General features: G+C 49.0%; 1 non-coding gene and 1 pseudogene across 1 annotated transcript; both read right to left on the bottom strand.

The window, feature by feature from the left end:
- Window positions 1-12,764: 12,764 nt before the first annotated feature.
- Window positions 12,765-44,910, bottom strand: LOC149361490 (uncharacterized; annotated as a pseudogene).
- Window positions 44,911-64,592: 19,682 nt separating this feature from the next.
- Window positions 64,593-64,664, bottom strand: TRNAT-AGU (transfer RNA threonine (anticodon AGU)). Its single transcript has one exon. It is a non-coding gene; the product is annotated as a tRNA-Thr (tRNA).
- Window positions 64,665-72,089: the final 7,425 nt, after the last annotated feature.

Below are 72,089 nucleotides of genomic sequence, written 5' to 3'. Positions count from 1 at the left end.
CTAACCTAGTAAACTAGTAAACTGTCTCATGAGGAATAAATTGCAGTTAAGCAGTGTACCTCCGAAAATTAGGTACCAGAGCACTAACATGACACTCCATTTCCAATGCAGCAAAAATGTGGGATGAAGTGGGGGCGCCAATGCGTGTACTTCTGACTGACCATATGAACTTACTGTGGATGGATTTAATTTCGATGAGCAGGTAGGACTGCGCGATTAAGGCAGGATACGACATATAGCAACATTTGCTCTCCTGCGGAGTCAATCCATATTTTAGGAAAACTTCGTGCTGGGCTAGTTGGTGGGACATAGTTGAAACTTGGTTCTCCGTGTGTGTCGTTTCCTTTGTTTGTGTTCGTCTTTCGCGCTGAACCAAGTTTCAATCAATCCATATGTTTACTGCTTGGTGTGTGCCATGCGTCCATCATCCCGGCCCCTGCGCCTCGTAGGTGGCCCGCAATCATTTTGTTTACTGCCGAATGTCGAAATTCGACAGCCTCCTTTGCATGGGCCCTGCGGTCAGACAGTTCTGAATCATTAAAAAGCTAAATTTGATTGGTACAAACGTTTTTAGGTTTTTCAGCATTTTCATCACAGCACTGATATTTCAAAAAATTGCCCAAAATTATGTTACTCCCTAAAACGAAATTTGAGCGCAGCCCATCAGCTGTTTGAGCTTTTCGATAAATTGAGGCAAAGAATTCAAGCAAGACATATATGTACAATTATCGATAACTTCTTATTTTATAGCGCAGCCCTTTGTCGCCCGTTTCTTCGTTTCGCGCCCTCACCGTCGCCTGTCTCCGTTGTAACCAGCAGTGGACACCCTTTAAGCTGCGAGCAGGAGGACATACTTTATTTCCGCCGACATATGTAGCCGACGATGTGGGGTTAGAGCCCCATTAATTGGCCATAAGCCCGTGTCGTTCGGCGACTTCTAGGGCCCTTGTAACAACCCGGATCCATTTACGAGTCAGAAGTAAGCAATGCGGCCTCGCGCTGGTCTGGATTCGAGAGCTGCAAACCTCGAGGAGGGGTGTCCCGAAGGAAAGCCCAGAGTATGTGGATTAGAGTGTCGTGTTGGCGACATCGTTGACAAGGAGGGGAGTAGACCCCAGGGTATGTGCGAGCAAATATCGCGGGGTTGGGGAATGCGTTGGTTTGGAGTTGCCTCCACGCAACCTCTTGGGGTTTGGTGAGAGAACTATGTGCGGGGGGATATAGAAGTCTACATAAGCGGTAGTGCATGGTTCTATCATGAAATGCAACCATACGAACTATCGCTGTCCGCAGGACGGGCGACACCACATCCCGGTCGAAGAATCCTCGGGCATAATTGTGGGCAGCCTCGTTCCCTGGATGGGATGAGACCGCAGGGACCCAGATCAATCGGATTGGACTAAATTGGTGGAGTGTAGAGAAAGGGTGATAGAGGAGACCCGGCATTTGGCGAAATTACGAATCGCAGATTGGAGTCGCTGAAAATGGTTTCTGCCGAGGTGGAGACCATCGCCAAAGCTATCGCCGCCTCCTAGGCCTCTTCAGGCGATGTGACGGGAATGGAGCACGCAACCAGCGGCCGTTCACAGTAGTTTACACCCGCGAGCGAAAAAGCTGGAGTCAGGGGGGGGGGGGGTGCGGTGGACGGATATTCGGTGGCGTCGACCTAGACCGCGGATCGATATTTAAAGTACTTTTTGGGCAGAGCTTTAGCCCTGTCCTTGCGGCGAGCGACATGATACTCTGGGCGCATGTTTTTAGGAAGAGGGGTAACGGTAAGGTTACTGTGTATATGGTGCGGAATCTGGGCCTTGGCGGTGACGGTCGTTTCGAAGCGTATTCCAAGCTTGTCGAGTATGTGACGTCCCGTGGAGGTATGGGTCACACGCTCGTACTGAGATGTGAGATGAGCTTCCGAGAGCTCCGTCACAGTGTTGTAGACCCCTAATGCCAGTAGTGTATACGTGGGGGTCCGGTAGGGGAGATGAATAGGCGTCTTGTATGCCTGTCTAATAAGAGAGGCAACGCGGTCCCGTTCCTAGCAGCTAAGATGGAGGTAAGGCAGGGTATATGTGAGGCGACTGATAATAAATGCCTGAACAAGACGTCGGCGGTCAGCCTCTTGCGTGCCCCTATGTTTATTCGCAATGCGACGAATTAGTCGAATGGTCTGCGAGACAGAGACTGTAGTTTTAGCCAGAGTGTCGGTGTTTTCGTGATTGCTCTGGACAAGGAGCCCCAGTACCCCAATGGTAGATACTTCGCGTATGGGCTGCCCTATGGTAGTAATGCAGATGGGAGGATGGCCGTGAAGGCCGGGTTGACCACGGAAAGTAGCAGCTCGGATTTCTGAGGGGGAAACGAGAGGTTGGCTCTGGCTACATGGCAGTCATTGACATCGACCGCTTGTTGAAGTGGGTATTCAACCTCAGCATTGTTGCCTGTTGAACGCCTGAGGGTAATGTCGTCTGCGTACAAGGTATGGGATAGCCGGGGGGTAGCGTCTAATTTAGAAGGTAGCGTGAGCAAGGCAACGTTGATAAGAAATGAGGAGAGAATAGGTCCCTGGAGGGTGCCATTGCAACGGAGGGCTAAAGGGTCTGAGAGGAGAGAGCAAAAGCTGAGTCCAGCTGTACGACCGGAGAGGAAAGTGCGTATATACTCGTAGGTACGGTGACCAGGATTTCGTAGGGAGAGGTTAGCAAAAATAGCTCCGTGCGAGACGCTGTCAAATACTTTAGCTAAATCAAGCCCTAGAATAGCCTTTGTGCCCGCTCTAGTAGAGGGGCACAGTATCTCCCGTGAAAGCTGGAGCATAATGTCTTGCGTAGAGTGATTTGAGTGGAAGCCAATCGTGGTGGAGGTAGGAGATGGTAATCTTTAACACAATGATACAAACGATTGTGAATGACGTGCTCCATCAATTTCCCAGCCCAGGAAGTGAGGGAGATGGGGCGGAGTTGTTCGAGAGATAGTCGTTTCCCTGCCTTCGGTATGAAAGTCACGCGTGCATGTTTCCATGCTGCGGGAATTTCGCCCTCTCTCCAGCAATCATTCATAAAGCAGCGAGGGCCTCAAGGGAGGGGTCATCTAAATTACGGAGAGTTTTGTTGGAAATGCCATCCGGTTCTGGAGCAGAGTTAGGGCGGAGCTGAGTCAGAGCGAATCTTACCTCAGCCTACTAATTCTCCGCATCGACGGCAGGGTTGGCAATGCCCAAGTAGAAGGGAGAGGGTCCGAGGAAGCAGTAGTGAGATAGCGGAGACGAAGTTCACCGAGAAGATTCTGGTCTGAGCCTGGGTGTTGATGGACTATGCGGGAAATGCTGTCTCGTTGGGATGTTTGGCAACCGTCTACGTCTAGAAGGTATAGGAGAAGGTGCCAGGTGCGGGTTAGCCAGAGCTGTCCACGCATGTTGTCACAAACTTGACCCTATTGCTGGGTAGTGCGATAATGTGCGCCTCAGTCTGTTTCTCTATCTGAGCTACTCGATGCCGAATCGTTCTATTGTGGCGATGTTTTTTCAAGTGGATTTGCATGCTTTCCCAGGCCTGCCATAAGTGGAGGAGACGGCTGTCTATATTTGGTTGATCAGCCGTGGTAGCTGATTCTCTAGTAGTAGCAGAGACATCTGCCTCGAGGTTAGAGATCCACTCGCCCAGGTTATTAATCCGGGTAAGGGCGTTCTGAGCACGTAGGCAACGAAACTTGTCCCAGTCCTTGATTAGGGTCAGGTGTCCTTTCCGACGAAACAATGGGGACATGCTGAGGCTGGCCTAGAGGAGAGAGAGAGAAAAACTTTATTGGAAGAGGAATTTGGCGCACGCCCCATAGTCCCCGCACGACCCCACTGCACTCAAGTGTTTATGCTCCTAAGGTCCATAACACTAGCAGCCCGGCTGGTGGCGATGGTCTGCACGGCCGGGCCCTCCGAGCGCAGCAGGGTCTCCCAGTTCTCCTAGGTCTTGACGGTCTCTAGGTCCCGCTGGGGAGGGTCCGCCGGACAGAGAGAAAGGGTGTGGAGGGAAGTGGCGAAGGGTTCTGGCCATATCCCGCAAGCAGTAGTGGGGAAGGAGGAATGATAGTGGGCTAGGATAAGGGGCGAAGGGAGAGAGTGTGTCTATAGTCTGCGCCAGAGTGTTGATGCTTTGTTATCCAGGGAGGGGTGAAGCGGGTGGTAGAGCTGGCCTGAGGCTCTGTAGGCCTGCGTCAGCTCCCTGAATGACTGTGTGCGCTCCTTCGTGAATCTCCGATCCGACTCCACCTGATCCCGATTTAAAGAACCTCGGGCTAAAAGATTGGCGGCCTCGTTTTCGGGATTCTCGGAGCGCGTAGGCACCCATATCAGCTCCACTTGACTGGGCGGGGGTGCTTCGGCCGAGTCCAGTAGGTCAAAAGCAGGGACATGAACTCGGCCTCGAGCAAAATTTAGAATCGCAGTTTTCGAGTCACTTAAAATATACCGGGCTTCCGTGCGAGTGATAGAAAGTGCAATGGCGGCTTTCTCTGCAGCCTCTGGGGAGGCGTCTGCAGGCAAAGGTAGTGTGAGGAAGGTGGATGAAGAGGAGTCCACCACAGCTGCTGTCGCTTCATCACCCGTGCAGGCAGCGTGTACTCATACGGCGTCCGGCTCGGAGCCGTACGCTCGATGGCGTGCCTTCACACGGGCTCTGCGCCGCTGCTCATGGTGTCACGGGTGCATATTCCTCGGGAGCGCTTCGATGAGGAGCTCCCGGTGAAGAGGCCGTGGGATGGCGAGGAGGGTTGGGTCGTTTCCCGGTATTCTAATTCCGAGGGAGTCCGGGATATGCCGGCCTGTGGTGGTTGGTGTGAGCTTGATGTATTGGGCCTGTCGGTGGGCTTCCGCCAGTTACCTCATCGTGTTGTGGAGGCCCAGGCACAGTAGTCTGTCTATGGGTGTGTTGAGCGGAAGATGAAGTGCTACCTTGAATGCCTTGCGAATCAAGGCATCCAAAGCGTTTATGACATGTTTGATAGTTGTGTAAAACACACGGCTGAGGAGAAAGGCATGAATGCGGCGACATAGGTCGCACTCCTTCATGCCTCTATGATGTCCCGAAACCCTGCGAATGAGGTGCGATATTGAGCCTACAACTTTCTTAAGTTTCTTGAAGATGGCGGTGTTTTTGCCATAGTTCTGGATGTGCAAGCCCAATACACAGAGGGTGTAAACCTCACGTACAGGGCCACTATTCAGTTCAATTGGAATGGGGGAACGTGGAAAGAGTGCTTCTTAGGCCGGATGAGGAGTAGTTCGGACTTCTCTGGGGAGCAAGGCAGTCCGATGGTCCGTGCGTAATTTTGGGTGAGGGTATCAGATTCCTGTAAGGTGTTCTTTATGCCGCCGTCACTGCGGTGGGTGGTCCACAGGGTGATATCGTCGGCAGAAAGAGTGTGTTTTATGTGGGGAATAGTTGCCAATTTTAGGGCGAGGGGGATGAGGGTAATGTTAAACAAAAAGGGGGAGAGGATGAACCCTTCAGGGGTGCCGATGCTCTGAAGCGTGAAGGAGGTGGAAGACAGAGGGCCGAAGTGTATCTGGTTTGGTTTGGTTTATGGGGTTTAACGTCCCAAAGCGACTAAGGCTGTGAGAGATGCCGTAGTGGAGGGCTCCGGAAATTTCGACCACCTGGGGTTCTTTAACGTGCACTGACATCGCACAGTACACGGCCTCTAGAATTTCTCCTCCAAAGAAATGGAACCGCCGCGGCCGGGATCGAACCCGCGCCTTTTGGGTCAGCAGCCGAGCACCATAACCATTGAGCCACCGCGGCTGCTCGAAGTGGATCTCAGCCGTGCAGTCACTGAGGAATGCTTGAATGTAGCCGTGCGTGCGCACACCCACATTCAATGGGGATAGAGCAGTCATGATCGCCTGATGTCCAATGCGATCAAAAGCTTTGGAGAGATCCAACGCTGAGACTGCCTTGGTGTGACCTGGAAGAAGCGGGTCGAACATGTTGTGTGTGAGTTGCAGCATGACGTCCTGTGCGGATAGATGGGTGCGAAATTCCACCATGCAATGCGGGTAAAGATTGTTGTCCACCATGTGACTTGTGAGTCTCGCTAACAGAACATGCTCGAGGAGATTCCCGAGCCATGAGGTTAGCGAAATCGGGCGAAGGTTTTGGAGTGTAAGTGGTTTCGTGGGTTTAATTATGAATATTACCTTCTCATGGCGCCAGGACTGCGGGGGGTTGCCCTCCCTCTAGCACTGGTTGAAGTATTTCGTAATGTGGGTCATCGATTAGTCATCCAATCAAGGTGCATGGAGTTTGTGATTTGGTCTGCACCAAGTGCGGAGTTGGCGCGGAGAATCAGGAGGGCCGCTCTGACTTCCATCTCCGTGATGTCGGTGTCGAGTGAGGGTTTCTTCTTGTCCTGTGTAGTAGGGTAGAGATGTGGGGGAACCTGGAGAGGTGTACATGGTTTAAAATCTGTCTAGGAGGGGGTCGAGATTGTCAATGCGTTCATTTGTGAGGGGTGTCACGTGCTGTTGTGTTGCTGATTTGGTGCGTGTGGGGTCAATGATGTGTCGGAGGAGTTGCCATGCGCGTTTGCTGGACAGGTTTGCGGAAATGCCGTCACATGTCTGTCTCCAGTTTGACCGGCAGAGCTCCTCAGATTGCTGTTGGATTTGTGTCTACAGCGCGGCTGGCCGCTTTTTAGCGTTCTCTTGTGCTCGTTGCCCTTGCAGCGTTCCAGGAGGCTGTGATAAGCAACCCAGAGGTAGGCTAGGCGTTTGTCGAGGGTAGGGATTTCGGTTGTAGTTTCAATGTGTCGCGTTTTGTGGTGAACGTCATACTTGAGTGACTGCACCCATGCGTCGATGTCTGCGATGGGAGTGTCTGGGAGAGTGGTGCGTGCAGCGCGAACGGCACCGCAGTTAATGAATTTGTCTGTTGAATTTGCGTGACGGGGTGGCTTGTACGAGACAATGATTTGTATAATGTAATGATCACTGCCCAGTGTATGTTGTGTTCTGTACCAGGTAACGCCGCGGATGCAGCGGCTCAGCGTCAGGTCCGGACTGGTATCCATGCTGACACTGTTGCCGATCAGCATAGGCGTCTGAAACGTGTTAGGCACAGTGAGTTGGAGGTTCTGCCAGACAGCCAGAGCCTGCGACCTGCGTGGTTGTGTATCCGCGGTCAGTATGCTGACTGTAGAAATCCCCACCGATGAGTAGGGGATGTTTCTCCGCTAGATCGTCTAACTTTCGCACAGGTTATTCTATCGAGGCCATCGGCAGGGACGGGAGGTGGTATATGTTTGCTATAAATATAGAAGGCAATGAATGTGCGTGATGTATAAGTTCTGTGATCACGCAGAGCGTCTGATACGTGATGTGACGAGTTTTGTAGGTGAGGCTGCGGTGGATGAGTGTTGACGCCGTTGGTGTGTTAGTGGTATCCGAGTGTGTAGATGTGTAGCTGGGGAAGGTTTCCCGGTGTGGAATCTCCTGGAGAAGAAGTATGTGGGGGTGTGTGTTATGGTGGGAAGCAGAAGTTGCAGAGGTGCGTGCTTGGCCCAGAAGCCGCGGCAGTTCCAAGTTAAAATGGGGAGGTAATTAGTGTCCATCCCACTAATTATCTTCCAGCACTCCACCGATTCAAAAGCATCTCTGTAGATCCTGGCCAACCTTCTGAAAAAAACGGATCACCAGCCAGTTTCCCTGGACATCGGGTATCTACATCATTTAGCTATTGCCGCAGGCACTGCAGAATATTTCAGTGGGTACTTGCTCACTGTGGCATTCTGGCTAATAAAAAAGCAGATGAAGCTATTGTCTACTTATCTATTGTCTACTTATCTGGGGCGTCACTTCTAGGGCTAACTTGGAAACTCTATTCCGAATGCAGAAAAAGTGTCTTCGTATTATTCATAACCTATCGATGTACGAACATACCTCTGAGTACTTTCACCAGGACAGTATTTTGAGTGTCACTAATCTATATAAACAAAAGTTATCCGAAAAAGCATTTTTAGAATTCACAAGTAGTCGTGAGAACTTTTTTCTATATATATTAATACCACAACTAACTACACCTTAAGAGCTAGGAACTTTATTAAGGCTAAAACTAGAACAAACTACGGCAATCAGCTTTTACAGTGGCAGATTCCTAACTTACTTAATAATGAGCACGCTTTATTTGATATTATGCAAGATTCCTCAACCATTTCCATATTCAGAAAGAAATCAAAACTGTATTTTTCCAACAATTGACTATTGTTTTTTGTAATCTATTTTCTGTTTGTTTTTTCGATTGACATACAATTTCAAGCGTTGCAAGACTTTTTATTCCCATTTTGCTTTTGGCCTTCCTGTATCTTCATTTCATCAGTTGCATTATTTATACCTATTAAGTTGCATTGATTTATTGTATGTATAAATGTGTCTATCGTATATATAAGTATGTATATGTGTGTATTATGTTTATCGATGTATACATTTTTCTGTGCACTGTTGTCTGCTGTGCTCGTGGCGCCAGAAGCCTAGTCAGGCGGGTATAGTCTCGCCTTTCGCTCCGGCGCCATCACAATCTTGTATTGTCAGAATTTAATAATAAACTTCAAGCGGCCCGTAAGGGCCATCAACATCGGAGGTACATTCGAGCTTTTTTCACGAAATGTGATGCGTTGCAAATGGCTAAAAGTTTTGCTTCCAAAGAAACGTATCGGCTTTGGAGTTTGCCGACAAATCAGTGCCAATTTCTTCACTCAATTGACCCACATCTTAGATCAAGACTCTCATCCAGAATTCCTCGACATCTGGAAACACTTTATCGCCGACTTCGTCTGAATGCTGCATATACAAACGGCTTGCGATATCGTTTTGGACAAATTAACAGTCCGCATTGTGACAACTGTGCCTCGATAGAAACTATGGAACATATCCTGCTTGAGTGCCCTGCGTATGCTAACGAGCGTGCGTACTATGAACATTGCATGCAGAAGCTCTGCCCCCTGCCCCTAACAATGGAAAAAGTTTTAGGGCCCTTAGCCTGCCTTAGGCAACAGAGACTTGAAATGAACTTTCTGTTTACATATTTAAAAGACATTGGACATCTCGATAAGCTTTAAATTCACTTGCACGTTACCGTCATGCATTCTTCATGTAGTGAACTTTGTCAGCCGATTTGTCGGATTATGCACTCCATCATTTCATAGGTTACATAAATACATAAATACTGCCTGTTTGACGCATTTCCTGATTATGGCCTCCACTTTCTCTTTTTCTGCTGACTTGAAATGTAGGTAAGGGCATATGTAAGCTATACGGCTGATTACAAAGGCTTGCACGAAATAGAGAGTATTTCCTTCCCCCATGCCCGAGTGGCCAGTACATATGCGGCAAACGAGTCACATAATTTGCTGCGCGGTTCCCTGAAGCTCTGGGGTTGCGTCACTATTGAAGCCGTGCTGTAGCATTAGGCCAAAGATTTTAATTTTGGGTATTCGGGGTTGCGCAAGGGATCTGGTTTTGTATAATATGAGAAATTCAGATTTGGCTGGAGAGCACCGCAACCACCTGGGGTCTACATCGTTCCCCACGATATAGATGGTACGCTGGAGTCTCCCCTCGATTTTGGCATCACTGCCATCGGCGGTTCACAAGGTGATATCATTCGCATAGAGACAGTGGTAGAATTGCGGGATCAGCGCTAATTGGCATGGAAGTTTCAGCATTGCAACATTGAAGAGAAAGGGTGACAGGACCGATTCCTGCGGAGTGCCCTTGTTGCCGAGGGGGAAGTTATGCTAGTAGAGACTTCCTACTTGGAAATACGCATTTCTACCAGAGAGGAAGTCGCCGATATTTTATTTTTTTTTATTTAGTACATACTGCAGACCCTTTTCAGGGTCCAAGCAGGACAGGCATATATTCTTAAAACTCAAAAGATACAGAACACAATGAAAAGAAATATACATAAAAATGAGGAGACAAATATTGCAAACTATTAAGATATCATAACATGGTTCCAATCGGATATTGTCCGTGGAAAAAACGAATATTTAAAACAGTCAGTTTTCGGAAAATACGGTGTCAATGAGTGAATGTGATGATGTCGGGTATAACGTGTGGTTAAAGGGGATATGTACTGTGAAGGATCCAAAGCAAACTTATGGTTAAGTAAAGAATAAAGAAACTCAAGGCGATACTTTCCTCTTCGCGTTTCAAGTGTTTCAATATTGTTAGCCGCCATGAGGTCAGTGGGGGAGTCGGTGATTTTAAATTTGGAATATATAAACCTAACAGCTTTTCTTTGAACCCTTTCTAATTTATATATGTTAAGTTTAGTGAATGGGTCCCAAACAACCGAAGCATACTCAAGCTTTGGCCTGATGTAAGTGTTATACGTTAGAAGTTTTACGTGAGAAGGTGAATTTCTTAGTTTATGCCTCAGAAAACACAGCTTTTTAAATGCAGAGGAGCATATGTTATCTATATGTGAGTTCCAGGAAAGACGGCTTGTGATTGTTACACCTAGATATTTGTAGCTATTAACCTGCTTTAGTGTTGATGATCCGAGTGTATACACGTGGTTAATTGGGTTCTTTTTATGCGTTATTTGCATCGAAACTGTTTTTTCAGTGTTAAGAACCATGGAAAACTCGCTGCACCAATCAAGAACATTTCGAAGACACTGGTCAAGTTCGTTTTGATCGTTAGTACACGTAATTTGACGGAAAACGACACAATCATCAGCAAACAAGTGAATATGAGTTCCTGGAGTAACCACATTAACAATATCATTGATGTAAATCTGAAAAAGCAAAGGCCCCAAGACGCTTCCTTGGGGCACCCCAGAGGTGACTGGGAGACAACTGGAGCTGCACCCATCGACTGAAACAAATTGTACTCTATTCGTGAGGTAATCTTGAATCCACGATATTAAAATGTCTGGAAGATTTATGTTTTTTAGTTTTTGAATGAGTTTTTCGTGGTGAACTTTATCAAATGCTTTCCTGAAATCCATAAATATGGTGTCTATTTGACCATTCATATCCAGTGTTTTAGCAAAGGTGTGTACTATTGTAACTAATTGTGTTATTGTAGAATAGCCCTTTCTAAACCCATGCTGAAAGTCGCTTAATATGGAGTGTTCTTCAAGAAATTTGTTAATATGTTTAGCAATAATATGTTCGAGCATTTTACAGCATGCGGAAGTTAAAGAAATAGGACGGTAATTTTGTAGTAATGTGCAGTCACCTTTTTTAAAGATGGGAACAACTCGAGCAGTCTTCCATTCAACCGGAAGTTTTGATGACAGCAGAGATTTTTTAAACAACACAAAAAGAAACTTCGCAATTGTTTCGGCATAGCGTCGCAAAAATACATTTGGTAAATTATCAGGACCAGAAGAAGTTTTAGGTTTCAGTTCTAAAAGCAAAGCAAATACACCAGGGAGGCTAACAAAGTCAACCTCCGATACAGGAAAATATGATGCGCTTTGTACAGTTTGTACACCTGCTTCAGAGAATACGCTGTGAAAAAAAGAATTAAAATGGCGTGCAATGTCAATCGGATCAGTCAAAGTATCTCCCTCCGCTGTTATTTTTGAGATATGTTTCTTGCTGTCACTCAGGAAGTTCCAAAATTTACTTGGGTCATTTTTAACAAAACTGGGTAACGTTGTGTTAAAGTACAAGTCTTTTGACTCACGAACCGCACGTTCAAGATTATTTTTAAGCGTTTCAATCTGACTTAACTGGTGATTTTTTTTTCTTATATCTTTTTAGTTTTCGCTTCAGTTGAATAATCTTCCGCGTCATCCAAGGTGTGCGTTTGTGAACTTTTTTGCGTTTATTCGGAACGAAGGCATTTAGACAATATTGACACACTTCGACGAATCGCTCCCACAGCTTGCAGACATCATCATTATCATCGAAGCTCGATAAACAAGTTTCCATATGATCAATCACTGCGGCATCATCAGCCCTAGAATAATCCTTGAAACAACGTACGTGACTGGCTTTTTTGTTGTGGTAAGGGGACTTAACTAAATCTATCGATACGCTTACGAGGTGATGGTCTGAAATACCTGTTTCGACCGATACAGTATGCATAGAATATTGACGGCTAGCAAAAACTAAGTCTAGTATAGAGGAAGATGAACCTTGTACACGAGTAGGTTGATTTACAATTTGAGCTAAATCATGAGTAAGCATGACATCAAACAGAGCGTCTGCATTGCTCCCAGACTTAGCACCGCCTTGTAAGCGGTCCCAGCACACATCTGGCAGATTGAAGTCACCTATTAACAGTATTTTCTTATTTTGGAAATGAGACAGGTGATGTTGTAGCTTAATAAGATAGTCGGGTGTGGCATCTGGTGGCCTGTAGCAACCATACAGGATGAAAGAATGACCCCAGCAAGAAATTTTTATGCAAAGGCATTCAAGGTCAGGAACATCATATACAAGGTCGCATTCTACACAGTCTTTTAAGAGAATGGCTACGCCACCACCCCTTGAGGTCCTGTCCTTGCGAACGACTTTATAATGAGGAGGAAATACCAGGTCATCTGCTAAGTCCTCATGTAACCAAGTTTCCGTCAGGACTGATATGTGTGGGTCGAACTCCAGCAGTTTAAGTTCAAGCGAGTCTTTCTTGTTTGCAACGCTGCGTGCGTTAATGTTAACTATTCTCAAGCTTTTTATACTAGATTGGCCCGTGTTACTATGGCAAGACAAGCTATCTGTCTTAGTGAAGAAAGAAGCTGAGGTAAATGAACCACTCACTTTATCGGTGAGCGGTTTCGCAACTGCGTACAACTTCGCGTCACGGGCCGACTTGCGCCGATCCCGTCGTTTTTTTGAGCCCTCACTTTATCATTTTTTTCGCAGTCCCAAACGTAAGGAATATTATTGATATATAACTTATCAAACACCAAGGAAACCCTTTCTTTTTTATCTCGGTTCGGCTTCGCGCTATCCCATAGTTTCTTTCTTATTTCACGAACGTTCTTTGAAAAGTCTTCGCCAATTGAATAATCTTTTCCCTTTAGCTTCTTTCCGTTCTTGAGTATCACAGTTTTATGCCTACTGTCTAAAAGCTTTAGGAATATAGGACATGTTTTGTCAATTGCCGTTTACCTAACCTATGTATCCGCTCAATAGGGATAGGATCGAGTCCTAAAATATCATGAAAAATATCTTTGTTTACGGTTTCTTCAAGCGATTCATTTGTTTCCTCTTCAGTTTCTGGGATGCCATATATGATCAGATTTGACCTCCTACTATAATTTTCAAGCTGCTCAAGCCTTGCTTCAAGCCTTTCAATCGTTGTACTCATACAACTAACCTGTTCTTGGCAGGACGTTACTCGGCTCTCAAGCCTGGACAGGGCATCTAATTTGTTCTCTATGCTCAGTAATCTGTTCTCTTTTATATCTTTTATGTCGACTGCAATATCATTAAGTTGTTGTAAAATTCGGGTCATGTCAGGGCCTGGGTTCGATTCAATGTCACCGGCTAACAATAATAATTTCCTCAGACACAATGTGAAAGCCTGTGGCAAGCAACAAAGCCGAGGGCACGGCAGCACCAACAGGAATAGGTCATTAGAACGAAAACATTTTCCATACTTTTTGCTCACCTGCACAAGGAAGACAAACGGATTAGTGCTCCGCATTCTGTCGATGCTGCCATGCCCAGTGGTTGCAAAACGAGCGTGAATCCCATTTATAGCTTGAGTGCACTGTGATGCCCCCTGCAGTCCAGGTTCCTGGCAATCAGAGCGTGTTGCCGAAGAATGATGATACGGATGCCAAGATTCCAATGCTGGTGGGCGTATTTCTTGATCGATGTCTTGATGCGTTGAAAGATGGACATGCGCAGAGAGGTTCAGCACGCTGGTGTCCGGACAGCCAACGTTGAAACACCCAAGAAGGCCACATAGCTGCACAAGGAAGAAAAACGGATTAGTGCTCCGCATTCTGTCGATGCTGCCATGCCCAGTGGTTGCAAAACGAGCGTGAATCCCATTTATAGCTTGAGTGCACTGTGATGCCCCCTGCAGTCCAGGTTCCTGGCAATCAGAGCGTGTTGCCGAAGAATGATGATACTGATGCCAAGATTCCAATGCTGGTGGGCGTATTTCTTGATCGATGTCTTGATGCGTTGAAAGATGGACATGCGCAGAGAGGTTCAGCACGCTGATGTCCGGACAGCCAACGTTGAAACACCCAAGAAGGCCACATAGCTGCACAAGGAAGACAAACGGATTAGTGCTCCGCATTCTGTCGATGCTGCCATGCCCAGTGTGCGAGCTCTTCAACGTGCGAGCTCCCACCTCGAGTTCGTGTAGGCTCTCCAAGATCGCATCACGTCTGGCATTATCAAAGGCCTTCTCCAGGTCGAGTCTGAGAACTATTCTGGTATCACGTGTTTTTGCCTCAATAATCTGATGATTGAGCTGAAGTTTCATGTTTGATTACATCCTGCGTAGAAAGTTTTGGTTTAAATCCAGTCATGGAGGAGAGTTACAGCTCGTTCTCCTCCATAAACCGGTCGAGGCGGGTATGAACTACGTATGAACGCCGCTCGCGGCATCGCTCAATTTAAAGCCAGCAAGGAAACTTCGAGATAACAGGTCAAGATCGTCTACAGTAGTCTAGAAAAACGTAGATGCAGCCCTTCATGGCTGTGATCAATCAAGATTAGTCCGGTCGCTTCTCGCGTCAAAAACAAGAATGATAACACCTCTTTCCTGCGGCCTTGAGCGCGAATGAACGGCCACTATAGTGATACGTGGCATTATCCCCCTCTCAAAGAAGCGTCGCCTCGATGCTTAAAAAATGAAAATAAATACGGAGAATGTAAACATCGAGCCCATTAGCGTTAATAGTAAGGTTTAAGCCGTACGACTAGCACGACTTCCGGGCGTGTGCGTCGTCGTTCAGATGCTGTAGTGCCGTCGGAGATGACTTCATAGTCGAGGTCACCGATGCGACAGAGAACCCTGTACGGGCCAAATAAGCGTGGAAGCAACTTTTCACTCAATCCACGGCGGCGAATTGGCGTTCATATTCAAACACGATCATCAGGCTTTTCAGGTAATCAACTAGGCTTTGCAACTCAGGATCCGAGCGCTGCTGCTGCGCGAATCTGCTGGCACTTACCGGTCCTAAGAAAGCGTCATCGTCTTCTTCTTCGCTTTGCTGCGTCGACTGGGGTTCGCGACAAGAAGTGTGCGTCGGAATGCTTGCGGCCAGATTTGTAGACTATAGTTATGGCGAATTCTTGAAGACGCAGGCTCCAACGAGCAAGGCGGCCGTAGGGATCTTTCAAATTGGCTAGCCAGCACAGAGCGTAGTTATCGCTCTCAACCTTAAATGGTCGTCCGTACAGGTAAGGGCGAAATTTCGACGTGGCTCAAATAACGGCGAGACATTCTTTCTCGCTCGTCGAAAAGTTTGCTTGGGTTTTCGACTGTGAACGGCTAGCGTACGCGATAACTTTTTCCTCTCTACCATTTTTCTTAACGAGCACCGCTCCTTAGCCCACATTGCTTGCATCGGTATGAATTTCGGTTTTGGCATTTTCATCAAAGCGCCCAAGCACAGGAGGGGACTGTAAGCGGCGCTTCAGCCCCTTGAAAGCTTCCACTTGCGGGGTTTCCCATTTAAAAGGCACGTCAGCTTTAGTTAGTTGGGTCAAAGGCTCAGCGATGCGCGAGAAGTTATTGACGAATCGCCGGTAATAAGCGCACAATCCAAGAAATCTGCGTATAGCTTTTTTCTCATTAGGCTGTGGAAACTCTGCGATCGCAGACGTCTTCTGAGGATCTGGGCGAACTCCACCCTTGCTTACGACGTGACCAAGGAACAGCAGCTCCTCGTAGGCGCAGTGGCACTTCTCTGGTTTCAGTGTTAGGCCTGAAGACTTGATTGTTTCCAGCGCTATCCGAAGCCTTGTGAGGTGGTCTTCAAAGCTCGTGGTGAAGACAACAACGTCATCTAAGTAGACTAGACAAATTTGCCACTTCAAGCCTGCGAGCACTGAGTAAAGTTCAGGTTCTCTATCTTCATCGCAGCAGGGTTGCCCCACCAGAGACGGTTTGTTTAACTGGAAGACTGGTTTTAAGACAGCAAGACTGGTTAACTGGTTCTTCACATCAGGGGTGCTCCGTCAGAGACGGTCTTGCGACAAGTTGAGACGCAGGGATAAAGGAAATACTCCAAGATTTATACACAGATATTTACATCACATACAAATTTAGGCACTGGAGACAAATTAAACGGCAAAAAGAGAAAAGAACAAAAGGCGGAACTGGCTAACACTAAGGGAGGCCCCTACACGGCATAGCCGAAGATGCATAGCACCTGACCTTAGCTCAGAACCTTTTTTCCGCCTCCGAGGCCCGGTTTTAAAGAGCTAAAGTCCCGGCCCACATTTGGTAGCTTCCGATCATTTTACACTCTTTCATATGATTAGTTTATTGAGAGCAAGGCCAGCCCTCCAGCTTCCGTAGGGTACACCACCCTCTCCACCGCAAAATAAAAATTAAAACAAACACAAACGCACAGTCGTGCCAGCACGTGCGATCGGTTTCCTCCGATGGCGCTCGACTTTGGCGTCGCCCCGAATTTAGGGATTATCGGGCTTAAACGAGCAGTTACCACTGTAACTGCCACTGCGAACTTGGAACTGCGTTCCAAGGCGACTTAGCGTTCCGAAGGCTGTTCAGTCGGCGCCTCACCGACACCCGCTCAGTAGCGTCAACTAAGGCCTTCGCTGTTCCCGGCTAACCGCGCAATCACGGGCTATTCCTCATCTTCATTGCCCCCCCCCCCCCATCGTCAACTGCGCCCTGACACGGTCCCGTCTGGCAGTGCTTAATTTGCAGAAGGTCCGCAGACTTTTCGAACCAGACGTTCGTCGCGAGTTTGTGTCGCATATCTGGTATCCGCCAAGACAAGGGGGGCGATCAGCCTGCGGCGGCTCTCACCGCTCACTGAATAGCCGGCGCGAATCAGCCCCAAAGGGCGATGGACGCCCGACCGGTCCCGGCGCCTTCGCTCGCGCGCATCGGGCCCGGCGCCTTCGCTCGCGCGCATCGTTCCACGAAAGGTCACACTACGCTTCGAGCGCCCTCCTCCATCCCCTCCCGCCGGAGGGGGCGGGGGTTCATTGAAGACGCCGGCGGCGGGGTCCTAATAAAAGAATTAGCGGTACTAATGACCCCGCAAGCACTACTGATCTCTTACACGCCCTTCCCAAGATTCTGCAAAGGGCCCAAATGGCAATTTTAGAATTACAACAACAAGGGATTGGTCCAACTCATGAAATCGCCGCGAAGGCGACGTACATGGAGCAGTCACATATCGTGTCAGCACAGGCAAACAAAACCTGACGCAAAACACACACGCGCACCAACAAAACACGCAAAATGTTCACTCAAATACACACGGTGGCATGCTTGCTGTGCGCCGTAAAACGGAGTCCAAGCTAGTAGGCTGTACCCAGTTCCCTTGCATTCACACCGTCGTCCTGCTCGCGAATGAGCACACATACACACAGACACTCGCGACTGGAGCGTTCACTAGCACTCGTGCGATGTCCGTGAGCGGCCACATGAGCCAGTAGCCGCTCTTCAGGTCCATCGATGAGAAGTACTTAGCCTTGCACAGCCGATCCAATGTATCGTCCATGCGGCGCAGGGGGTAGACATCATTCTTCGTAATGCTGTTCAGGCGGCGGTAATCGACGCAAAAGCGAAGGGTGCCGTCTTTCTTTTTCACAAGGACGACTGGTGCTGCTGAGGGGCTCTTCGATGGCTGGATGACGTCGTCACGAAGCATTTCCTCAACTTGCTTGTGTATAGCTTGGCGTTCTAGCGGCGATACGCGTTGGGGGCTCTCTGGCAGTGGTTGGGCGTGTTCGTCTGTGACAATGCGGTGCTTGGCAAGCCGGGTTCGTCGCACATTCGATGCTGATGCGCAGTAATCTCTGTACATTTGAACAAGACTGCGTATTTGGTCTTGTCTGCTCCGTGGTAATGATGGTTTGATATCAAACGCTGGATGATGGCCTTGGTCAGATGGTTCTACGGGTTCGTCGGGTAGTGCAAATATGCCTCTGATCTCTGCCAGCTCGTCGAGGAAAGCGATCGTCGTACCTTTGTTTAGATGCCGGTATTCTTCGGTGAAGTTGGTTAGCAACACCTGTGCATGGCCATTTCGGATTTGAGCGACTCCTCGATCCAGGACTAGCTGGGTATACCCCTCGATGACGCCTTCGGCAGTTTGGATGTCTCCAGTACCTATGCAGGCGAGGACACTCGATCGGGGCGGCACGCTCATTGCTTCGTCGAGGACGTTTAGGGCAACGTGTTGAGTTGAGCTCATCGCAGCAGGCATGGCTTTGTCCGTGGAAAACTTGATAGATTTAGATCGAATAGGATTATCGCCCGATGTTCATTCAGGAAGTCCGTCCCCGAAATCACGTGTCGCGAGCATTTCTGTAGGACCAGGAAGGTTGTAGCATAGATTCTTCCATTTACAGTAACTTTCGCGGTGCAGCGTCCTGACGGCGTAATCAGGTAACCACCTGTGGTGCGGATCAGCGGGCCATCCCAAGTTGTTGTTACTTTCCTGAGTGGGACAGCGAGTGGCCCACTCATGGCGGAGTAGACAGCTCCGGTGTCCACCAAGGCAGTAACTGCGTGACCGTCGACCATAACTTCAAGGTCACTTGTTCGCGTTTTCGTATTGCACGTTGTCTTTGGTGTACGATGTGGGCTTCGTCGGGCAGTGAGACTGTAATGGGCGTACTCCGACGTTACTTCTCTGGACGGTGGTATAAGGTTCAAGTCTGGCCTCGTCGTCGCCGTCGTCGTCGGTGTTGTGGTCGTAGTTGAGGCATGGTCTTGCGTTTTCGTCGATGGAGGATCTTTGTTCTTGTGCATGGTTGAAAAACAGCGCACAAAAAAATAGAGACAAGAGCAATAAAGCCTTTCGCAATAAAGCCTTAGTTGTGAGTTCAGCGCTTGTCCTGTCGTTGCCTTTACTCTTGTCTCTAGTCTTTTGTGCGCTGTTTTTCAACCATGAACCTATACCAACTCGCCCAACTTAACGTTCTACTTAGTTCTTGTGCTCAGAAGCAACCTCACCTCCAGAGGATGCTTTAATCAGTTTAACCTTCGGGGGTTGGGGGATCGTCCACGCATCGCGTAACCTTGGCTAGGAGATACAAAGCACGGTGAAGATGATGACGGGGAACGTGATAGGTGGCTCGGCTATGAGTAGCCTTCCGGCGGAAAAACCCCTCGTTTTCGGCTGGTCGCTGGCCGGGTGGGGGTCGTGGAGCGCGGTAAGAGAACCCTAGGATGCCCAGTCCTCTCTATGGGCAGTGCCGGAGGACGTAAGCGGCTCCCCCACAGTGGAAGCATAGTGGGCGGCGCTGGTCCGGAGTTCTCCACTCGTCGCATTTCGTCGGTTGTGTGCGACCCTCGTAGGACGGGCGGGTTGGGGCGGGAGGTCGGCAGTCCAATGCAGCTGGCTTAGGGCCATAGGGGCTTGGGTCCCGTCGTCGAGGTGCAGGACGGCGCACAGCTGCGGTGTCATTCATGGATGGGGGCTACAGCGGCTGCGTGGGTGTCGGCGTCACACCCAAGGCCTGTTGAGCCTCGTCCCGGATTGCGTCAATGAACGGTGTAAGCGGCAGCTGCGTTCCTGCTGGCAGGAATTGTCGGAGCTCTTCTCGCACAACTTGACGTATAACCTCTCGCTGGTTATCGTTGTTCGCTGTGTCCAGGCAGATTGCTGAGAAAACGCGCTGCTGGCGGTCGTACTGCCGGGCTTAGGGATCAAGAATTTTTTCCATGGCGGCTGCCTCTCCTACCAATTCCGCGACGGTTTTCGGTGGGTTCCGTACGAGGGCGGCAAAGAGTTGCTCTTTGACACGTCGCATAAGCAGCTTTACTTTTTCTTCTTCCTTCATGTTTGTTTCGGCACGCCGGAAGACACGCTTCATCTCCTCAGTGTACATTGGAACGGTCTCGTTTGGATGTTGTATCTGAGACTGTAGCAGCTGCTGGGCTCTCTCCTTTCGCACGACATTCGTGAAGATCTTCAGAAGCTCCTTCTTGAAGGTTTCCCAGTTCGTGAGTCTAGCTTCCTCATTCTCAAACCAGATTCTTGCTGGTCCCTCCAAGGCGAAGAAGGCGTGCCTCAGTTTCGTGGCATCGTCCCAGTTGTTGAAGATAGCCACACGGTCGAACTGTTCGAGCCATTCTCCTGGGTCGGCACCAGGCGAAGCGTCCAAGGTTGGTCGCACACGGGGCTGCTGAAGAATGATTGGAGTTGTCGCCTGGGGCAGGCTCATGGTGGACGTTCTACTTGCTTTCGCTTCCGGCTAGGCTCCCGCAGAATCCCGAACTCAGGTGCGTCCCCTTCCAGACGTTGGCTTGTGCGGTGGACTGGAGTCAAGTCCTCCGGTGAATGACTCGAAGGGCTGGCGTCGCGACTTGCTGGGGGTGTCCGGTACATGGAAGGCTACCCAGCAGCTCCACCAGACGTCACGTTAAAGTGACGGCAATCCAGCAGTCAGGAAGAAAGCAAAACTTGCAAACGAAGCTCTTTATTTGGGCTGACTTGTGCCCGCAAATGAACTGAATCACTCGCCGGCGGCGTAATCAACAACCGTGCTCGTCAGTCGTCGAACTACGAATGCCTGCCGCTCGCGGCATACCTCAATTTAAAGCCAGCAAGAAAACTTCGAGACAACAGGTCAAGATCATCTACAGTAATCTAAAAAAACGTAGATACAGCTCTTCATGGCAGTGATCAATCGAGATTAGTCCGGTCGCTTCTCGCTTCACAAGCAGAAATGATAACACCCCTTTCCTGCGGCTTTGAGTGCAAACGAACGGCCACTATAGTGATACGTGGCAATATTTTTTTTAGTGACATAGCTAAGGTACTGTGAACTCGTGCCCTATGGTTAAGAGTCGATGACCTTTTCTTCCATTCAGCGTCTTTTCGTATATTGACAAAGCCGCGACTGAAATAATAACAGAAGTTAATGCCCTGTAGTGATGCACACGGGCGGACACGCTGACGTCTTCCTGGAACTAAAGGAATGTATTCATAATATAGCCTTTTGGATGAAAATATTTATTCATTAGTTATATCAAGAACACATTCAGGATGTCTGTAATTAGCAAAAGTGTTTGCTCAATACAAAAATGATGATCGGAATCATCTTCAAAGCTGTCTCCTTCCATTTTCTTAGCTGCATTAGCACAGAGTTTGAAAAGGTTATTGCGGCGGGCGTTATTGCCTTTGTGGAAAGCGAAGCTATACTTTCTACAATAACTTTTGACTGAATCAGCCAGTACTAGGAGTCGTTCTATTAAATCAGTCAATAAGTAAAGAACCAATTTATATTTGAAGATTTCATGGCGAATTAATAGACAATTCATACGAAGATTACAAGAACACAGTGCCCAATTTAGTATGTTCTGGTTTTCGCTGGATCACACTCGAATTTTTGAAATGTATTTTAGCAACAAGAAATACTGTGTTGCACTGCTACACTGCTACACTACAGTAGAACACAGCAGTGGAATACTGCTGTGTTCCACTGCTGAGGGTGCTGGCGTCCCTCAGCGGCCGGTTCTTGGGCAAATCCGATTCCGCACATCGTTAAACACTTCTATGCAAAAAAAAAAACCGAGGAATTTGAATTCGAGCGACACTGCCATTATCTGTGCCGTTCACCGAACCTCTCTGCAAACTGTCAAGCCGGGTCTGCTTCACAATGTTAAGATGTTAACAGAATTATGATGTAGTGGCTACAAGAACAACATATCACCAATGTCACTGTGTTGAATCTTCGGGCCATCAGCATCGAAGTTACTATGAATGATCCGGAAAATCTTAAAGTGAATAATTCTGTGCACCTTTTCTAGTAGTTCAAGCCACTTACCCCAACCCTCATCTGACTGTTTCTTCGCAACATAAGTGAAGGAGTTTCGCAAGAATGGAGCTAACCAGTCCAATTAGCAACCATCTTTACAGCAGAAGAATATTTCCGTGTGTCGGAGCTCTATTTGGCAATAAAGTCCTAATTCATAAAAGCAAAATAATAATATATGTGCATGGAGAAATAATAGTATTAAATAATTTTGGTTTCATTCGTTGCAACGGTAAAAGTGTCACATGATCTCAAAGTCGGTATTCTACCGCATATGACCAATATTTGCGTGAATCCAACCTAGGTTGTGAGCTAGTGATCTATACACTTGAACAGATAATGCTTGTGTCCATTTTGTTTGTCACTGTATAAATAAAATAAAAATTAATTATGTCTCAACACGAGCATACGTAAAAAAATACTTTTTTCGTATCGCGGTATGTCCTGTTCTGTAGAAATCTTTTGCAGCCCATTGCGGAAACTGCCCTCAAAAGGATCCTCACAGATCCTCACACTGTCTTCAGACTGTTCTTTAACAACACAGCAGGCAGAGGTACTATTGGAGATGATTGTTCCTGACCTCAGCTCGATCGGGGGCACGTGCCATTTTTTTGGTGGCGCCAAAGAGGTGCAGCCCTGGCTTGCGGCTGAAAGGGACTGCTAAAGCAATGATTAAAGGCTAGGATCCCATAACGAGAACGCGAGACTGAAGGAGCCGTCGAGGGATTCGGATCTGTTAATCTTTGTTGGGGTAACAAATCAGCTATTGCGTGTAAGAGCTGCAAATGTCGCCGACTAGTACGAAATCTCTCGAAATTGCCACGACTCCGCACTTTCAGCAATCTGGTGAATAAGGTACCAGTCTGCTCAATCTCGCGCTCGTAGGGATGAGATGCTGCCTGCAAAATGTGCGCGCAGTATTGACGGGGCGAAAAGCGACTTCCGAGTTGTTGAGGAGCGTGGTCGCGGCGGTACAAATAACGTTCATTGTCGGGATGCGAAGCCCAAGATGCTAGTGGTATGGAATCTGATCTGAGAATGCGTGTTAGACAGCTTAAGATCCTAAGTATTATACGTGTTTTCGGACCATTGATCCAAGATCCTTACTTTCAGTATAGCAAATGCAAGCTGCAATGATGACAGTAAATGAAGGCCCAAAATTGAGTAAAAAACTGATAGGCGCTAGGTAAAAACTACTAGAGTAAAAGATGCTGCTATGTAAAGACGAAAGCTCTTTCTGGATGTACTGCCTTCGCGCGCGAAAAGAATTCATGCCTTATGATTCTTCCCATTCGAAGAATGTAAAGAGCGCTATTGCTCAGATTAAGCGAGCGAAAGCTTTCAAACCCAGGTACGGAAGTTGGAACAAGTAGACCGGCTATCATCCGGGATACCCAGAAGGTGCCGCACAATTTGAAGCATGTGGCAACAAAGTACAAGGTTCCTGTGGTTTATTCCGCCCCAAAAACCTGCCTGCCTTGTGCGTTAAAACTGATCGCATCAAGGCAAACAAAGCTGAAAGTAAGAAGAGACATGCAGCCCCGTTTGTCAAATGTCGCGTGGGATTCATCTATCAGATCACTCTGATGTGCGTAGACAAGTACATCGGCCAAACCGTCCGCTGTATTGACGACCGATTAACAGAATATATTTTGGATTTACAAAATGTCACTGGTTCACATTAGCCCCATCACTGTAAAGCCTGCGGTGAAGAAAGAAAGATTAAGTGTGCAGCAAGGCTGAAAGAAACAAAGGTTTTAAACAGAAGTAAGGCCCAGACAGCCCGTGAACTGTTGCGGCTTTCTATATCAGAAGCAATGGTAGTGATTGTTTTAGTACCTCATTGATTACCATATGCAAGAATTAAACTGCTTTTTTAGATACACAGAGGTGAGACACCTGTGGGGCTCACTTCGGCTTTTTCTTCAATTTTTGTGCAACTCTCGCGCGCATGTGTGGTTCTTGCTACCCCTCTTGTTTGCTTGCCTTATATTCGTTCGCATTCGCTGTGAATAAACAGTTGCAAGTTGCGTCTGTCCCTTCTCGTTTCCTGTGTGTTTCGGCGCTATAAACCTTTTCTGGAAACTTCTAGGTGTACAATCCTTCAAACGTCCCGCATATATTATTAACGCCAGATGACGAGGCAAGTCTAATCTTAATTGTAATAAAAAGATAATTTATCACTGCATATAGAGCACTCCAAAATTGTCTTCTTCCAACACAGGCCTGATAACGATGCTGGAGAACTCGTGCAAGTTTACTGAGGCATCTCAACCTGTCAAGCATGATGCCCCTCTTTTAGATCTTTGTTTCTAAGAAAACCAAAGCACTTGATTTTATCCACAAACTGCTCCGCGTTGAAAGCGGGTCTTTGGCGGCCGCGAAAACAAACGGTACGCCTTGCAGATCGAAGTTTTTCTTGACTAGTAGCATTGTTTTGTCCCAGTGGTTGAACTTGCTGATACGCTATAATACTTCATCCAGACATCCATATCTTCATACCAAACTCTGGAAAACGTTCTGTTCGCAAGCTTATCGGCCAGATAACGGCTGCTTAGGGGAATTCTCGACCTTGGCTATAGCTGAGTCTTTATTCCACGCAACTCGCTTCGAGTGGTACAGCGGCCAAAGGCGTCATCTGTCAATGGTTTGCGGGAACCATAATGATTAACCCGCACCGGCGCACATTTCAGAATACAGTGAAAATGAACTATTTGCATGATGAAAGAGGCCTTTGAGGAGCGAAATCAACAGTGCGCGTCATCGAAAATTTAGCTAAGTCCTCAAGTTCTTTCATTTTTCTCTTCCGCTTCCAAATAGAGGGTGGCGCATTAGTATCACACGCCCTTCCGTTAAGCTCAGTCGTCTGCTGGCACACCTGTCTGGATTCTTCTTGTGAATAGGTGTGAACCCCATCTTCAGCCCTTCACCACTGCTTCACCACTACTTCTGCCACTGTTACTAATCTGGAAACACTTGACGCAAATTTGTCACTGCTGTTAACGAGTGTGTTTAATGAAAACCAGTTCTAGTTGGCTTGGATATTCGCTGACATGCTACTGTGCACCGGGTAGGGAATAAGTACAGGCGCGGATATGAGTAAGCGGAGTACGCTATTGCGTTCGAAGTGAAATCACTCTTTCTGCATTGGTAAAGTAGAAGCGTTGTTTGTCTACCAGAAAGCCCACCAACCTCCGCTACCAGCATGCGCGCACCACTGCTGGAAATTTCAATTAGGTGACGTGTGAAAAAGATTTCAAGACAGTTGCGTGCTCCGTTTACTTTTGTCCGCACCTGTACTTTGTGATAAAAGAAGGGTGCTATAATGCTCGCAATCACTGAAGAGGGTTGTAACGCAAAAGTTCACTTCATGATGGCTTCTTGGAATGAGACCAAAGCCAAATTCTGTGCATGTACAGCGGGGTGGTCAAGCGTTCGGGCAGTTTAGAGTTTGTCGAAAACACCGATAGCGTCTAAATAGGCAAATTAAAAAAATCACTGCATGTCGTTTCTGGCTGTAGCAGCCTAAATTACCTAATATAGAGTCCGCTGTGAGTGGCACTTGCGTGATGGACTGCATGCATTGTTCATAGTGCGAACGTTCGTGGGGCACTCTGGACAGTCGTAGAGAATATAACGTACATTCTCAATTTAGCCGCAGTCCTCACAATATGAACTGTCAGCTTGCTAGAAACGGGAACGTAGACTGTTCTTAAATGCAACATTAAGACGTGGCTGGAAAGAGAGAAAAGCAGAGATCAAAGCCGGCGCGAATATTTGCTGGCATGCTACTCAGCGTATGGGGAGAGAATATGGCAGTAAAGTTGAAAGAAAGGTGGTAGAAAAGAGTGCGGTCATTCAGAGGGTTGCAGCGCAGTAGTTCACTGCATGATGGTTTCTTTGGATGAGACCGAAGTCAAGTTGCGTGCATGTGCAAAGGGGTGACCAAATGTTCGGCTATTTAGAGTTTGTCGAAAACACCAATAGCGTCTATATAGCGAAATAAGGATATAATTAAACGCCGCTACTGTCTGTAGCAGCCTAAATGAACTAATATAGAGTCTGCTGTGAGTGGCATTTGGGTGACGGACTGCATGCATTGTTCATAGTGCGAACTTTCGTGGGCGTACGCTTCACATGCGAAGAGAATATGAAGCACAGTCTCAACTGAGCTGCAGATGTCACAATGCGGACTGTCAGCTTGCTTGAAGCGGTATCGTAGAGTTTTCGCAAATGGAACATTGAGGCGAAGGCGAGAACAAATTGGTTCCAGGCGACGCGGAAACCCGAGTGGTAGTCTTGTCTGTGGGTGGATAGAATGGTGAAAGGAGCAATGATGGCTTCGCGAGTTCCAGAGACGGTTCCTTTCATCCTGGGTATGTCGTTTGGGAAGCTGGAACGCATCTGCGGTATGAAGAAGATGTGCTTGTAGTTACGGTGCTGTAGACCTTTGCGGGCCACTTCGGCTGCTCTCTCCTTCTCCGTGATGCCGCAGTGAGCTGGAATCCACTGAAAAATTACACAGTGGTCTTCAGCAAGAGCCAGGTCATGCACGTATCCAATGTCATGAAAAATGGGCTGGTGACTTGTTCTCTTCACTAGGTAGGACAAGGTTTGCCGCGGTCCTTGCGAGTCCGTGAAGGTTACCCAGCGTCCTGAGTTATGGCGCAAGATATAGGAGACAGCTTCTTTCATTTCGTATAGCTCTGCTGTGGTGGAGCATGTCCTAGGCTGTAGATGACCTGGAAGCATTTCGCCTTGTGAGGGCACATATAGACGGCGTGATGAGGAGTCGTGAGAAGATGAACCATTAGTGAAAATTTGTCTTGTGAATACTGCTTAGCTAAGTAATTCAGAGCAGCTTGTAGCAGTCCAGCTTGCGGCATGCCGTTCTTCACTGTGACGTGGCTGGGTTAACTGCCAACTACACCGGTGTGCTTTTTATTTTTGTTGCTTCAACATGATTATGCTTTGCGTGACGTGTACAATACTCAGACCTCATAGAAAAATTTGTGAAGCAATTTTGATGGGAGAGCCGTTCTATCCAACGTCTTGGTAATTTTAAAGCGCGCAAAGAGGTTTGTGTTTCTTTAAAGATGTCTTTCGGATTCCCTGTGCCCCTTGGAGGGGTGCAGCTGGTATGCGGTAGTGACAGCATCATTATGCGATGCTTTTGCCGCTCGTGATATTTGTCTGGACAATGCTGCGTTGAAAATACTTTTAAAGAAAGAACAATAAACTCTTGGGAATTACAATCTCGTAATACACTCCCTTTTTGATGTACCACGATGTAGAAAGTTGTTACTGCAACTGAAAGTTGTTTTTTTCATTCAGGTCATCTCTCACCTTTGAAATTTCGGATATTAACGAAACAAAGCCATTCTTTACTCCTGGGGTTCAATAAAGACATCGAGATGAGTGCATAAAAATCCATATATACAGCAATCCCTGAAAAAATGGGAGCTCCGCCTCCAGAAATTGTAATCCAACTCAGGATTTAGAAGCAAGGCGGAGAGGTATGAAAAATGACTTGTGCTTTACATATTAACCGCATGCATGCAACAAGTACAGTGACTCTGAATCTTGCTGTGTATCAGCGTACAAATGAACTGTTAATTGACATCTATGCTGTGAAGATTTTAAAATCGTTGGTGCGCACTAACCATATGCGCATGACGAAAAATTACGAGGAACTTTAGCGGCTAAAGTGGTGAAAGGCGAAAGCCTGAGCACTCCATTCTGCGACGCATTCTGCATTCTGCATTCTGCTACATTTTGTTGCTGCATTAATTAACTGCCAATTAATGACGCTTCAGCTTCGCCTTTAGGAGTGGAACGCGACAGCGTATTGTAGCGCTGCCAGGGAGTCCACGGAACGCCACCACCCGTTCGGCTCGATGCCGTGCCCTTTGAACGCAACGCTTTTTGAGGAAAGGAAATGGGGCTGTACTTCACTATCGTCTCGGTGGACACCTGAGCCGCACGGTACAGGAAGGGAGGAAGTGTGAGTGAAAGAAGAAAGAGGGGCTGTAGTGAAGAAAATGAAAATTGTATTTGAGGAAAGGAAATTACGCATTAACTGTCTCACATATCTCAGTAGACACTAGTCTAAAATTGTATTTGAGGAAAGGAAGTTGCGCAGTAACTGTCTCACATATTTCGGTGGACACCCGTCAAAATTCGCGCGTGGTGACGTCACGACAATTTGCACCAATCTGAAACGCGGACAAATACGCCTTGCTCGTCGGTAAATTGGTTTTTGAGGAAAGGAAATGCATCTGTCTCTCATATCTCTGTGGACACCTAAACCTCGCCGTAACGGGAAGGAAGGAAGATGGGAGTGAACGAAGACACCGTATTCACTAGACGCACCTTTGTTCATTCCAAACCGTCGAGCGGGCATGGCGGAGTGGTAGCGTGCTCGACTCGCACTCCGGAGACCGGGGTTCGATTCCCAAGCTCGGCCAATTTCTTATTCGGTTTTATTTATTTCTCTGGTCTGACTAGAAAGGTTAAATGGACTAATTGGTTAAGTAAGCAATTAACTAAACTCAGTCAAACTTACTTAGAGCATCACTATACGATCCATTTAATTGGTTGCATGGTTAGTAACCAAAGTACAATTGGCCCCGTTTGAAATTCGCGCACTGTGACGTCACGACCGTTTCGACCAACTGAAAAGCGTGACATTTTCTGTCGACAACTGCTGCTTACAACGATGAGGCATTAAAGGCTTTCGCCTTAATATTACCCTTCCGCCTGCGAACCCGTCTCAAAAGAGCCGCAGTGATTGCACAGCAATCTTTACTACATGCGTGAATACGAAGTAATAATTTGAAGTGGATACTAATACAGACCTATCTGAGTAAAGTGCCTACAGACCCTTTCAAAATTGTGTCATTTAGCTACCTTTCAACTTTATTCGCATTTTGGATACGCTTGGAAGGTGGTATACAATGATCATTTTCTCAAGCGAGCTTTCTTTGCCCAATTATGACAGCTGAGCACTATATTACCTCGCTTTAATTGGTCATTCATATCAGAGGTAATTGCTTGATGATGTGTCCAATTCAAAACAGGGATTTTGACCAATTTCCTACACGGTCAACTTCATCAAGTGTTTGCTCCGCTTGTGCTCATTAACCCTTCGGGTGGAAGCGAGTCCTTGCAGCCTACTTTAGAAATGTTGTTCCGCAATGTGATATTGCTTTCTCCAAGTACGAGCGCTCGCTGCGCGCTGCCTCCTCCTCATCTGCATCCAGATGTTCGAGAACAACAGAGCTGCTGAAACTAGGTTGAAAACATGCATTCACAATTTAATACGAATTTGGGATTCGCCAGCACACAGCATGCCATTGTGTGTCTTTAAAGCAACACTCCGGAATATTGAAACCGAGAGGTAGAAAAGCTTCTTCAAATGGTTTTTCTTGTTTTCAGCATCGTCACTGAAAATCTGAATCATGTGAGTGAACTGAGTGACACCTGTTTTCCTCCCAACGGTATGCGCGTACGTCATTTATTCTGAGTGCGAGCCCGGGACACGCTGCATAAACCTCTTATGCAATAAAGAGGCAGATCTTTCTACGGACAAGAAACCGATGAAAGGCAGCTTCCAAATGAAAACTCAAGCTTATGTAGTGCTAATGTGTGTCCTGCTCACAAGGAGCCTGGCCCACTCTGCTTCCGCATCAGGTATTTGTAAAAATTTTGGAGAGGAGTCGTTCGTTCGCTATCCGGAGACTGTTACAGGGTTCCGGAAAGCGACGATGACTGTCAGTATATTGCGTAGTGATGTCTTTGAATGCAGCTCTACATTATATAGGCTCAGAAAAGGCTTCTAGAGCAAGTGTGAATGCCCGGGCAGAGAGCACGCGGGCCACTTCATCGGCTAACTCATTGCCCTGGAGACCCTGGGGGCCGTGAGCCCAGATGAGGCTGAAGTTTGCAGGATCGTTGCACCGGCAGCAATTTTGTAGGATGCGCCAGGCAAGCGGATGTATCCAACGCAGCTGACAGTTCCGACGGACCCCCCTCGAGCCGGTAATGATGTGTTTCACTTCTGGGAGGGAGAGCGCGAGCGCAATCGCGATTTCCTCCGCATGTGTTGTGGTGCTTGTGGTGCTTTGAATATGAATGCAAATCATAAATAATAGTAAGTAACGGGTTCATATATTACAAATTAGTGAATTGAAAGAATGCAGGCACGCCGGTAGGTTCAACAAAACTACAGCCAATTCAGGACTATCTGCGGATATGCATCGACGTCCGGATTTCGCCTTTCCACGTTTTTTCCGTACAGAGTCCCCATTTGTGTTGTTCTCAACATAAAACATGATGTTCTCAACATAAAACCGATGTGGACTGCATGTGGACATGCCTGCTCTGCAGCACCACTATGGCCGATATGGGGCATTAGCCCATTTGTGTGTGCAGCCCAAGTTATGCTTGAGGATGTTCTCGCATAATGTTTACATTTGCGTTGCATCTGCCCTCGAGCACCTTACGAGGTACCAGTTTAGGGAGCATGTAGGCACGCCCTGCTAAGCCCCCTTGTGATGTGCACACCACACTGGTGAGGGATTTTTGGAACGTGGTGTGTCGGCAGTGGTGCCTCGGACAGCGGAGCGCTGTACGTGCCAGCTCCGCGTTGCGCGTGGGCGCGTGCCAATGGTGTGCGCGAGGCAGGCACGAGGAGCGTAGAGCTACGTGTCAGCAAACCGAGGTGTTGAGGAAGACACCTCAGCACAAGTCTGGTCGTTCAAGTGTGGAAGTGGCAGCTGTCGGACGTCGGGTTCGAGCTGCCGGTGACTTCCCTTGAATCATCGACGCAAGACCATTGAGCCTCATTTAAGCGTGGAGGTGGCAGCCGTCAGACTTCGGGTCTGTGCTGCCAAGGCTTCCTTGCAGAGGCTGCACAAGCCTACGGTGTTTGCGTAACGCCGTCGACAGGATCCGGCTACAGTTCTCCTGCTGCAGCTGCCCACTTCTTGGGGGTGACTGACAACAGTTCATCAGCGTCTCCCGTGTCGTCTCCGTTCCCTCATCTCCTGGCTCTCTACCACCGCTTCCCGCGACACAACGCCAGCGACGCGTCGAAACTCGCCATCCCGCGTCTGTGCTATCTCCAAGGCATTCCCGCACCACCTGGAACGCTTTGTAGCCGGTGAACTCTCTCCTTTTTATCTGTTGTGTTTTACCCTTGCCTAGTGTGTGTTTTCCTTAGTGTTTTCGTTCCTTTCATTGGCTCGTTTCCTTTAAAATATAAACACGGCTTCGTTTTGTTTTGTTTGATTCGATTCCTTTGTTCTTCGAACCTGCACTCGAAAGCGTTCCCCTCCAGCAGTCTGGGACGCGTCACTCCGATTCGCGAAATCCCATCAACCGACCTGCAGCGGTTTTGGATGTGCACCACCAAAATTTGGCTTGAATACGTTCCCCCCATTGAGCCCATATTTATGGTGCACTTGTCGACATGTGCCCTGCAAGTAACCGATATGGCAGCATTTCGGCCCACATATTTTGCAGGCCCGCCACGGCCAATTCGTAACGTGCAGCGCTTATGTTCTGGTAGAACCTGCTCAGTGACGAGGTTTTTTTCTGGAAGAGTGCACAGTTATGCCGCATCTGCCTACATGTAACCTGCAAAGGACCGACGTGGGCAGTATTTTGAAACGCGCATTTTTTAGGGCCGCCATAGCCGGCGTGCGACCTGCAGCGGCTTCGTAGGTGAGGCCTAATTTGGGCTGGGAGAGGCTTTTAAGATCAAAGCCCCCAATTATGCTCTGCCTGCCTTCAAAAATCCGGGACAGAACTTACGTGGGCTATATGTAATGTGATTTGGGTACCCCATTGCTGCGCCTACATGCGAACCATGTAGGACCAATAGGCAAGTACAATTGAGTTGGCGCTCGTTTCCCTGCATGTTGCCAGCGTAGTTATTAGATGGTTGCCCCAGCCTTATTTGTTCACGTTGGACGCACTGAGGCTCCCATCGTGTGCTAGTTTGGAAGTGATTAGCTGCGACGAAAGTTATACACCTCTAAAAAGGACAAGAGAAGTGTGCAGCAGGGCTTACCATGCAAAATTGATTTATATATGCTTTATTGGCTCCCACGCATAGAACATGATTTCGGTGGGGCGGTTAGGTTCAGCGCTCCAGTCTTTTTGTGAACCAAATTTTTTTTCATTTCCGCAGGGAACTTTCCACCTGACGTTTGCTCTGACTGAACTTAGTTTCTTTTTACTTTTTTGTCCCACGCTGTGGCCTACAGCCCTGCGCTACAATGGCCCCGTAATGAGGTATTCCACAGGGATACTACCCGCTATGGCGATACGGGTTGTGCCAGTAGGCTTCTACCAGTGGTAAATAACCTAAAGTTTTAAAGCATGGGCTCAGGCGAGAAGTAAGGCAGGTAACACTCGTGCAGCCGTAAAGCCCGGGCTTGTTTTTTAGTTGCCTACCCGACATATATTTTAAGAGACGGGAAAAAGCAACGAAAATTGACCGACCCGCCCAGCCACGTTACAGAACGGACTTGTAGCAAGTGGCAACAAATTAGTAGTTCACAATGCATCCCTGTGCACAACCCTGCTGGACATCAGTGCAGGCAGGTGTTGTAGATGCTGTGTTAGGTACGCGGGAGCATTTAGGCCCTAAATGACAACCACTCTGTTAATCAGTGAATATATTTCTTTATTTGAATGATTTTGTAATACTTCCTGTTCTCAGCCATCTCTCTCCTTTGGCTAACTCATGATGGGTGGTGCAAACATGCGCACTTCTGCAAGTGACACCTGAGGGCACGAGTAACATTGAACGTTCTTAAAACTCTATACTTAACCTAAACTGAAGAAATTAATCGAAAAGCCGGCGTCCGCAGCTTGCCAGCAACAGCAAACAGCAAGCGGGAGATGACGCTTTGCGGGCATGTATCTCTGGAACAAGCTTTCACAGGGTGCCCGTAACCAACCTGCCTGCGAATGAACCGAAAAAAGTTTAGATATCTACCGCAATAAATTAACTCTCATTCAGTGCCTAGTAAACTGTAGCCTAACCTAGTAAACTAGTAAACTGTCTCATGAGGAATAAATTGCAGTTAAGCAGTGTACCTCCGAAAATTAGGTACCAGAGCACTAACATGACACTCCATTTCCAATGCAGCAAAAATGTGGGATGAAGTGGGGGCGCCAATGCGTGTACTTCTGGCTGACCATATGAACTTACTGTGGATGGATTTAATTTCGATGAGTAGGTAGGACTGCGCGATTAAGGCAGGATACGACATATAGCAACATTTGCTCTCCTGCGGAGTCAATCCATATTTTAAGAAAACTTCGTGCTGGGCTAGTTGTGGGACATAGTTGAAACTTGGTTCCCCGTGTGTGTTGTTTCCTTTGTTTGTGTTCGTCTTTCGCGCTGAACCAAGTTTCAATCAATCCATATGTTTACTGCTTAGTGTGTGCCATGCGTCCATCATCCCGGCCCCTGCGCCTCGTAGGTGGCCCACAATCATTTTGTTTACTGCCGAATGTCGAAATTCGGCAGCCTCCTTTGCATGGGCCCTGCGGTCAGACAGTTCTGAATCATTAAAAAGCTAAATTTGATTGCCACAAACGTTTTTAGGTTTTTCAGCATTTTCATAAGAGCACTGATATTTCAAAAAATTGCCCAAAATTATATTACTCCCTAAAACGAAATTTGAGCGCACCTCATCAGCTGTTCGAGCTTTTCGATAAATTGAGGCAAAGAATTCAAGCATGACATATATGTAGAATTATAGATAACTTCTTATTTTATAGCGCAGCCCTTTGTCGCCCGTTTCTTCGTTTCGCGCCCTCACCGTCGCCTGTCTCCGTTGTAACCAGCAGTGGACACCCTTTAAGCTGCGAGCAGGAGGAAATACTTTATTTCCGCCGACATACGTAGCCGACGATGTGGGGTTAGAGCCCCATTAATTGGCCATAAGCCCGTGTCGTTCGGCGACTTCTAGGGCCCTTGTAACAGCCCGGATCCATTTACGAGTCAGAAGTAAGCAATGCGGCCTCGCGCTGGTCTGGATTCGAGAGCTGCAAACCTCGAGGAGGGGTGTCCCGAAGGAAAGCCCAGAGTATGTGGATTAGAGTGTCGTGTTGGCCACATCGTTGACAAGGAGGGGAGTAGACCCCAGGGTATGTGCGGGCATATATCGCAGGGTTGGGGAATGCGTTCGTTTGGAGTTGCCTCCACGCAACCTCTTGGGGTTTGGTGAGAGAACTATGTGCGGGGGGATATAGAAGTCTACATAAGCGGTAGTGCATGGTTCTGTCATGAAATGCAATCATACGAACTATCGCTGTCCGCAGGACGGGCGACACCACATCCCGGTCGAAGAATCCTCGCGCATAATTGTGGGCAGCCTCGTTCCCTGGATGGGATGAGACCGCAGGGACCCAGATCGATCGGATTGGACGAAATTGGTGGGGTGCAGAGAAAGGGTGATAGAGGAGACCCGGCATTTGGCGAAATTACGAATCGCAGATTAGAGTCGCTGAAAATGGTTTCTGCCGAGGTGGAGACCATCGCCAAAGCTATCGCCGCCTCCTAGGCCTCTTCAGGCGATCTGACGGGAATGGAGCACGCAACCAGCGGCCGTTCACAGTAGTTTACAGCCGCGAGCGAAAAAGCTGGAGTCAGGGTGGGGGTGCGGTGGACGGATAGTCGGTGCCGTCGACCTAGACCGCTGATCGATCTTTAAAGTACTTTTTGGGGAGAGCTTTAGCCCTGTCCTTGCGGCGAGCGACATGATACTCTGGGCGCATGTTTTTAGGAAGAGGGGTAACGGTAAGGTTACTGTGTATATGGTGCGGAATCTGGGCCTTGTCGGTGACGGGCGTTTCGAAGCGTATTCCAAGCTTGTCGAGTATGTGACGTCCCGTGGAGGTATGGGTCACACGCTCGTACTGAGATGTCAGATGAGCTTCCGAGAGCTCCGTCACAGTGTTGTAGACCCCTAATGCCAGTAGTGTATACGTATGGGTCCAGTAGGGGAGATGAATAGGCGTCTTGTATGCCTGTCTAATAAGAGAGGCAACGCGGTCCCGTTCCTAGCAGCTAAGATGGAGGTAAGGCAGGGTATATGTGAGGCGACTGATAATAAATGCCTGAACAAGAAGTCGGCGGTCAGCCTCTGGCGTGCCCCTATGATTATTCGCAATGCGACGAATTAGTCGAATGGTCTGCGAGACAGAGACTGTAGTTTTAGCCAGAGTGTCGGTGTTTTCGTGATTGCTCTGGACAAGGAGCCCCAGTACCCCAATGGTAGATACTTCGCGTATGGGCTGCCCTATGGCAGTAATGCAGATGGGAGGATGGCCGTGGAGGCCGGGTTGACCACGGAAAGTAGCAGCTCGGATTTCTGAGGGGGAAACGAGAGGTTGACTCTGGCTACATGGCAGTCATTGACATCGACCGCTTGTTGAAGTGGGTATTCAACCTCAGCATTGTTGACTGTTGAAAGCCTGAGGGTAATGTCGTCTGCGTATAAGGTATGGGATAGCCGGGGGATAGCGTCTAATTTAGAAGGTAGTGTGAGCAAGGCAACGTTGATAAGAAATGAGGAGAGAACAGATCCCTGGAGGGTGCCATTGCAACGGAGGGTTATAGGGTCTGACAGGAGAGAGCAAAAGCTGAGTCCAGCTGTACGACCGGAGAGGAAAGTGCGTATATACTCGTAGGTACGGTGACCAGGATTTCGTAGGGAGAGGTTAGCAAAAATAGCTCCGTGCGAGACGCTGTCAAATACTTTAGCTAAATCAAGCGCTAGAAGAGCCTTTGTGCCCGCTCTAGTAGAGGGGCGCAGTATCTCCCGTGAAAGCTGGAGCATAATGTCTTGCGTAGAGAGATTTGAGTGGAAGCCAATCGTGGTGGAGGTAGGAGATGGTAATCTTTAACACAATGATACAAACGATTGTGAATGACGTGCTCCATCAATTTCCCAGCCCAGGAAGTGAGGGAGATGGGGCGGAGTTGTTTGAGAGATAGTCGTTTGCCTGCCTTCGGTATGAAAGTCACGCGTGCATGTTTCCATGCTGCGGGAATTTCGCCCTCTCTCCAGCAATCATTCATAAAGCAGCGAGGGCCTCAAGGGAGGGGTCATCGAAATTGCGGAGAGTTTTGTTGGAAATGCCATCCGGTTCTGGAGCAGAGTTAGGGCGGAGCTGAGTCAGAGCGAATCTTACCTCAACCTACTAATTCTCCGCATCGAGGGCAGGGTTGGCAATGCCCAAGTAGAAGGGAGAGGGTCCGAAGAAGCAGTAGTGAGATAGCGGAGACGACGTTCACCGAGAAGATTCTGGTCTAAGCCTGGGTGTTGATGGACTATGCGGGAAATGCTGTCTCGTTGGGATGTTTGGCAACCGTCTACGTCTAGAAGGTATCGGAGAAGGTGCCAGGTGCGGGTTAGCCAGAGCTGTCCACGCATGTTGTCACAAACTTGACCCTATTGCTGGGTAGTGCGATAATGTGCGCCTCAGTCTGTTTCTCTATCTGAGCTACTCGATGCCGAATCGTTCTATTGTGGCGATGTTTTTTCAAGTGGATTTGCATGCTTTCCCAGGCCTGCCATAAGTGGAGGAGACGGCTGTCTATATTTGGCTGATCAGCCGTGGTAGCTCATTCTCTAGTAGTAGCAGAGACATCTGCCTCGAGGTTAGAGATCCACTCGTCCAGGTTATTAATCCGGGTAAAGGCGTTCTGAGCACGTAGGCAACGAAACTTGTCCCAGTCCTTGATTAGGGTCAGGTGTCCTTTCCGACGAAACAATGGGGACATGCTGAGGCTGGCCTAGAGGAGAGAGAGAGAAAAACTTTATTGGAAGAGGAATTTGGCGCACGCCCCATAGTCCCCGCACGACCCCACTGCACTCAAGTGTTTATGCTCCTAAGGTCCATAACACTAGCAGCCCGGCTGGTGGCGATGGTCTGCACGGCCGGGCCCTCCGAGCGCAGCAGGGTCTCCCAGTTCTCCTATGTCTTGACGGTCTCTAGGTCCCGCTGGGGAGGGTCCGCTGGACAGAGAGAAAGGGTGTGGAGGGTAGTGGCGAAGGGTTCTGGCCATATCCCGCAAGCAGTAGTGGGGAAGGAGGAATGATAGTGGGCTAGGATAAGGGGCGAAGGGAGAGAGTGTGTCTATAGTCTGCGCCATAGTGTTAATGCTTTGTTATCCAGGGAGGGGTGAAGCGGGTGGTAGAGCTGGCCTGAGGCTCTGTAGGCCTGCGTCAGCTCCCTGAATGGCTGTGTGCGCTCGTTCGTGAATCTCCGATCCGACGCCACCTGATCCCGATTTAAAGAACCTCGGGCTAAAAGATTGGCGGCCTCGTTTTCGGGATTCTCGGAGCGCGTAGGCACCCATATCAGCTCCACTTGACGGGGCGGGGGTGCATCGGCCGAGTCCAGTAGGTCAAAAGCAGGGACATGAACTCGGCCTCGAGCAAAATTTAGAATCGCAGTTTTCGAGTCACTTAAAATATACCGGGCTTCCGTGCGAGTGATAGAAAGTGCAATGGCGGCTTTCTCTGCAGCCTCTGGGAAGGCGTCTGCAGGCAAAGGTAGTGTGAGGAGGGTGGATGAAGAGGAGTCCACCACAGCTGCTGTCGCTTCATCACCCGTGCAGGCAGCGTGTACTCATACGGCGTCCGGCTCGGAGCCGTACGCTCGATGGCGTGCCTTCACACGGGCTCTGCGCCGCTGCTCATGGTGTCACGGGTGCATATTCCTCGGGAGCGCTTCGATGAGGAGCTCCCGGTGAAGAGGCCGTGGGATGGCGAGGAGGGTTGGGTCGTTTCCCGGTATTCTAATTCCGAGGGAGTCCGGGATATGCCTGCCTGTGGTGGTTGGTGTGAGCGTGATGTATTGGGCCTGTCGGTGGGCTTCCGCCAGTTACCTCATCGTGTTGTGGAGGCCCAGGCACAGTAGTCTGTCTATGGGTGTGTTGAGCGGAAGATGAAGTGCTACCTTGAATGCCTTGCGAATCAAGGCATCCAAAGCGTTTATGACATGTTTGATAGTTGTAGTAATGGGTAGTGTACAACACACGGCTGAGGAGAAAGGCATGAATGTGGCGACATAGGTCGCACTCCTTCATGCCTCTATGATGTCCCGAAACCCTGCGGATGAGGTGCGATATTGCGCCTACAACTTTCTTAAGTTTCTTGAGGATGGCGGTGTTTTTGCCATAGTTCTGGATCTGCAAGCCCAATACACAGAGGGTGTAAACCTCATGTACAGGGCCACTATTCAGTTCAATTGGAATGGGGGAACGTGAACAGAGTGGTTCTTAGGCCGGATGAGGAGTAGTTCGGACTTCTCTGGGGGAGCAAGGCAGTCCGATGGTCCGTGCGTAATTTTGGGTGAGGACATCAGATTCCTGTAAGGTGTTCTTTATGCCGCCGTCACTGCGGTGGGTGGTCCACAGGGTGATATCGTCGGCATAAAGAGTGTGTTTTATGTGGGGAATAGTTGCCAATTTTAGGGCGAGGGGGATGAGGGTAATGTTAAACAAAAAGGGGGAGAGGACGAACCCTTCAGGGGTGCCGATGCTCTGAAGCGTGTATGAGGTGGAAGACAGAGGGCCGAAGTGTATCTGGTTTGGTCTGGTTTATGGGGTTTAACGTCCCAAAGCGACTAAGGCTGTGAGAGATGAGATGCCGTAGTGGAGGGCTCCGGAAATTTCGACCACCTGGGGTTCTTTAACGTGCACTGACATCGCACAGTACACGGCCTCTAGAATTTCTCCTCTAAAGAAATGGAACCGCCGCGGCAGGGATCGAACCCGCGCCTTTTGGGTCAGCAGCCGAGCACCATAACCATTGAGCAGTCATGATCGCCTGATGTACAATGCGATCAAAAGCTTTGGAGAGATCCAACGCTGAGACTGCCTTGGTGTGACCTGGAAGAAGCGGGTCGAACATGTTGTGTGTGAGTTACAGCATGGCGTCCTGTGCGGATAGATGGGTGCGAAATTCCACCATGCAATGCGGGTAACGATTGTTGTCCACCATGTGACTTGTGAGTCTCGCTAACAGAACATGCTCGAGGAGATTCCCGAGACATGAGGTTAGCGAAATCGGGCGAAGGTTTTGGAGTGTAAGTGGTTTCGTGGGTTTAATTATGAATATTACCTTCTCATGGCGCCAGGACTGCGGGGGGTTGCCCTCCCTCTAGCACTGGTTGAAGTATTTCGTAATGTGGGTCATCGATTAGTCATCCAATCAAGGTGCATGGAGTTTGTGATTTGGTCTGCACCAAGTGCGGAGTTGGCGCGGAGAATCAGGAGGGCCGCTCTGACTTCCATCTCCATGATGTCGGTGTCGAGTGAGGGTTTCTTCTTGTCCTGTGTAGTAGGGTAGAGATGTGGGGGAACCTGGAGAGGTGTACATGGTTTAAAATTTGTCTAGGAGGGGGTCGAGATTGTCAGTGTGTTCATTTGTGAGGGGTGTCACGTGCTGTTGTGTTGCTGATTTGGTGCGTGTGGGGTCAATGATGTGTCGGAGGAGTTGCCATGCGCGTTTGCTGGACAGGTTTGCGGAAATGCCGTCACATGTCTGTCTCCAGTTTGACCGGCAGAGCTCCTCAGATTGCTGTTGGATTTGTGTCTACAGCGTGGCTGGCCGCTTTTTAGCGTTCTCTTGTGCTCGTTGCCCTTGCAGCGTTCCAGGAGGCTGTGATAAGCAACCCAGAGGTAGGCTAGGCGTTTATCGAGGGTAGGGATTTCGGTTGTAGTTTCAATGTGCCGCGTGTTGTGGTGAACGTCATACTTGAGTGACTGCACCCATGCGTCGATGTCTGCGATGGGAGTGTCTGGGAGAGTGGTACGTGTAGCGCGAAAGGCACCGCAGTTAATGAATTTGTCTGTTGTATTTGCGTGACGGGGTGGCTTGTACGAGACACTCATTTGTATAATGTAATGATCACTGCCCAGTGTATGTTGTGTTCTGTACCAGGTAACGCTGCGGATGCAGCGGCTCAGCGTCAGGTCCGGACTGGTATCCATGCTGACACTGTTGCCGATCCGCATAGGCGTCTGAAACGTGTTAGGCACAGTGAGTAGGAGGTTCTGCCAGACAGCCAGAGCCTGCGACCTGCGCGGTTGTGTATCCGCGGTCAGTATGCTGACTGTTGAAATCCCCACCGATGAGTAGGGGATGTTTCCCCGCTAGATGGTGTAACTTTCGCACAGGTTATTCTATCGAGGCCATCGGCAGGGACGGGAGGTGATATATGTTTGCTATAAATATAGAAGGCAATGAATGTGCGTGATGTATAAGTTCTGTGATCACGCAGGGCGTCTGATACGTGATGTGACGAGTTCTGTAGGTGAGGCTGCGGTGGATGAGTGTTGACGCCGTTGGTGTGTTAGTGGTATCCGAGTGTGTAGATGTGTAGCTGGGGAGGGTTTCCCGCTGTGGAATCTCCTGGAGAAGAAGTATGTGGGGGTGTGTGTTATGGTGGGAAGCAGAAGTTGCAGAGGTGCGTGCTTGGCCCAGAAGCCGCGGCAGTTCCAAGTTAAAATGGGGAGGTAATTAGTGTCCTTCCCACTAATTATCTTCCAACACTCCACCGATTCAAAAGCATCTCTGCAGATCCTGGCCAACCTTCTGAAAAAAACGGATCACCAGTCAGTTTCCCTGGACATCGGGTATCTACATCATTTAGCTATTGCCGCAGGCACTGCAGAATATTTCAGTGGGTACTTGCTCACTGTGGCATTCTGGCTAATAAAAAAGCGGATGAAGCTATTGTCTACTTATCTATTGTCTACTTATCTGGGGCGTCACTTCTAGGGCTAACTTGGAAACTCTATTCCGAATGCTGAAAAAGTGTCTTCGTATTATTCATAACCTATCGATGTACGAACATACCTCTGAGTACTTTCACCAGGACAGTATTTTGAGTGTCACTAATCTATATAAACAAAAGTTATCCGAAAAAGCATTTTTAGAATTCAGAAGTAGTCGTGAGAACTTTTTTCTATATATAATAATACCACAAATAACTACACCTTAAGAGCTAGGAACTTTATTAAGGCTAAAACTAGAACAAACTACGGCAATCAGCTTTTACAGTGGCAGATTCATAACTTACTTAATAATGAGCACGCTTTATTTGATATTATGCAAGATTCCTCAACCATTTCCATATTGAGAAAGAAATCAAAACTGTATTTTTCCAACAATTGACTATTGTTTTTTTTGTAATCTTTTTTCTGTTTGTTTTCTCAATTGACATACAATTTCAAGCGTTGCAAGACTTTTTATTCCCATTTTGCTTTTGGCCTTCCTGTATCTTCATTTCATCAGTTGCATTGATTTATTGTATGTATAAATGTGTCTATCGTATATAGTGGTATGTATATGTGTGTATTATGTTTATCTATGCATACATTTTTCTGTGCACTGTTGTCTGCTGTGCTCGTGGCGCCAGAAGCCTAGTCAGGCGGGTATAGTCTCGCCTTTCGCTCCGGCGCCATGACAATCTTGTATTGTCAGAATTTAATAATAAACTTCAAGCGGCCCGTAAGGGCCATCAACATCGGAGATACATTCGAGCTTTTTTCATGAAATGTGATGCGTTGCAAATGGCTAAAAGTTTTGCTTCACTCAATTGACCCACATCTTAGATCAAGACTCTCATCCAGAATCCCTCGACATCTGGAAACACTTTATCGCCGACTTCGTCTGAATGCTGCATATACAAACGGCTTGCGATATCGTTTTGGACAAATTAACAGTCCGCATTGTGACAACTGTGCCTCGATAGAAACTATGGAACATATCCTGCTTGAGTGCCCTGCGTATGCTAACGAGCGTGCGTACTATGAACATTGCATGCAGAAGCTCTGCCCCCTGCCCCTAACAATGGAAAAAGTTTTAGGGCCCTTAGCCTGCCTTAGGCAACAGAGACTTGAAATGAACTTTCTGTTTACATATTTAAAAGACATTGGACATCTCGATAAGCTTTAAATTCACTTGCACGTTACCGTCATGCATTCTTCATGCAGTGAACTTTGTCAGCCGATTTGTCGGATTATGCACTCCATCCTTTCATAGGTTACATAAATACTCGCCGCTGCATCCTTAGTACCCATTTCATGGCCGCATTTTATCTTCGTTTTTTTTTACCTCTTCCACTCCGCTCTGCTTCTGTCTTTATCTCCCGAATTCCCCTCCCTACGCAGAGTAGCATGCCAGCGATTCTTAAACGCCGGCTAAATTCTTTGTATTTCATTAAAGAGTCTCTCTTGTTCTCAATCCCCCCACCATCGCATATGGTGGGTGGATTGAGAGGGTAGTAAGACGGCCGTCAATTGGTATGTGTTGCTCAGAAAAGGTGGTTTGTGCTTGCAGAGGTAGGATGGGAGGAGTGGAGGGGGTTTGAAGTTGGGTGAAGGGATGGCTATACGTTCCAAGAGCTGCATCATCTTGGTAAGCAGAGCGTCCATTCGCTGATCAAGTTTTTCGGTGACGGTGGCGGCAAGGAGATTAAATCAGGCCTCGCGGTGGGCGTCTAGCTCTTTTAGTTTTTGGTCAAATTTGCCTTCGAGTGCTGCTAATTTAGAGTCTATTTCTTGGAGCACAGGAGGGGGTGTGGCGTCTTAGGTGCGCTGCTTCTTTGCAGGAGGGGTGCTCGAAGTGTCTGTGGATGATGAGGTCGGGTTAATGACCCGGGGTGCGGGTTGAGGGGGCATGGAGAGGGCGGGGGTGCTTAGGAGGGAGGTAAGGCGGCTTACCTTGTCATGCAAGGCCTTGAGCTCCTGGTCTCCCGGATCTGCCAGGGAGGACTGGGGTGGTGGCGGATGACGGGTGGCGTTGCCAGAAACGCGGTTTGCCCAGCTGAGACGCGAGTAGTTGTTGCTGCCAATCTATCCGGTTCTAGACGATGACCGGGAAGCGGTCGAGCTGCATCCGTTGCCGACGGACGCTTCCGCCACCAATGCCAGCACGGAGGTGCAGGTGCAGGGAGAAGTTTTTACCCCCGAGATTATGACCCAACGGACTGTACTCACATCCTTGCTGTGGCTGCCCGCACCAAGGACGTTCGTTCATCAGCCCGAAGCCAGGAAGCCACAGCCTCTGCTACCGGTGCAACAAGCCTGCATGCCTTGACAAGTCGGCGCACCTGAAAGCAACCCGCTCAGCTGCGCAGCGCTCGTGGCAGCAGCCGCCGCTTCCTGCTGCGGACTACAAGATCGTTTTTAGCTCACGAGGCGAGCTGCAGCTGGACCTGCTTCCACCCCGACTAATTCGGGAGGCGATCCTCCAAGCGGCGTCCCAGCTTCACGAAAAAACGCGTACCCAACTCAGGGTACACCCACTGAACAGTACATGCACCGTTAAGCACGCCCCTAAAAGATGACACGCTCGCTTTGGTTCGAGTGACCAGCATGAAATACAATAAGGGAGTAATTACTGACATCCACCCAAGCGCAGCCTTACGGCTACAAAGAAAAGCTATACAGCTTTCTCCGAAACTTCGCAGTTAAAGAAAAATTCGTCCTGGTCCGGGGTTTGAACCCGGGACCACCGCTACACCGGAGCAGTCGCTCTACCAATTGAGCTAACCGGGACGGCAAGCTTATGGTAGGGCGAAAGCGAATTGATCAATAACTCGAAGTGGGAACAGTGTTGGTCAAATGTTTTAGGGGAATCACCCAAGGTGGAGTAGATTTGTAATAAGCGAGTAATTACTCATTGACATCCACCGAAGCGCAGCCATACGGCCACAAAAGAAAGCTATACAGCTTTCTCAGAAACTTCGCAGTTAAAGAAAAATTCGTCCTGGTCCGGACGAATGTAGCCGCATGGCTGCGCGTGGGTGGATGTCAATGAGCATTACTCCCTTATTACAAATCTACTCCACCTTGGGGGATTCCCCTAAAACATTTGACCACCATGAAATACCAAGGCAAGGACTTCGCCCTCGCACCTTACATAGCCCAGCCTGACGGAGGGGTACGCGGTGTCATGACCAATGCGTACTGGCATGAGAACCCGACAGAGCTCCCGCAAGACCTCATCACTGGCAGCGCAGACGCCCTCATCGTGGACGCCCGCCGAATGGGCGCCACGTGTTCGATTTTAATCACGTTCCGTGCTGGACCTGTCCCACGCGTAGTTCTTTATGAAGGAGCCCTCCACAGCTGCACAACGTACAGAGTTCACATACGCCTGCACGAAATGCCGCATCCCAAACCACCAGGCGGATGTGTGTGTCCACCCAAGCTCCAAAAGTGCCCGCGCTGCGGGAAGTCCCATCCCAAGGAAGATGTACCCTTATGCGCCCCCAGCAGCATTCTCTGCGGAGGCCGTCATATGACCGGAACTGGGAACTGCAAGTCACGGGGCCGTAAACTAGCGTCCCCGAGGAATGCTCTCTCTCCTCCGTCTACATCGCGGCTTTCCCGCTGCGATCGACCCAGCACAGCCAACGGACGCAGCTCGACGGCTTCACGGTCGCCTTTCAGAAGCCGACAAAATGGCAGCAAGAACACCTCGCATCTCACCTGGGCAGACCACGTTCCCGCAACGGTACCCGTCATCCCCCACCACACCAGTCCTCCCAGGCAGATCCGAGAGACCAGGAACTCAAGGCCATGCGCGACGAGGTAAGCCGCCTTTCCTCCCTCCTAAGCACCCCTGCACCCTCCATGCCCCCTGAACTCGCACCCCGGGTCATTAACCCGAACTCATCATCCACAGACACTTCGAGCACCCCTCCTGCAAGGAAGCAGCGCACCTCAGACGACCCACCCCCTCCCGTGCCCCCAGAAACAGACGCTAAATTAGCAGCACTCGGAGCCAATTTTGACCACAAACAAAAAGGCCTAGACGCCCGCCTCGAAGCGAGATTCAATCACCTTGCCGCCACCCTCACCGAAAGACTTCAGCAGCGCGTGGACGCTATGCTTACCCAGATGATGGAGCTCATGGAACATAATCTTACCCATCGCTTCACCCAACTCCAAACCCCCTCCACTCCTTCCGTCCAACCTCCGAAAGCACAAACCACCTTTCCTGAGCAACACATACCAATTTGCACCCGTCTAACTACCCTCCTCAATCACCGCACTATACATTATGGCGTGGTGAAGCAGTAGTTATCTCCCCAGTTTAACGTGGAACTACCGCGGCTTCCGCGCCAAACGCCCACCTCTGCAACTTCTTCTTCCCACTATCACTCCCATGCCCCTCATACTTCTCCAGAAGACTGCACACCGGGCAATTCTCCTCAGCTACGCGTCTACTCACTCAGATATCTCTAACACACCCAGGGCGTCCACACTCATCCACCGCAGCCTCACTAACAAAACTCATCACATCATGTCTTAGACGCCCTGCGTATTCACTAAACTTATACATCACACACATTCACTTCTTTCTATATTTATAGTGTTACGTAGCCGTTGGGGCTCGTAACCAAAAGGTTTTAATGGGCGGTACCGGAGAACAAGCCAAGAGCACCCAGAGAAGGCAGGGACCGATCTTCTTTCTTTTACTCACCGATGCACGCGATTTGCGAAGAGCAGCCGCCCAGCGGCTACTTGTGGAAATGTGGCATTACCCCCTCCCTAAAAAAACATCGACCCGATGCAAGCGCAAGAAAAGAAGGTAAGAAAAGCAGTTCACAAGAACATGGAAGAAAATAAGCAGTTCGTAAGCAAGGATGGTGAGAAAATGAACAGTCACAAGAAGCATGCGGTGATGGCGTGGCGGTAGGCTGCTAGCGGAGCTCGCGCGAAAAGTACGCCTTCATTCGCACTACGTGGACAACTTCGGGCTTCTGCTGGCGGCGATGGGTAGTAGAAGAGACGTCGGGAAGAAGTTCGTATGTGACGTCACTCAGCTGACGGACCACTCTGTAGGGACCGAAGTACTGCTTAAGCAGTTTCTCGGAAAGCCCTTGGCGTCGAATCGGAGTCCACACCCACGCCCTGTCTTCCGGTTCGAAGGTCACTACTTGGTGGCGGTGATTGTAACGACGAACGTCTCGGCCTTGCTGGATCCGGATGCACATTCGCTCAAGCTCGCGTGCTTCTTCGGCGCGCTGAGTAAATTCCTCGGTATCAACTTCGGGATCATGGCCGTGATGGGGCAACATGGCTTCTAGCATGGTGGACACTTCGTGACCATACAACAGAGAGAAGGGCGTCATGCGCGTGGTCTCTTGTTGCGCCGTATTGTACGCGAATGTGACGTACGGTAGGATGTCATCCCAAGACCGATGTTCAACATCCACGTACATAGACAGCATGTCGGCGAGAGTTTTGTTGAGACGTTCGGTCAGGCCATTCGTCTGTGGATGGTAGGCGGAGGATTTACGGTGGGTAGTGCCACTCAGCTGCATGATGGATTCCAGCAGCTTGGCCGTGAAAGCTGTGCCTCGGTCCGTTATCGCAATTGAAAGGGCGCCGTGCCTGAGGACGATGCGCTCGACAAAAAATTTCGCTGCTTCGGCTGCCGTGCCTCGTGCGAGGGCGTTTGTTTCAGCATTGCGCATGAGGTAATCGGTAGCGATTATTATCCACCGGTTGCCCGAGGAGGAAGTTGGAAAAGGACCAACAAGTCCATGCCAACCTGCTCGAATGGAAGTCTGGGCACTTGGACAGTCTGCAGTAAACCAGCTGTCCTTACAGATGATATTTTCCGTCGCTGGCAATTGTGGCACGTCCGTACATAGTGGCGCACTGCCGCCGCAAGTTTGGGCCAGTAAAAGCTCTTTTGAATGCGAGTCAAAGTTCGAGCGTAGCCTAGGTGACCGGGTGTGGGCTCATCACGAGATGCCTGCAAAACTTCGTCGCGGAGAGTCTCTGGCACGACGAGGAGATGATCCGTTCCTGTCGGAGAAAAGTTGATCCTGTACAGCACGTCGTTTAGGAGACAAAACAAGGAGTGCGTTCTGGCGAACGGACGGGGTACTTCCGTAGTACGCGCTTGCAGGAAGTCGATGAGTGGTGCAAGCCCCGGATCCTCACGTTGGTGCTGCGAAATAGTGACCACGACGACAGGGGAATGAGGGGCTCGTTATAAATATGAGAGAAGCCAACAGCCACAGAAACCAAGGGACAGAAGGGATTTTTAATAAATTTCTTTATTTTGTGCTGTTGTTCGATTTAGAATATTACGAATATTTAGAATGTTACGAAAAAGAAAAGGTCAGTGGCGCGGGTCGGAGCGCTCGCACTAGGCCCACAGCCATTAAATCATATTATCATCTGTCATCAGGTCGTCCTTTTTTTAGGCTTTCCACCTCGTATCATTTGGTGTGAGGTGCGGGTTCCTCCTCGTCATCCCGGACACTGGAGCATCAGCGCCTTCTGCTCGCTTTCGTTTTTGGCCGAGGGGACCTGGACTCCGCCGCCGGCTCAACCCGAGCCCGAACTGACCAGAACCGACCAGCCGCTTTCCCCAGCCCCGAACACAAGACACGACGACCAGGACCAGACGAAGCATGACCCGACGACGACCCGAATCAAGACGGCACCCCCGCCCAAGCTATCCGGCGAGTCCTTAAACCCTGACCTTGGGCAGTGGGCGACCGACCGCTGGGCCTGAAGCTCCAGGGACAACCGTTCACCAGATCATCTCGTATATCTTGGTGGCAACCCTTTCATCTTCGTCTATCCTTTGTGATCATGGTCATTGCCACTTCATCATTGAAAATTTAAGCAATCAATCGGGACGATCACTCGGAGGACCCGGGTCATGTTAGGAAGAAGACGGCAGTGGCGCGGGACAGAGCGCTCGCGCTAGGCCCACAGCCATTAAATCATGTTATCATCTGTCATCATATCGTCTTTTTTTAGGCTTGCCACCTCGTAACAATATGTTATCGCTTGAGGCTAATTGATTAGAAGAGCAGAAGAGAAAACAACCACATGCCACCAGTGGGTTCGAACCCACTACCTCCATATTACGCGTCCGGTGCTGTACCGCTGGGCTATGGCGACGGCTGTCAAATCTGCTTTCGGGGGTATTTATGTTTACAAATAATCCAACCTTGAGAGTGTTCATCAGCGCCACCCACGTTTTTAAGCGGCGGACAGTGCACGACCTGAGTTACCGCTGATATGTCGTAGAACGTCATCGAACGGCGAGGGTGGAAGCTCTGTGAGAACCCTGTTATGATACCTATGGCGTGAAGGCTGCCAGAACCGAGGCTCTCGCTAAGCAATTAAGCAAACAAGGCAAGGGGATTTAGGGGCTCGTAATAAATATGAGAGAAGCCAACAGCCACAGAATCCAAGGGACAGATAGGATTTTTAATTATTTATGTGTTTTGTGCTGTTGTTCCAGTTAGAATATTACTGACTATGTTATCGCTTAAAGCTAATTGATTAGAAAAGCAGAAGAAAAAACAACCACATGCCGCCGGTGGGATCCGAACTCACGAATTCAGAAATACGCGTCCGGTGCTCTACCGCTGAGCTACGGCGACGGCTGTCATATCTGCTTTCGGGGGTATTTAAGTTTACAAATAACCTAACTTTGAGAGTGTTCATCAGCGCCACCCACGTTCTTAAGCGGCGGACGCAGAACGTCCTGAGTTACCGCTGATATGACGTAGTACGTCATCGAACGGCGAGGGTGGAAGCTGTGTGAGAACCCTCTTATGCTACCTATGGCGTCAAGGCTGCCAGAACCGGGGCCCTCGCTAAGCAATTAAGCAAAGAAGGGAAGGGGAATGAGGGGCTCGTTATAAATATGAGGAAAGCCAACAGCCACAGAAACCATGGGACCGAGGGGATTTTTAATGAATTTATTTATTTTGTGCTGTTGTTCGGTTTACAATATTGCTGATTACGATATAGCTTAAAGCTGATTAGAAAAGCAGAGGAAAAAACAAGCACATGCTGCCGGTGGGGTCCGAACCGATGACCTCCGAATTACGCGCCGATTCTCTACTGCTGACCTACTGCGACGGCTATCAAATCTGCTTTCGGGGGTATTTATGTTTACAAATAACCCAACCTTGAGAGTATTCATAAGCGCCGCACACGTTCCTAAGCGGCGGACAGTGCACGTCCTGAGTTACCGCTGATATGTCGTAGAACGTCATCGAACGGCGAGGGTGGGAGCTCTGTGAGAACCCTCTTATGCTCCCTATGGCGTGAAGGCTGCCAGAACCGAGGCTGTCGATAAGCAATTAAGCAAACAAGGGAAGGGGATGAGTGGCTCGTTATAAATATGAGGAAAGCCAACAGCCACAGAAACCAAGGGAGAGGGGGATTTTTAATTAATTTATATATTTTGTGCTGTTGTTCTGTTTAGAATGTTGCTGATGATGTTATCGCTTAAAGTTAATTGATTATAAAAGCAGAAGAAAAAACAACCACATGCCACCAGTGGGATCCGAACCCACGACTTCCGAAATACGCGACCGGTGCTCTACCGCTGAGCTACGGCGAGGGCTGTCAAATCTGCTTTCGGGGGTATTTATGTTTACAAATAACCTAACCTTGAGAGTGTTCATCAGCGCCGCACACGTTCTTAAACGGCGGACGTAGCATGTCCTGAGTTACCGCTGATATGACGTAGAACGTCATCGAGCGGCAAGGGTGGAAGCTGTGTGAGAATCCTCTTAGGCTACCTATGGCGTCAAGCCTGCCAGAACCGGGGCCCTCGCTAAGCAATTAAGCAAACTAGGGAAGAGGATTTAGGCGCTCGTAATAAATATTAGAAAAGACAACAGCCGCAGAAACCAAGGGACAGAAGGCATTTTTAATTAATTTATTTATTTTCTGCTGTGTTTCGGTTTAGAATATTGCTGAATATGTTATCGCTTAAAGCTAATTGATTAGAAAAGGAGAAGAAAAAACAACCACATGCCGCCGGTGGGATCCGAACCCACGATCTCTGAATTACGCATCCGGTGCTCTATCGACAGGATCCTGCGGCCATCGGAAGACGGCGCAGGAAGAAGATTGAACGCAGGGAGAAAGGCGACGGTCAGGCAACAGCAGCGTTCGAAAAAGGACCTGCGGAGAAACAGCGGCAAGGGTCACGGCAGCGGACCAGCGACGCAAGGCAGCCGGCCGGAAAAGAGAGCAGCAACTGGACCACCACCAGGAACAAGCGGGACGACAGCAACGGGCGTGACGCCATCGGCATCAAAGGGTGAGTCTCTTCTTGCTTCGTGCTGGCGTGAGCATTGCTGTCCAGTTAAGCTTGGGTGGGTGGCATGGATACGCGCTTCGCCCATTTAAACCGCGATAAGCAGAAAGCAAGGGAGATGGGCGACACAGATGACACGGTGGTCGTCGGAAACGAGACGAGCGAGGGGGAGACGCCGGAGATGCCACGGGTCGAGAAAAGAAATGGAAAAGTGCAGGACGACCTGCTGGTGTTAGAGAAGAAGTGTCAGCTGCAAAACTGGAACTTGAGCTTGCTCAGCTGAGACAGCGAGGAAGCGCTGGAGAGGACTCCAAGGTCGTTGAGAGGCATGCTAGCCACAGCGAGCTAAGGCATTACTCAAAATTGCTTGCGGGAATACTCCCAAAATTTCCAAGCGACGCAGAAGTGCCAGTGTGGTTCGAGGCGGCGGAGAGCGCACTAAATGCATATGAAGTGCCGAAAGAACGGTGGGGCCGAATTATTTTCGCGCTCGTTGCAGATAAAGTACAGTTTCTGTCGACCCGCTTAGCGCCATCTCAGCACAGGGTCTACGAAGCGGTGAAGAAATCGGTACTGGAGGAGCTGAAACTCTCCGCGGGAGAGTGGAGAGTACCTCAGTAGATTTAAAGGCGCGAGGAAACGGACCACCGAAGGATGGAGAGCGTATACGACGCGTCTCCAGAGCTACTCACGCTTTTATTTAGACGCACGCAGCGTCAGTACCTTTGAGCAGTTGCTGGAGCTGTTAGTGGCGGACCAGCTAAAGAATAACCTCACAGATGCAGCACTAAAGTACGTTACGCTGCAGGAAGAAAACGGGTGGCGGAAAGCAACCGAACTGGCCGCACTACTGCAGACCTTGGAGAACACGGAGGGGAAAAATAGCGCGGATAAGAGGGTACAGCAGAAAAGAACGGACGCTCAAAGTGCAGGTGCTAAAAAGCCGGCTACGGAACCGCATCGATACGATACAGGGAGATCACAGGCACCACAGGCAAGGTCACACCCTAGAGGTTGTTTCTTCTGCGGAGAAACGGGGCGCCAAAGAGCGAACTGCCCGCACGCGAAAAAAAAGGATGCAGCAAGCTCGCCTAACGATAAGGGGAACGGCCTCTCAGCACGTGTTGCAACGCAGGAGGACTCAGCGGCACAACAACAGCGCGAGCTAATAACGCTCACTTGTCGAGATGGGGATATTGAGGCCATTCTAGACACCGGAGCTGACGTCACGGTAGTTCGGGAGAGTGTAGTGCAGCCTGAACTGGCCAAGCCACACTGAACAATCAATCTGGTCCCCGCATTTGGAGAAAAGGTGCGGGCAAAGCTGGCAATCCTACCCTTTACGTTGAAGCGAAACGCGCGCGCCTTCGCCGACATCCGTGAGGCCGTGCCGGTCTTATGCGCTTTAACAGACAAGCTGGTGTCCCAGACGAATTGTTTGCTCTCAGTGGAAGCCTGGGAGGCGCTTAAACAGGAGGGGGAGATCAGGGGGATCGTTGCCGACAGAGAGGAGCAGGGTGATAACTACAAAGAGGCGTGTCGGGAACACCCCCTAGAAACCGTAGTGGCAGACGGAAAGAAAGAGGCCGCTGTCGCCCAGGTGGCAATGCAAAGCGAGGGTGACGAGAGCGTGAGCTCGGACAGCAGCGACAAAGAAGCTCCCGCGGTGGGAGAGAGAAGCGCGTCGGAAACATTCCGGTAGAGCCAGCGGAGTGACGCGACCTTGCAGGGAGCGTGGAGAGACGCCAGGGCAGGAAAGAAGGGCATGGCAACGGTAGATGGGGTCCTGTATCACAAAGATAAGCTTCTGCGCCAGGCAGTGATGCAATTGTTGTTGCCGGAATGCCACCGTGGAGAAGTACTGCAGTTGGCACACGAGTCAAATTGGGGAGGGCATCTGGGGTTCAGGAAAACGAAGTCCAGAATTAAAGCCAGCTTTTATTGGCCAGGCGTAGAAGACGAGGTCAGGCGGTATAGTAATAGCTGCCATATTTGCTAAACGAGATCGGATCTGCGTCGGGCAGACAGCGTGCCCATAGAGCCGTTGGTGAGGCCACGATATCCGTTTTAGCGGGTCAACGTCGACATCATCGGGCCGCTGGAACCAGCCTCGGGTAGGGGCCACAGGTACGCGCTATGCGTCATTGACCTGTGCACGCGCTGGCCAGAGGTCGTCTGTCTGCGTTCCCTGAGGGGTAAAGCCACCTGCGACGCCCTTCTCACGGTGGTCAGCGGGACAGGCATCCCCGAGGTAATATCGTCAGACTGCGGAACCAATTTCACTGCGGAACTCACCCAGGAGTTTTTAAAGAAGCTGGGGTGCTCCCCTCGGTTTTCGACACCGGGTCACCCGGAGAGTAATGGAGCTGTAGAACGCTGGAATAAGACGTTCAAAAACATGTTGTACCATGTTATCCAGAAAGAGGGGAGGAACTGGGACAAGTTTGTACCCTTTTTGCTATGGGCATACAGAGTGGTACCTCATGATACGACTGGGGTGGCGCCTTTCGGGATGTTTTATGGAAGGCAGCCGAACGGCCCACTCAGCATACTAAAGAACGCATGGACAGGAGAGAGTGAGTCCCCAGTAAGGTTGGGGCCCTCCCCGGCTCAGTACATGCTAGACCTGAAAGGGCGTCTTGAACGGGCGGCTGAAGTCGCGAAGGCAGTAAGCTTGACGCAGCAAAATGCGTACGCCACGCAATTCAACCGGCGAGCGACCGCCAAAGACTTCGGGAATGGGGAGGCAGTCTTAATATTTGACAAACATGGCCCAGGCAAGATGTTTCCTATGTGGAAGGAGCCAGGCAGCGTCGTTGAAAAGTACCGAGAGCACTCTTATTTCGTGCAAATGCCGGACGGTGGCCGGAAACTAGTGCACGCAAGCTGAATGCGTCCCTATGTGAGCCGGGTCATGAACGTGGGCGTAATGTTCGAGGGAGACAGCGCGTTCGGCGAGGTAGAATACGCACCCCGACCGAAAACGGCATGGTCCGCGGATGCTCGCCTACCACGAGACGCGGTTGCCCATCTGTCACAGCATGAGCGAGACAAAATTCTGGCAGCGTTCGAGGAACACGAGGAGCCTTTCAGTGAACGGCCGGGGGTGGCATCGGTGAAAGAACACGGAATTGCGCTTCAGGAGGGGTTCACGCCAAAGGGTCCCTATCCTTACCGCGTACCTGCGAGCCTAACAGCCGAGGTGGGCAAACAGGTGGACGAGCTCCTGAAATGGGGTTTAATCTTTCTTTGCGAGAGCCTGTATGCACACCCGCTAGTCTGCGTGCCTAAGGAAGACGGTACTCTCAGAATGTGCGTAGATTTCCGAAAGTTGAACGCCGGGACTATAGCTGACGCCTACCCGATGGCACTGCAACAGGAGCTGATCATGAAAGTAGGCAGAGCGTAATATATAACCCTGCTGGACCTTCGGAGGGGGTATTGGCAGGTGCCGCTAGCTCCATCAGCTCAGCTTCTTACCGCTTTCGTGTGTCACCGGGGGCAGTTTGCGTGGAAGGGCATGCCGTTTGGGCTCAAAAACGCCGCGCAGACATTCCAGAGGGTCATGAACGAGCTGTTGCTCCCGCACTCTGAGTACTGCTGTGCATACCTCGACGATATCGCAGTGTTTAGTGAGACGCTCGAAGAGCATGTACGCCACCTTAGAGAGGTGTTCAAGACGCTTGGACAGGTAAATCTCAAGATAAAGTTATAGAAGTGCCAAATAGCGCGAAAGTCCATTCGCTACCTAGGGCACATTGTTGGTTCGGGGCGGCACGCTCCCTGATCCATAGAAACTGGCAGTGATAAGAGGGTTGAAAGCACCCGCAACGAAACGGGAACTCCGCAGTGTTCTGGGATTGTGCGGGTATTACCGCAGCTACGTACTGAACTATGCTGAGGTGGCAAGGCCATTGACAGAACTCACCGGGAAGAGGATTCCAAATAAGATTCCATGGTCGCAAAAAGCCGAGGATGCATTTCGACAGCTCCAAACGGCGCTCTGCGAAGCGGTAGCCTTAGCTACTCCGGACCCCAAAGGACCATACTGGTTGTACACGGAAGCGTCTGCCTTTGCCGCGGGAGCCTGCCTTTCACAACGAGCGGAGGACGGCTCGTAACGGCCGATCGCGTTTGCGAGCCACAAGTTCACCCCGGCGCAGACCCGTTGGTCTACCATCGAGAGGGAGGCATTTGCGGTGATTTGGGGACTCAATAAGTTCGATCACTGGCTCTTCGGTGCACCTGTCACGGTCGTCTCCGCCCACAATCCTCTTGCGTACCTTACGCTTAGCACACCACACGGCGCGAAGTTGACGCGCTGGGCGCTCGCACTCCAGCGGTATAATGTGGTTCTGCAACACCGAAAGGGTAGCGAACACACCAACGCTGACGCCTTGTCACGCGTAAGTAATGATTGCTGCTTTCTGGACAGCAGTGCTCCGCTGGCAGCGGAGCGGAAGGGGACTCCCCTCGCCACTTCCACATGAAGACTACGCGAGTGAACTGTGTGTTGTGTGGAATGAGTGTTCTTGGAGGTGGTGAACTGGGTGCAACGCACCAACTTGGACGCTGTGTTACGGCGCACGGCAGGGATGCCACTGTGTGTATTTAAGTGTGCATTTTGCGTAATGTTGTGTTGGTGCCCGTGTGCATTTTTTGTTTTTGGTTTTATTGGTGCCAGTGCTGGTGTAGCGCCGGCATGTAACCCACAGGGTGGTTTTGTGACCCGTACCGATCCCTTTGTTATAATTCTAAAAGTGGCATTAGAGCCCTTTGCAGAATCTTGGGAAGGGCGTGTAAGGGATCGTTAGTGTACGCGGGGTCATCGGAACGCGGCTGGGAGCGCTCAAAGCGAAGCGTCTCCTTTCTCGGAACGCGGCCGCTCGCGAACGCGCCAGGAAGTACGGGTGTCCCCCGCCCCACGGTACCGATTCACGCACCTACTGGCACGAATGTGTATTTGTGTTTGTTTTTATTTTGTGGCGGAGAGAATGTTCGACTCCACACGCGCTGGCACGACCGTGCGTTTGTGTTTGTGGAAAGGGCGTTTTGCCCTACGGAAGCTGGAGGGCTGGCCATGCTCTCGGTAAACCAATCATGAGAGCAGTGCAACATGATTGGAAGCTACCAGATGTGGGTTGGGCCTTTAAGGCTTTAAAACCGGGCCCCGGAGCTGGACGCGGGGTTCTGCGCTAAGGTGAGATGCTACGCATCTTGGGCTACGCCGAGTAGGGGCCTCCCCTAGTATTAGCCAGTTCACCGTTTTGGTTGTTTGTCTTTTTGCCATTGTATCTAACTTGTATATTCTGTAAATATTTGTATATAAGTCTTCAGTTATTCCCTTTTTATCCCTGCGTGTCAACACATCTTGAGACCGTCTCTGACGGGGCACCCCTGGTGCGAAGATCAAGCTTCAGTCTTGAGAGTTAAACCAACCGTCTCTGGCGGGGCACCCCTGGTGCGAGGAAGATAAAGAACCTGTGAAAATTTACTGGGGTTTTTAATTATTTATTTATTTTGTGCTGTGTTTCGATTTAGAATATTGCTCAATATGTTATCGCTTAAAGCTGATTGATTCGAAAAGCGGAGGAAAAAATTCAGGGGGCACTTCGACTGTCTAAAGTGGGTAGAGGCGGAAGCTTCGCTGTTTCTGTGGCACTGGTGGCGTCACATATAATTGAGTACTAATTACTAAGTGATGACAAATCACTAATCAATGGCTAATTACTGATTAATGCCTGAATACTAATTAACTGCTAATTAATGACGCTTAAGCTTCGCCTTTAGGAGTGGAACGCGACAGCGCGTTGTAGCGCTGCCAGGGAGTCCACCGAACGCCACCACCCGTTCGGCGCGATGCCTTGCCCTTTGAACGCAACGCTTTTTGAGGAAAGGAAATGGCGCAGTAATTCTCTGTCATCTCGGTGGACACCTGAACCGCACCGTAGAGGAAGGGAGGAAGTGGGAGTGAAAGAAGATAAAGAGGAGCCGTAATGAAGAAAATGAAAATTGTATTTGAGGAAAGGAAATTACGCAGTAACTGTCTCACAAGATTCAGGGGGGGGGGGCACTTTTTTGACCTAAAGTGTGGTCACTGATGTGTGGTTAAGATGTTAAGCTTCGCCCCTAGGAGTGGAACGCGACAGCATATTGCAACGCTGCCAAGGAGTCCATAGAACGCCATCGCCCGTTCGGTTCTACGCCTCGCTCGTCGGTAAATTGGTGTTTGAGGAAAGGAAATGTATCTGTCTCTCATTTGTCGGTGGACACCTAAACCTCGCCGGAAGGGAATGGAGGAGGATGAGAGTGAGTGAGTTAAGACACCGTATTCACTAAACGCGCCTTTGTTCATTCCGAACCATCGAGCTGGCATGGCGGAGTGGATAGAATGCTCGTCTCTCACGCCGAAGACCGGGGTTCGATTCCTGAGCTCGACCAATTTCTTAATCGGTTTTATTTATGTATATGGCCTGAGTAGTAAAGCTAATTAGGCTAATTGGGTAATTAAGCAATCAACTAAGCTCAGTCCCACTTACTTGGAGCATCACTATATGATCCCTTCAGTTGGTTGCATGGTTACTAGCCAAAGTACAATTGGCCCCGTTTGAAATTCGCGCACTGTGACGTCACGAACGTTTCCACCAATTGAAAAGCGCGACATTTTCTGTCGACAACTGCTGCTTACAACGATGAGACATTAAAGGCTTCCGCCTTAAAACTAACCACATGCTGATGGTGGAATCCGAACCCACGACCTCCGAATTTAGCCTCCGGAGCACTACCGCTGAGCTACTCCGACGGCTGTCAAATTTTCTGCTTTCGGGGGCACTTATGTTTCCAAATAACCTAACCTTGAGGGTGTTCATCAGCGCCACCCACGTTCACAAGCGGCGGATGTAGCACGTCCAGAGTTACCGCTGATATGACGTAGAACGTCATCGAACGGCGAGGGTGAAAGCTTTTTGAGAACCCTCTTATGCTTCCTATAGCGTCAAGGCTGCCAGAACTGAGGCCCTCGCTAAGCAATTAAGCATGCAAGAGAACGGGAATGAGGGGCTCGTTATAAATATGAGAGAAGCCAACAGCCACAGAAACCAGGGGATTTTAATTTATTTAAATTGTGCTGTTGTTCGATTTAGAATATTACTGAATATGTTATCGCTTAAAGCTAATTGATTAGAAAAGGCGACGAAAAAATAACCACATGCCGCCGGTGGGCTCCGAACCCACGACCTCCCAATTACGCGTCCGGTGCTCTACCGCTGAGCTAAGGCGACGGCTTCAACTCTTCTGCTGTCAGGGGCATTTATGTTTAACCCAACCGTTAGAGTGTTCATCAACGCCACCGACGTTCTTAAGCGGTGTACGTAGCACGTCCTTAGTGACCGCTGATATGACGTAGAACATCATCGAACGGCGAGGGTGGAAGCCTTGTAGAACCCTCTTATGCTACCTATGGCGTCAAGGCTGCCAGAACCGAGGCCCTCGCTAAGCAATTAAGCAAACAAGGGAAGGAGATTGAGGGGCTCGTTAGAAATATGAGGAAAGACAACAGCCACAAAAACGAAGGGACAGAGAAGATTTTTAATTATTTTATTTATTTTGTGCTGTGTTTCGGTCTAGAATATTGCTTAATATGTTATCGCTGAAAGCTAATTGATTAGAAAAGCAGGAGAAAAGGAACAACTTGCCGCCGGTGGGATCCGAGCCCATGACCTCCGAAGTACGTGTCCGCTGCTCTACCTCTGAGCTACGGCGACGGCTGTCAAATCTTCTGCTTTCGAGGGTGTTTATGTTTACTAATAACCTAACCTTGAGAGTAGATCACAAAATGAAAGAGGGAGGGGAAAACCTCAGGTTGCTTGAGCCAACGTTTCGAAAAGGTGACTTGTCTTCTTTTGGGAAAGCATTCATCATTGGCAGGGATTAAATAGGGCCTTCGCTTCGAGGAGGAAGGCCCTGTGGTGGGGAAGGAAAGTGGTGTGAGAGGGGATGCGTGTCAGGAAGGGGAGGGAGGTGAATCTTGATTCGTTAAACTGCAATAGTGGAAAAACTTATATCCCGGGGGTGTGTAATAAACAAAGGCTTTGAAGGGGCTGCGACAGGGGGTTGGGGCTGGGTGGACCTGAAAAACTCAGATAAGAGGATTATTCAGCGTGGTACAGGGAAATGAGAAGAAGGCAAACAAAATAGGCTGACACTGGAAGGAGAAAGAAAGGGGGGGCATTTCCAAGGAAGGACAAGGCAGACGGGGGGAATGGCTCCAGTTCAGCGAAAGCCAGAAGGGCGGGCGGAGGGGTGACAGGAATGTCATGGTTTCCGAGAACTGATAGAAGGGGATTAGGAGAGAGAAAAAATTAGAAAGTGAACAAAGGGAGAAGGTGAGAAGGCCGAAATTGTGGTGGAAGATATGTCGTGGGAAGGGTGCAAAGAGAGATAATATACTCAGAAGTACTTCTATTTGGGCGTGTTGGTTGATAACTTTTCAGGAGGATACAGGGGCGCAACAAAAGACACAGACATAGAAGAAGACATGGACAAGCGCTTGTCCCTGTCTATTTCCATCTCGCGTCTCCCACTGCGCCCCTGTGTCCTCCTGAAAAGATAATATACTTATGCGAGGTTCTAGGAAATGGTCTGAACACGTGCAAGACATTTGTTAATTTAAAATTATGCTAACCCTGGAATGTACCTGAGAGATTCCACGTTTCCTCTGGACATGTTAATCCCTGTTGGTTTCAGTGTTTTAAATTTGTGGATTAAGAATCCTCCTCTGTATTTTCTGTCCCTAGTCAATTTGAAGCCTTGAGAGTGTTCATCAGCGCCACCCACTTTCTTAAGCGGCGGACGTAACACGTCCTGAGTTACCGCTCATATGACGTAGAACTTCATCGAACATCGAGGGTGCAAGGTGTAAGAACCCTCTTATGCTTCCTATGGCGTCAAGGCTGCCAGAACAGAGGCCCTCGCTAAGTAATTAGGCAAGCAAGGGAAGGGGATGACGGGTTCCTTATAAATATGAGAGAAGCCAACAGCCACAGAAATCCAGGGACAGAGGGGATTTTTAATTCATTTATTTATTTTGTGCTGTGTTTCGATTTATAATATTGCTCAATATGTTATCGCTTAAAGCTAATTGATTAGAAAAGACGAAGAAAAAATAACCACATGCCGCCGGTGGGCTCCGAACCCACGACCTCCGAATTACGCCCTTCGGTGCTCTACCGCTGAGCTACGGCGACGGCTGTCAAATCTTCTGCTGTCGGGGGCATTTATGTTTAAAATTAACCCAACCTCTACAGTGTTCATCAGCGCCACCCACGTTCTTAAGCGGCAGACGTAGCACGTCCTGAGTTACCGCTCATATGACGTAGAACGTCATCGAACGGCGAGGGTGGAAGCTGTGTGAGAACCCTCCTATGCTTCCTATGGCGTCAAGGCTGCCAGAACCGAGGCCCTCGCTAAGCAATTAAGCAAACAAGGGAAGGGGATGAGGGGCTCGAATATCAAAGCCAAAAGCCACAGAAACCAAGGGACTGAGTGGATTTTTAATGAATTTATTTATTTTGTGCTGTTGTTCCATTTAGAATAGTACTGAATATGTTATCGCTTAAAGCTAATTGATTAGAAAAGCAGAAGAAAAAACAACCACATGCCGCCGGTGGGATGCAAACCAACAACCTCCGAAGTACGCGTCCGGTGCTCTACCGCTGAGCTACTCCGACGGCTGTTAAATTTTCTGTTTTCGGGGGCATTTATGTTTACAAATAGCCTAACCTTGAGGGTGACAGAAGCCAACAGCCAACAGCCTTGAGGGTGTTCATCAGCGCCACCCACGTTCGTAAGCGGCGGATGTAGCAGGTCCTGAGTTCCCGCTGATATGACGTAAAACGTCATCGAGAAGCGAGGCTCGAAGCTCTGTGAGAACCCTCTTATGCTACCTATGGCGTCAAGCCTGCCAGAACGGGGCCCTCTCTAAGCAATTAAGCAAACAAGGGAAGGGGAATGAGGGGCTCGTTATAAATATGAGAAAAGACAACAGCCACAAAAACCAAGGGACAGAGGGGATTTTTAATTAACTTATTTATTTTCTGTAGTTGTTCGGTTTATAATATTGCTGAAAATGTTATCGCTTAAAGCTGATTGATTAGAAAAGAAGAAGAAAAAACAAGCACATGCCGCCCGGTGGGATCCGAACACACGACCTCCGAATTACGCGACCGGTGCTCTACCGCTGAGCTGCGGCGACGGCTGTCAAATCTTCTGCTTTCGGGGGTATTTATGTTTACAAATAACCTAACTTTGAGACTGTTCATGAGCGTTACCCACGTTTTTAAGCGCGGACGTAGCACGTCCTGAGTTACCGCTGATATGACGTAGAACGTCATCGAAAGGCCAGGGTGGAAGCTCTGTGAGAACCCTCTTATGCTACCTATGGCGTCAAGGCTGCCAGAACCGAGGGCCTCGCTAAGCATTTAGGCAAACAAAGGAAGGGGATTGAGGGGCTCGTTGTAGATATGAGAGAAGCCAACAGCCACAGAAACCAAGGGATATAGTTGATTTTAATTATATTTATTTATTTTGTGCTCTTGTTCGATTTAGAATATTACTGAATATGTTATCGCTTAAAGCTAATTGATTTGAAAAGCAGAGGAAAAAACAACCACATGCCACCGGTGGGATCCGAACCCACGGCCTCCGAATTTAGCCTCCGGAGCACTACCGCTGAGCTACTCCGACGGCTGTCAAATCTTCTGCTTTCGGGGGTATTTATGTTTACAAATAACCTAACCTTGAGAGTGTTGATCAGCGCCACCCACGTTCTTAAGCGGTGGATGTAGCACGTCCTGAGTTACTGCTTATATGACGTAGAACGTCATCGAACGGCGAGGGTGGCAGTTGTGTGAGAACCCTCTTATGCTTCCTATGGCATCAAGCCTGCCAGAACCGAGGCCCTCGTTAAGAAATTAAGCAGACAAGGAAAGGGAAATGAGGGGCTCGTTATGAATACGAGAGAATCCAACAGCCACAGAAACCAAGGGACAGAGGGGATTTTTAATTTATTTATTTTGTGCTGTTCTTCCATTTAAAATATTACTGAATATGTTATCGCTTAAAGGTAATTGATTAGAAAATCAGAAGAAAAAACAACAACATGCCGCCGGTGGGATCCGAAACCACGACTTCCGAAATACGCGTTTGGTGTTCTACCGCTGAGCTACGGCGACGGCTGTCAAATCTGTCAAAAGTCTCGAATAATCTACCTCATGACCTAAAGGCTGCCTACAAGTTCTCCATTGGAATAAAAAATTATTACCTTAAAGAGAATGACACACTTTGAGTTCATACTTTCATTTTTTAATAATCGTCTTAGATATTTGCCCGATATTATTTGCATCTAGCCGAATCCTGATAATTTGATTTATTTATAGATTTATACATTTGCGTCTATTCTAAAGGTTTTTTTGTGATTAAAAGTGTGCACTGATATCATTTTATCCTGTTCTCGTGTGTTGTACCCTTGTGATGCTTTGTAAATACTTAACAGCTATTTTCCCCTAGCTTTTCGTGATGTCTTAATTTTTGTGTAAGTTCTACGCGTTTTCTTTGATCTGTAAGATTTTAGCTTATAATATGTAATATATGTGTTTCTTTTGTTCATACTCTTAGAAGTGTTGAGAGTGATGTATAGCCTTCTTTATACTAACTTACTGTCTTTATTTTGGTATATTGTTGCCTGCATGTTTGTATACTTTTTTTCTATTGGAGCCGTTACTAGCCGTTGGCTATGGGTCCGGGCAGTGTTTGCGTACATTTGTAATGCAACAAGGACCAATAAATAAAAAAAATGTTCTGCTGTGGGGGCACTTATGTTTAAAAATAACCTAACCTTGAGATTGTTCATCAGCGCCACCCACGTTATTAAGCGGCAGACGTAGCACGTCCTGGGTTACCGCTGATATGACGTAGAACGTCGTGGAACGGCGAGGGTGGAAGCTGTGTGAGAACCCTCTTGTGCTACCTATGGCGAGAAGGCTGGCAGAATTGAGGCCTTCGCTAAGGAATTAAGCAAACAAGGGAAGGGGAATGAGAGGCTCGTTGTAAATATGAGAGAAGCCAACAGCCACAGAAACCAAGGGACAGAGTTGATTTTTAATTATATTTATTTCTTTTGCGCTGTTGTTTGATTTAGAATATTACTGAATATGTTATCGCTTAAAGCTGATTTAGTGGAAAAGTAGAGGAAAAAACAACCACATGCCGCTGGTGGGATCCGAGCCCACGATCTCCGAATTACGCGTCCGGTGCTCTATCGCTGAGCTAAGGCGACGGCTGTCAAGTCTGCTTTCAGAGGTATTTATGTTTACAAATAACCCAACCTTGAGAGTGTTCATCAGCGCCACGACCTTTTTTATGCGGCGGACATACCACGTCGTGAGTTACCGCTGATATGACGCAGAAAGTCATCGAACGTCGAGGGTGCAAGCTGTGTGAGAACCCTCTTATGCTATCTATGGCGTCAAGGCTGCCAAAACCGAGGCTCTCGATAAGCAATTAAGCTAACAAGAGAAGGAGAATGAGGCGCTCGTTATAAATATGAGGAAAGACAACAGCCACAAAAAGCCAAGGGACAGAGAAGATTTTTAATGATTTTATTTATTTTGTGCTGTTGTTAGATTTAGAATATTACTGAATATGTTATCGCTTAAAGATAATTGATTCGGAGAGCAGAATAAAAAACAACCACATGGCGCCGTTGGGATCTGAACCCACGACCACCCAATTACGCATACGGTGCTCTACTGCTGATATGCGGCGACGGTTGTCAAATCTGCTTTCGGGGGCATTTATGTTTACAACTAACCTAACGTTGAGAGCGTTCATCAGCGCCACCCACGTTCTTAAGCGGCGGATGTAGCACGTCCTGAGTTACCGCTGATATGACGTAGAACGTCGTCGAACAGCGAGGGTGGAAGCTGTGCGAGAACCCTCTTATGCTACCTATGGCGTCAAGGCTGCCAGAACCGAGGCCCTCGCTAAGCAATTAAGCAAACAAGGGAAGGAGAATGAGGGGCTCGTAATAAATATGAAAAAAGACAACAGCAACAAAAACCAAAGGACAGAGAAGATTTTTAATTATTTTATTTATTTTGTGCTGTGTTTCGGTTTCGAATATTGCTGAATATGTAATCGCTTAAAGCTAATCGATTAGAAAAGCAGAACAAAAAACAACCACATGCCACCGGTGGGATCCGAGCCCACGGCCTCCGTATTACGCGTCCGGTGCTCTACCGCTGAGCTACGGCGACGGTTACAAAATATTCTGCTTTCGGGGGTATTTATGTTTACAAATAACCTAACCTTGAGTGTGTTCATCAGCGCCACCCACGTTCTTAAGCGGCGGAAGTAGCATGTCCTGAGTTACCGCTGATATGACGTAGAACGTCATCGAACGGCGAGGGTGGGCGCGGTGTGAGAACCCTCTTATGCCTCCTATGGCGTCAAGACTGCCAGAACCGAGGCCCTCTCTAAGCAATTAAGCAAACAAGCGAAGGAGCATGAGGGGCTCGTTATAAATATGAGAGAATCCAACAGGCATCGAAACCAAAGGACAGAGGGGATTTTTAATTTATTTATTTTGTGGTGTTGTTGAATTTAGAATATTACTGAATATGTTATTGCTTAAAGCTAATTGATTAGAAAAGCAGAAGAAAAAACAACCACATGCCGCCGGTAGGATCCGAACCCACGACCTTCGAATTACGCGTCCGGTGACTACCGCTGAGATACGGCGACGGCTTTGAAATCTGCTGTCGGGGGTATTTATGTTTAAAAGAAACCTAACGTTGAGAGTGTTCATCAGGGCCACCCACGTTCTTAACCGGCGGATGTAGCACGTAATGAGTTACCTCTGATATGACGTAGAACGTCATCGAACAGCGAGGGTGGAAGCTGTGTGAGAACCCTCTTATGCTTCCTATGACATCAAGGCTGCCAGAACCGAGGCCCTCGCTAAGCAATTAAGCAAACAAGGTAAGGTGAATGAGGGGCTCGTTATAAATATGAGAAAAGACAAACCACAGAAACCAAGGGACAGATGTGATTTTCAATTAATTTATTTATTTTGTGCTGTGTTTCGGTTTAGAATAATGCTGAATATGTTATCGCTTAAAGCTAAATGATTAGAAAAACAGGAGAAAAAACAACCACATGCTACCGGTGGGATCCGAACCCACGACCTCCAAATTACGCGTCCGGTTCTCTACCGCTAAGCTACGCCGACGGCTGTCAAATCTTCTGCTTTCGGGGTTATTTATGTTTACAAATAACCTAACTTTGAAAGTATAAGAGAAGCCAACAGCCACGAAAACCTACGAGCAGACAGGATTTTTTTAATTATTTTATTATTTTGTGCTGTTGTTCGATTTAGAACATTACTGAATATGCAATTGCTTAAGGCTAATTATTAGAAAAGCAGAAGAAAAAACAACCACATGCCGCCGGTGGGATCCGAACCCACGACCTCCGAATTACTCGTCCGGTGCTCTTCCGCTGAGCTACGGCGACGGCTGTCAAATTTGCTTTCGGGGGTGTTTATGTTTACAAAAAACAGCCTTGAGAGTGTTCATCAGCGCCACCAACGTTCTATAGCTGCGGATGTAGCACGTCCTGATTTACTGCTGATGTGACATAGAACGTCATCAAACGGCGAGGGTGGAAGCTCTGTGAGAACCCTCTTATGCTTCTTATGGCGTCAAGGCTGCCAGAACCGAGGCCCTCGCTAAGCAATTAAGCATACAACGAAAGCGGAATGAGGGGCTCGTTATAAATATTAGGAAAGCCAACAGCCACAGAAACCAAGGGCGAGAGAGTATTTTTAATTAATATATTTATTTGGTCCTGTTCGATTTAGAATATTACTGAATATGTTATCGCTTAAAATTAATTGATTAGAAAAGCAGAAGGAAAAACATCCACTTGCCGCCGGTGGGATCCGAACGCACGCTCTCCGAATCACGCGTCCGGTGCTCTACAGGTGAGCTACGGCGACATCTGTCAAATCTTCTCCTTTCGGGATATTTATGTTTACAAATAACCTAACTTTCAGAGTGTTCATCAGCGCCACCTACGATCTGAAGCAGCGGATGTAGCACGTCCTGAGTTACCGCTGACTTGACGTAGAACGTCATCGAACGGCAAGGGTGGAAGCTGTGTGAGAACACTCTTATGCTTCCTATGGCGTGAAGGCTGCCAGAACCGAGGGCCTCGCTAAGCAATTAAGCAAGCAAGGGAAGGGGAATGAGGGGCTCGTTATAAATATGAGAGAAGCCAACAGCCACCGAAACCAAGGGGCAGACGGAATTTTTTAATTTATTGAAATATTATTGCTGTTTTTCGATTTAGAATATTACTGAATATGTTATCGCTTAAAGATAATTGATTAGAAAAGGAGAAGGAAAAACAACCACATGCCGCCGGTTGGGTCCGAACCCACGCTCTCCGAATTACGCGTCCGGTCTCTACCGCTGAACTACTGCGACGGCTATCAAATCTTCTGCTTTCGGGGTATTTATGTTTACAAATAACCTAACCTTGAGAGTGTTCATCAGCGCCACCGACGTTCTTAATCGGCGGACGTGTCACGTCCTGAGTTACCGCTGATATGACATAGAACTTCATCGAACGGCGAGGGTGGAAGCTGTGTGAGAACCCTGTTATGCTACCTATGGCGTCAAGGCTACCAGAACCGAGGCCCTCGCCAAGCCATTAAGGAAACATGGGAAGGGGTTGAGGGGCTCGCTGTAAATATGACAAAAGCCAACAGCCACAGAAACCAAGGGGCAGAGGGGATTTTTAATAATTTTGTGAAGATGAAGATGGACCTCTTCGCTGGACGCCGATAAAGAAGAAGCGATTGTGGGACTGCCATCGCGCAGATCGTGTTGGTGTTTGTCGCCCGGCTCCTTCGCCGACCTCGACGCCGTCCCCGAAGTCCTTCTTCTACATTTGGTGCAGGTGCTGCCTGGTCTCCTTGCCTCATGTATGCCAAGACGAGTTCGTATGGCTGAAGACGACCACCCCCCAGCCGCCCAATGACCCACCCGGTTGTCTGCTCTGGATCCTTACGGCAGTGCGACCCTGCGCTCTTTAAAAGCACCGACGACACAGACTGCGACGACTGGCTCGCTTCATACGAGCGAGTGAGTTCCGACAATAAGTGGGACGACGTCACTAAGTTAACAAATGTCATCTTTTATTTGACCGGAGTTGCCAACTTGTGGTATCGAAACCACGAAGCCGATATCACGACGTGAGATACATTCAAGGCTAACCTTACCACCGGAAAAGCACAAGCGGTGTGCACAGCACGAGTCGTCATTCAGGAAGTTGTGTACACCATAGAGTTCGTCGTTTTGCCTTCCTGCTCTCATGATCTTATCTTGGGCTGGGATTTTCTGTCGCGAAATAATACGGTGATCAACTGTGCTCGTGCCGAACTGGAGTTTTTTGCGCCTGACGTACCGTTGCCGAACGTTCCTTCTCCGAAAGTCGTCGTTGCCGAAGATACTGACCTGCCTGCGTGCTCTTTCGTCCTTGTGCCCACCGCTTGTGCTTTTCCCCGCAGTAGCGATGTCCTTTTCACAACCTCGCCCATCTTTCTAAACCGCAAAAGTCTTCCCCTGCCTTATGCCGTCCTTTCGATATCAGCTGGCCTCACCGCGCTCTGGATTTCTAATCCGTTCTCGTTTCCCGTCTCCATGCGTCGTGGCGAATGTCTCGGCACCGTACAGCTCATTGATTCCATTCTCACCGCTGACGCAACCACCGCCTCGCAGCCTGGTGGCTTGGCTGCACTCACACCACCTGTTCTTGCACCGAACAGTCGTCTCCTGACGTTTTCCTCCGCTACATCGACGCCAATCTTCCTGGCCCTCAACGCACTGAACTTCTCGCACTGCTTCATCAATTCCGTTCTTCATTCGACTTTCATCAGCCTGCTTTGAGCCGCACATCAACTGTCGCCCACCACATTGACACCGGTTCTCATGCTCCTCTGCGCCAGCGCCCCTATCGTGTCTCTGCCACCGAGCGCCGAGTTATTGAAGCCCAAGTTGGCACTATGCTTCAGAATGGCGTGATCGAGCCTTCTAACAGTCCGTGGGCCTCTCCTGTAGTCCTCGTGAGGAAGAAAGACGGTTCTATTCGCTTCTGCGTTGACTACTGTCGCCTAAATAAAATCACGCGGAAAGATGTGTACCCTCTACCGCGTATAGATGATGTATTTGAATGTTTACAAGGCGCTGAACTCTTTTCTTCGCTCGATTTACGCTCCGGTTACTGGCAGGTACCCATGGCTGCGGAAGACTGCCCTAAAACCGCATTCATCACCCCGATGGCCTCTTTGAATTTACCGTCATGCCTTTCAGTCCGTGTAATTAATGCTCCTGGTACATTCGAGCGTATGATGGACACTATTCTGCGTGGCCTGAAGTGGAAGACGTGCCTGTGTTACCTTGACGACATCGTGTTGCTCTCGCCGGACTTTGCGACCCACCTCTCTCGCCTGAAGCAGGTCTTGACATGTCTTGCGAATGCCGGTCTGCAGCTCAACTTGAAGAAGTGTCGTTTCGCTGCTCGTGAGCTGACTATTTTAGGCCACGTTGTGTCCAAGGAGGGTATCCGCCTTTATCCCGCCAAACTTCGAGCTGTGACTGCCTTCCCGAAACCTACTACCATAAGCAACTCACAAGCTTCTTAGGCTTGTGCTCATACTTTCGGCGTTTTATACGGAACTTTGCATCCATTGTCGCCCCGCTGACTCAGCTCCTTGGCCATAACTCAGACTTTTCCCTGTGGTCACCAGCATGCGACTCCGCCTACAATACATTGCGCCGCCTCCTCACAGCTCCGCCCATCCTGCGCCATTTTGACCCCCAGGCGCCCACCGAAGTGCACGCAGACGCCAGTGGTGTCGGCCTCGGCGCTGTGCTTGCTCAGCGCCCCTCTGGATTCGGCGAATACGTGGTCGCTTATGCCTGCCGTACTCTCACGAAAGCCGAAACTAACTACTCAGTAACGGAAAAGGAGTGCTTGGCCGTTGTCTGGGCACTCACAAAGTTTCGACCTTACCTTTACGGCCGTCCTTTTGATGCAGTCACTGACCATCATGCCCTCTGCTGGCTTTCATCGCTCAAAGATCCATCCGGCCGGTTGGCACGATGGGCTCTTCGTCTCCAAGAATATAATATCCGTGTCGTTTACTGATCTGGTCGCAAGCATACAGACGCCGTCGCTTTGTCTCGCTCGCCGCTTCCAGCCGACCTTGCCAGCCTATCTGCCTTGGACCCCGTGGCGTTTACGCTCGGCGTCAGTGACATGCCCGCCGAACATCGAAAGGACCCATGGATCGCCACTCTTATTGACTACCTCTCCAACCATTCGCAAGTTACCCTTTCACGCGCCGTTCGCCGCCAAGCTTCCCACTACGAGATTCGGGATCACCTCCTTTACCGGCGCAACTACAATTCAACTGGACGTAAATGGCTCCTCGTGATCACGCGCCATCTACGGACCGAAGTATGTACAGCTTTCCACGCCGATCCGCAGTGCGGTCACGCCAGAGTTTTCAAGACGTTCACTCGAATCCGTCATAGCTGCTATTGGCGCGGTATGTACAGTGAGGCCGGAATGAAACGCGAACACGCATGCCATACATTTCTGCTCTGCAGCGAGATATTCCTTTACAATCTATTTTCGATTATGCATTTCAGTAGGCCCTTTACCCAGACACATGAGTAAGGCTAGTTGTACACTTCAGCTGAAAGTAGGCGGGTAAAATATTTTGTTTTCTTCAGATGCTCTGTTCGCGTTTCATTCCGGCCTGACTGTACAACTCGGTTCTTCGGTACGTCCGATCGTGCCTGGCTTGCCAACGCCGCAAACCTGCCTCTCACCGTTCGGCTGGTGAGTTACAGCCTCTCATATGTCCGCTTAGACCCTTCAACCGCATTGGCATTGACTTCTACGGCCCTCTTCCGTACACAGCTGCCCGCAATCGCTGGGTCATTGTCGCGGTTGACCATCTGACGAGATATGCCGAAACCGCCGCGCTCCCAGCTGCCACCGCCCGTGATGTGGCCGGATTCTTATTGACTCACTTCATTCTCCGTCACTGTGCTCCTCGCGAATTGCTCAGCGCCAGAGGCCGTGCTTTCTTATCTGACGTCGTTCAAGCCTGCTCGCCCAGTGCAAAGTCATTCACCGCACTTGCACCGCCTACCATCCGCAAACAAACGGTCTTATTGAAAGATTTAATCGCACCCTCGGTGACATGTTCGCGAAGTACGTTGGATCCGATCACACCGACTGGGACATTGTGCTGCCGTATATCACCTATGCCTACAACACTGCTACGCAATCCAGCACGGGTTTCTCTCCGTTCTTTTTGCTTTACGATCGCCATCCATCTGCTCCCCTTGATACAATACTCCCCTACAAACCTGATGCCTCTGAATGTACCACCGTTACCGAAACTGCACGGCACGCCGAAGAATGCAGCCAGATTGCCCGATCGTTCACGACCGACTCTCAATGGCGCCAAAAACACCACCATGACACCACTCAGAAGAATCCACTACACTTCGAGCCCGGCTCGCTCGTGTGGCTATGAGTTCCATCCAGCAGTCCCGGCCTCTCAACAAAACTGCTCTCCAAGTAGCATGGGCCATACCATGTCGTCGCGCACTTCGCCAGTAAATTACATTGTTGAGCCTCTTACACCACCTTCTGATCTTCGGCGCCGTGGCCGTGAAACTGTACATATGCAGCGCCTTAAGCCGTTCTAGGACCCCGTCGTATCTTCGTCCCCTTAAGTCGCCAGGATGGCTCCTTTTTCTCTGGGGCGCATTGTGAAGAAGAAGATGGACCCCTTCGCTGGACGCCGATAAAGAAGAAGCGGTTGTGGGATTGCCATCGCGCAGATCGTGTTGATCTTGGTCGCCCCGCTCCATCGCCGACCTCGACGCCGTCCCCGAAGTCCTTCTTCTACAATTTATTTATTTTATGTTGTTTTTCGGTTTTAGAGTATTGCTGATTATGATATCGCTTAAAGCTAATTGATTAGAAAAGCAGAAGAAAAAACAACCACATGCCGCCGCTGGGATCCGAACCCACAATCTCAGAATTACGCTTCCTGTGGTGTACCGCTGAGCTACGGCAAAGGCTGTCAAATCTTCTGCTTTGCGGGGTATTTATGTTTACAAATAACCTAACCTTGAGAGTTCATCAGCGCCACCCGCATTCTTAAGCGGCAAACGTAGCACGTCCTGAGTTACCGCAGATATGACGTAGAACGTCATCGAACGGCGAGGGTAGAAGCTCTGTGACATTCGTCTTATGCTTCCTATGGCGTCAAGGCTGCCAGAACCGAGGCCCTCGCTAAGCAATTAAGCAAACAAGGGAAGGGGTATGAGGGCTCGTTATATATGAGAGAAGCCAACAGCCACACAAACAAGGGAGAGAGGGGATTTTTAACTAATTTATTTACTTTGGCCAGTTCGATTTAAAATAATACTGAATATGTTATCGCTTCAACCTAATTGATCAGAAAAGCAGAAGGAAAAAGCACACATGCCGCCGGTGGGATTCGAACCCACCCTCACCGAATTACGCGTCCGGTGCTCTGCCGCTGAACTGCGGCGACTGCTGTCAAATCTTCTGCTTTCGGGGTATTTATGTTTACAAATAACCTAACTTCGAGAGTGTTCATCAGCGCCACCCACGTTCTTAAGCGGCGGACGTAGCAACGTCCTGAGTTACCGCTGATATCACGTAGAACCTCGTCGAACGGCGAGGGTGGAGGCTGTGTGAGAACCCTCTTATGCTATCTATGGCGTTAAAGCTGCCAGAACCGAGGCCCATGCCAAGACATTAAGCAAACAAGGGAAGGGGCATAAGGGGATTGTTATAAATATGAGAAAAGCCAACAGCCACAGAAACCAAGGGACAGAGGGATTTTTTATAATTTATTTATTTTGCGTTGTTCGATTTAGAGTATTGCTGATTATGATATCGCTTAAAGCTAATTGATTAAAAAAGCAGAAGAAAAAACAACCACATGCCGCCGGTGGGATCCGAACCCACAACCTTAGAATTATGCGTCTGGTGGTCTACCGCTGAGCTACGGAGACGGCTGTCAAATCTTCTGCTTTCGGGGGTATCCATGTTTACAAATAACCGAACTTTTAGAGTATGAAAGAAGCCAACGGCCGTAGAAACCAAGAGCAGAGGGGATTTTTTAATTTATTTAAATATTTTGTGCTGTTTTTCGATTTAGAATACTACTGAATATGTTATCGCTTAAAATAATTCATTAGAAAAGCAGAAGAAAAAACAACCACATGCCGCCCGTGGGATCCGAACCCACGACCTCCGTATTACGCGTCCGGTGCTCTACCGCTGAGCTACGGCGACGGCTGTCAAATCTTCTGCTTTCGGTGGTATTTATGCTCACAAATAACATAGCCTTTCATCAGCGTTCATCAGCGCCACCCACGTTTTTAAGCGGCGGACGTAGCACGTCCTGAGTTACCGCTGATGTGACGTAGAACGTCATCGAAAGGCGAGAGTGGAAGCTGTGTGAGAACAATCTTATGCTTCCTATGGCCTCAAGGGTGCCAGAACCGAGGCCCTCGCTAAGCAATTAAGCATACAAGGGAAGGGGAATGAGGGGCTAGTTGTAAATATGAGAGAAGCCAACAGCCACACAAACAAAAGAAAGAGGGGATTTTTAATTAATGTATTTATTATGTGCTGTTGTTTGATTTAGAATGTTACTAAATATGTTATCGTTTAAAGCTAATTGATTAGAAAACCAGAAGAAAAAACCACATGCCGCCGGTGGGATCCGAACCCACGCTCTCCGAATTACGCGTCCGGTGCTCTACCACTGAACTGCTGCAACGGCTGTCAAATCTTCTGCTTTCAGGGGTA

Source organism: Amblyomma mixtum, chromosome 2 (genome assembly GCF_055824585.1).
Source record: "Amblyomma mixtum isolate Tamu chromosome 2, ASM5582458v1, whole genome shotgun sequence".
Lineage (NCBI taxonomy): Eukaryota > Metazoa > Arthropoda > Arachnida > Ixodida > Ixodidae > Amblyomma > Amblyomma mixtum.
The sequence above is the reverse complement of the archived record's forward strand: the minus strand, read 5'-3'. Positions and strand labels throughout refer to the sequence as shown.